A 72,089-nucleotide genomic window follows, 5' to 3' on the forward strand; every position below is an offset into this window, starting at 1 on the left:
TCTCGTGGGTCCCCGAAGATTCTGCAGGTTGTTTATGGTATGTTTTCATTTGCACAAGAATGTGTTTTTTGCTCCCCAATCCTTCCATTTTCTAGAGCTCATTCCTGAATCAGAGACTCCTGTTTTCTGTATCCTAGAATACTAGTGGTCTCACAACCCAGGCACAAAATGAAACTGATTAAATTCCCCTGGACACCAAGTTAAAGCTCGGGTCTGATGCACTCGACCCGACGAGTCAGTTACGAAAGCAACGACTACATGGGTCTACAGGTTAGTGCTGTGAAGATTTATAATCCCTTCTTCTCAGCAGCCTTTGAGATAGCGGACATACAGAAATTACATACTTAAGGGACACACCATTATGTTTTTATACATATGTATATATTGTGGAGAAAAAAAACCCATCAAGCTAAATAAGTAACCATATGTAGTTACCCCTTTGTATGTGTGTTGAGTAGATTTAAGACCTGTCCTCTGAGAACAGTTCAAGTACCCTTCTACTGAGTAGAAAAGTCTCAACAAGAAGAAACTCCCCATTTCTGCAAGCACCGCGGCTATGGTATAATCAGGAGCCGCATAAAATTAAAAGGCTTTGGTCAAATAACCCAAACTCAATACTCACGACAGATAGCGTGTAGTGAAGGACAGAGTATTAACAGCTTCTGCCTCATCAAAAGATACGGAACATAACAGCTTTCACTTTCATGAATCTGCTACAGATGGCTTATCCTAACAACCAATTTTCCACCATCCCTGCTGCTTATTAATGTTTCAAGATGTAAATGCGTGAGTGTACCTAGGACTGTCATGCACTATCACAAGCCAATCAATATGTCAAAATGTATTTAATGACAGAATTGCACTTGAACATTACAACTAGCTATTCTTACCTTTTTTAAGGCTTACACATATGAGAACACCACTTCTGCCAAAGGAAACCGATCGATTTCCCTGTGAATTTGTCCGCTGCTTTATTAATATTATTAATAGTTTATTAACATCTATTGTTTTGTCAATGAAAAAACAAAGGGGTCTCAGGCTCCATCCTTATCTGTTATGGCTAAAGCTACTGAAAAAAAGGGGTCTTTCTTGCCCACACACTTACTGTAATGGGAAGACGACAAAGAGCACTCGAGGAATGCTGACTGGGACTATCATCACTGTACTAATCCGTTCACCTTAGGAGTTTAATTCAGGGGAAATATACCTGGGTAATCCTGCGCACAAAGCTTGCAGGATAATTATAGCTCAGCCAGAAGAACCACCAACTGAAAAGCCCTCGGGAGCGCTGGAACAGCAAGTTCTGCTAAACAAACATACTGATCATTCTTAAGGCGTAGTTATATTTAAACCATTTTGCATGGCAGTTCACTTCACAGAAACTACTTCATAGCTTCAGGAATCCCCTGTGAAATCAGTTACCAGAACTACCAATTTAAATTTCCTTTTTTTTTTTTTTTAAGCAGACTGATAAATCATGAACTGATCACTGAACCACCGTGCCTTCACACAGACCTGCAGCGGACCAGCTTTGCTTATTTCACAGGTTGCCAATTACCTTGCTAAAAATTAACATGTGCCATCAGGGGATACTGCTCCCTTAGGAAGATAAGGAATAGAGGATTAAATCAGTGAGCAGGTTGTTCGTGGGACAGAAGACTTAAAATGAACACCAGGAGCTACAATTCTTAAGAAAACCAAAAGGCGGGGCAGTACAATCAACCTGATGACCACGTGGGCCAGCTGTGGGGGGAACTTCTGCACCACTAACAGCAGCATCCGCGTCCTTGGAACATCTCTCAAGCCCCGTGTTCCCCTAACTGTTCCCGCGTGAGAATTTGTAACATTCCCAAGAGCCGAGTAAGGACGATGACTATCTTGCCAAATTTGAGTTGGAAGAACTAAGTCAAGTCAAGGTCACACTGGCCGTGAGACAATCCACGGTAATACATAGTCCAACACGGGCCATTAAGTGAACGTGGATTTAAAATAATGCCCCTACCACCAGAGCTGATCGACCAAGGCACCATTTCCCAGAGATCCTGGACGGAACAAGTCCACTCTCACCGCACCTTAGTTACCGCAACAAGGTACACACCATGTACCAAGCCCGGAGCTCAGAACTGTATGGGAAGCATTTCATTCTAATGTCATTCTTTAAGTCAGGTACCGTCATTCTCATCTTATAAATAAGAAACTTGAGGCTTAGAGAAGTGAATTTGGCAGAGCCACTCAGTAGGTTTCAGAGCTCAGATCTGAACCCAGAGCGTGATTCAAGAGCCCTGTCCTCAACTGGGATACGGTCCTGTCTTCCAAACCACTGAAGCTGGTACATGAGCTAAGCCCATGCTACTCCAGGCAGCGGAAAGAACAGTCGGAAAAGTCAGCAGACTGACGTTTTCTCAGCTTACACCTAACTATACTTACAAATTTGAGCCTTGATTGACTCATCTGGAAAAAGTTCAAGTCTTTCTCCACTCACACAGTTGTTGCAAAGCTAAAAAAAAAAAAAAACTTAGTACAGAAAATTATGCCAATTCTGATCCACAGGCTAGCGATTCCTGATCTGTAACTCTCACACATTAGGATCACACCACTATGTCCACATAACGGCCATAACAGGCTGCAGAATGCAGTTTGAGATCCAGTGGTTCTCTAGGATAGGCAGAAGCCACCTATGGGCCTTCCCCATCCTGATTTCTTGCCTTAAGAAGACATATGTCAGAATGAGTTGTGTTCTACAGACAAGGGATTCTAATACACCCTCTGGCTAAGGATTCCCCTTAACACTGTGCTGTACAGTACACAAATTAGGAGTTAAGATAGTCAGACTGAAAACCTTTCTCAGATACTTACAGAGCATTACACCTCAGGCAGCCAATGTTTTATAAAACTAGCACAGTGACAGCGTAAGACATAGTACCTCTTCAATAAACCTTCTTACTTACAGAATCCCTCTGATGACGGACTTGAATTTCTTGCGTGCAGTGAGAAGTAGCCATTCCAGAGCTCTGCCAGTTCGATAACCACAACAATGAGCCCAAGTTTGCTTCAGTTATTCTATGCTTGACTTATAGAGCAGAACAGAACAAGTTCACCGGCTTTTTAACATAGAAAGCGTTAACCCATCCCTGTGTCAATCATGAGAATTTAAACATCAACTCTACTGCTGAGAAAAAAGCCACCATTTCAAACTACTAAAGAATAGATGGTACAAAAACGTTTGCATTTCAATAGAACTAGCTTTATTATTATTATATTATTATTATTATTATTTTAAACAAAAGAAATGGTCTAAAAGCAAATGCAGATATGTACCGAGGGATGGACATGACCTGGTACTTACAGAGGAGCTGCTGTGTCATAAATGAAAACAGAATGTTGGGAGAAAAATGGTGCTGTCTGCTTGAATAATCTGGAGACGCAAGTTAACTGAAAGAAGGTGCTGTGCCAAGCAATCAGCGGGAACAGAAAACAAAACCCAACAGAACCACCAGCAGCTGCTTCCCAAGAACTATGTGCTGACAGCATGAGCACTGCCATCAACTCACAGTCTTCTCATTTTCCCCGTTTTCTAGAATTTTCCTCTTCTTTTCATCTGTTTTCTTCTTGAAGATGTTATTTCGGTAAAACTGAAGTTCTTTGATGCTTTCGCTAATGTCGTCAAGCGCCCTACAAGCAAACACATCACACTGAAGTGAAATGCGCACGGAGGAAGGAAGCCATCAACAACGTAACTTACAAGTAACAACAGGTACTTCTGTCATGCCGCGCACACAGTCAAGAAGAGGAACGTGTCAATAAAGCAAATGTAAGTGCGTTGTTAAAAAAAAAAGAAAAAGCTGGATTAAACATTTTTTTTCCCTAAAATATATCAGATCATAAAGTCTCCTAGATTGTCCTATAAGATGGTGAAGTGTTCCATGGAAAAAAAGAATTCTAGGGTCAAGGGAGTTCAGGAAAAACTAGGTCCAGCATGCCTTTTCTGAACTTCTGTGTGAAGCATTTACTGTGCTCATGTGTGCTGGGAGTGTCCACGGGAGGATCTACTACACACACAGTGTGTCTAAAACTAAATCAACCACATGTGTGGGTGTGGAATAAACATTAACAGCTCTTGGAACAGAGTTTGGGGAACACTGTGCCAGATTTGATGACATCCCTATACAAAATACACTGACCTGCTCAAACGTGACTCATGACTCAGTCATAATAAGCATCGATCATCAGCCAGTACCCGGCCAACACAGAGGCTCTGCCTCCGCTCTGGGGGAGGTGTGCGCTACCATCAGCTACAACACTCTCGCTTCTCTAACACGCCGTCTCTCATCTGTCACAGTCTGAGAAATCAGGTAACCTAGATTATGAGAACCATGTGCAGGTCCATCAGTAAGCTCTGAATGAGAAGTCCAGGGCCTCTGTCCTTATGTTTTGCAGCAGAAACTTCCATGTGGTCGAGCATGGGATGCGTTTTCGGAAATTGTGAGGCATGTTATAGAATGGTAAACACCAGAGATACACTATGACCCTTCTAAAGATTAAAAAATGCCAAAATCCAAAAGGCATCAAACCCTAATTGTTTCAGATGTGGTATTCAAAACCTGCATTCCTGTACTGGGACCATGCAATCCCCCACCCCGCCCCCCGCAAAGAGACACTAGCAGGCCAGGCTCTTTATAGCAGGGACTCAGTCTCTGTTTGCCTAGAACTGGGCACGTAGGCACTCAGCAAACGGATGCACTAAATGCTGCCCTTAGAAGCCAGCAGTAAATCCCCAATTGAGTCTTATGTTCCTCCTGAAAGATGACAAAATTAAAAAAAAAAAAAAAAATTTTTTTTTTTTTTAAAGTAAAAGAGCCAGTACAGGACACTAGATAAACAAAATCTTCAAATTTCTTATATACCTGTGGCTAAGACTGCAGACTTAACAGAAAGGATCTGAAACACTCAAAAGTGCCAAAGTTAGGCTAACTATGTTAACCCAACTGTTGGCAAAGTGTTCTAATTTTAAGTGGCTACAAGTATTCATATCCTTGCTGGGAAGAATATTAATATTGCTCATTACTAGAAAGATTACACTGTTTCAACACACCTACAAACTAAGCTATCTTTTAGTATTAAAACTGGAGTGAAGACGTAATATGCTATGTCTCTCAGAACCGAATATTAGACTCCTGACCGGAATTCCTAATAATCTTAGCAAAAGAAAGTTATCTTTATGCTAGCTTTTACTTTTCCCCCCAAGGAAAAAAAGAGTGGAGGACAGACACTATTTTAAGCAGTCAGGAACTGGAGGGTTACGTGTGTGTCAGATTGCCAAGTGCTTGGAAGGACCCAAACTTACCTGTGAGAAGCAGCCTTCTTTGGTGCAAATTCATATTCTTCTGGATACCAGCGTCTATACACAGCAAAAATGGAACTCTCAAAGGAAACTGTCTCAAATATACTGGATAATTACCTCCTTCAAGTCATTTATTAACACTGAAAAAGGCATTTTGGGTTGTGACTCTCCAGATGCCTCCTTGCCTGGGACTCTGTCTTCACCCTAGCTGCTCTCGTTAGGCAAGCTCATCCACGTCTACGATTCCTAAATTCACTCTGTTCCAGCCCTCTCCTAACTTGTCACGGATGGCCAACCACCTGCATCTCCGCCTACGAATCCATCAGACACTTCTAATGAACATATATACACCTACACTTTTCCTCGAGACCTCCCTTCTCCCACCCACCCAATCTGCTTTTGCTCCTATTTTCCCCTTTATCTTTGAACGATACCATCATCTGCCCAACTGCCGAAACCAGGAACAGTGGAATTGTTTAGAGCTCTTCCTTTCCCTCGCTCCCCCATTCGAACACTGCATACCGTGCCGAGTGACATCTCAATATGGGACATTCTCCACACCCTTCTCTTACACCCAAATTTTATGTCCCTAGTTCATTCTTCTGTCTCCAAGACAAGGCAAAAGTCTCCCTTCTTATCGCCCTCTTTTCTGCCACCTTACGATCAGAATGACCTAATCGTATCACTGATTCTTCTACTTACACTGTTTTAAGGGAAACCGTCCCTCACGTTAACCATCTCAGCCGGCCGTACAAGCCCTTCACAACTTGGTTTCACCTCCCACCTTTTCCAAACCGCACGCCGGGCACTTCGGCACTAAGGACTACTTGTAATTCCCCTATCTCCCTGAGCCCTCATTTCTTCATACTTCTGCCCGTTCTCTGGAATCCTCCCGCCTCACTTAATGCCAGGAAAACATCCAACTCCTCTTCCAATCTCCACTTAAACTTCCTCTGTAGAGCTTTCCCCGACTTCTCATTCCTTACTCCGACATCTCGGGGCTCCTTCCCCCTGGTGCCCCCACTAGTCAGTATGCACATTTCCATGACAGAAGTCATCACACAGTGTATGTGCAGCCCAGATTCTAGGCTATTTCAAGGCTTTTCATTTGTTATGTTCCCAGCGCATAGGCCAATGCCTAGCACAGAATGGTGTTCAGTAAATTTTGTGAACTAATGAAATTTATACAGAAGATTTGACATTGTTTCCCCATTTCTCACCAGTCCAGAATCAACTAAGGACCTGTCCAAGTCAGAAAGGGAGGAAGTTACACACCCACTTGGCACCCTCAGTTCTAGCATTCTACTCAAATACTTTCCACAAATTCTCAATTAAAACATGCTAAATGAGGCAATTTAATGGATCCTAAATATAGCCCTTACCTGCACAGTTCTTTAACAGTGCTCACATCAATTATTCTATAATGAAGATGTTTCATGAACTGGGGCATGTATTTGTCAAGAAACTTCTTATCTGCATGAACTGAATTTCCTAGAAAGACACGAAGCATACCGCATCTGTGTATTTCTAGCAACATACAACAGGATATCAAAATTATTAACCGGTACTGAAATGGAGAGGATTTTTTTTTTTTAATTCAAACAATTCCTAAAAGCATCTCGGAATTTCTAAACCAGGTTTGAGTGCATTTGATTAGGCTACAAGTACAGACTTCTGAGTATTTACTCAGTCTAGGTCATCATAAATTTATAAATGGCCTCAATGGACAAAAGGATAAATCTACCATTCCACATACTTAAAATAATGCACAAATCCATTTGTTACTTTTTCAGATCACACCAGATGTGCAAATTTTTTCCCAGTGTCATGAAAGCCACACTATTAACACTAAAAACTTAACTGAACCACATTAAGTAAATAAAACTTTATTCACATTCCAATTTTAACAAACCGTATCCATATTCAAGTTTCCATACAGTAATTTATATTAAAAACACTAAATTTTAAATAACTACTTTAAAATATACAGCAGCCAAACTAGCTAGAGGGAAAATATACATACAACATATACTCTAGTACTTAATGTCAAAACTTTTAAAAAGAAATTTAAGAAAAGTGTAAGTTATTGTATCAATTTACATATACAAATGCAAATACACCTCCAGAGACCGTTAACTTTTCTCTGACAATAGCTGTACTTTCAAAATCCTAGAGAACTGACCCAGTTTAAGTAGTCACTGTCACACAGGAAAAAAAAGAAGGAAAAAAAAAAACAAAACAGGTGGACATTTTAGATTGAGACTAAAGAGACAAAATAACCAAATGAAATGGATGGGACTTGACTGAGTGCTGGTTCAAAAACAATTAGACATTTGGCACGTGGACTAGATGTCAAATGGTATTAGTGAATTATTTTTAATTACCTTAAATGTGATAATGATACCGTGGCTACATAAGAAAATGTCCTTATTCTTAGGAAATACACGATGAAGTACTTAGAAATGAGGTGTCAAAATGCCTACAATTTACTTTCAAATGTCCGACAAAAAAACAGACAGGTAAAACAAACATGGCGCAAGGCTAAACCATTACCGAATCCAACTTTCCTGTACATGTGAATTTTTTCCATAATAAAAATATGAAGGAAAATTTCATTGAGTGAGTCTATGTACCCCAGATCCCATGTCGGGTTTCAGGGCAGTTTCCCAATACTCCTGTTATAAATTACACAAGGAAACTTGAACGCAAAATTAAGATGTATAATCCAAGTCAGGGCAAGTGGAAGGCATGGTGGTCTTAGTTGATCTTTCTGGAACTGCAGTCTCTTGAACCACTACAATGGAAGACTATCTACAAGGTATACATAGGATTGGATTTTACCTGCAAGTGGACAGAGCCCCGGAGGAGTCTGCTGTCGTACAAAGGACAGAAATTCATACTCTGCCTGCTGCAATGTCATTGTACTCTCCTTCACTGCCTTGGTTAGACCAGACTGCAAGAGAGAATCCCCAGCCCCCACCAGAAACACATCAAGTCAGTTTTCAAAGGCATCCAGAAATGAAACTTCACTGCTAAAATGGGCAAATATAACCATACATGGACCATTTATAAAGCTCAAGTTCAACTGAAACTGCCATCTTTGCACGGATTTTTTTTCTTAAAGAATCCAGGTCAAATAAGCTATGTTCCTCATTGTTAATAGCATTTCCACACAGTCAGAAAAAGATGGTGCTCAAAGTCCAAGCTCTGGGAAGAAACAACTATTAACAGGAGAGCAGCATTCCCCCTTTTCTGAAAGTTGATGTCTAACCTTATCCAAAAGACTGATTTGAGCAATACTTGACAATCCGTAATGCGTTCGCGACAGACTGAATGCAGGAGAGGAAAAAAGAGAACATTCAGAAGATGATCTCGAGAGGTTCCAAAGATGACAGGTAAACAAGCAAGCAGTCTCCCAGGCTCGCCAAGCAATCTTCCTCTAACCCTTTTTAAAATCCCATCCAACAATGGTATAGGATTCAGATGTGGGAGCAACACGCTTGTTACTGATCCCCAAAGCAGCACTCCTGTTATTTGGTAATGTTACCTTCCCATGATGCTCCTTACACCAATCTGACATGCTGTCCAGTAACTCATCTGGCTGTTTTATAATCAGGTTAGGACCCTGTGGATGGGAAAAGCCATTAGTCATCCAGAATTGACAGGGATAACTGTGGTTTCTGAGTTAAAGTTTATGCTGCTGTCAGGATTCAATATACGGATAGCAGAAAGAGAGATGCGGGCCCTTTGTTATCTCTGTAAGTGATCCTTATTCATTCTAGTGCTGTTTACAATGGCAAAGAGGAATGCATGTGCACGCACGCACACACCTTCCTCTGAAAAGTGAAACGCCTATTAATAGAGAACACTGGTTGTCTGTCAAGGGTCAGCAAACTATAGCCCCAGTCTTTGGCTTCCCTCCCCCCCCCTCCCAATTACCAGCAAGCTAAGAACGATTTTTACATTTGTACCAAGAGTTATAAAACTAACATGTGACAGGTATGTGGCACTCCAAGCCTAAAATATTTACTATTCAGTCTTTTTTTACCAAGAGCTTGCCAACCTCTAATTATGAGTTCATTTTGGAAAGTGTCTATATTGCCAAGTGAGAAAAAGCAAATTGCAGGACAGTATACATGTGCATGTGATCTTGTGTACATGTGTTTAAACACACACACACACACGTTTATATATGCATGCAAAATACCAAGAAAATATACAAACTTTGGGGAGCAGGATGCAGCAGCAGAACAGGGCAAAAAACAGATTACACATACATTTTGGATAAAGTTATACGGTTTAATTTTAAGAATATTTTTATATCAAAAGGTTAAAAAGGTAACTGGTAACATTTGAGGAAAACAAGAAAAGTAACACGTGGCTATCAAATTCTCTGCTCCATTTAACAGAACACTAAGTGTCTCAGATGAGTCCCAGCTGTCACAGAAGCCTGACTTGTAACATTAAAACAAGTCGTCGTGGGCACAGTTTCTCCTGTACGATGGTGATAACAGACTGCTCCCTTCCCTCAAAGGAATGTTTAACATAGGATAAAAGAAATTATAGATAATAAAGTTCTTTGAACTCTTGGAAGAAAAGTATTCTCTGAATCCAAGGTATCATTGCTACTAAGTAATAAAAACAGTTCGCAATCACTGAGAGGGATGGCTAGAATTTAACTACTGGACATCTAAAAACTAACAAGGAGCTTTAGCCAAATAAGAAAAACCAGTAAAGGCAATCTCTATGACGCAAAAAATTTTTTCTGGTTACATATTTTTTTAAAAAACCAAAAAACCTCATCCTGTTTAAAAAAAAAAAACAAAACAATTTTAACAAACCATGATGGAAAAAGCAAACTATTTTTTTTTTAATTTCTTTTCAGTGTTCCAGAATTCATTGTGGAAAAACCAAACTATCAGTCTAAGGCCATCTAACTTATTTTGGGTCCCAGTCTGGCACACGAAGCTACCTACAGAAAATTGCTCAGGGTAGGATGTTTGCTCTACTACCAGTGTAAAAACATCTTCCTCAGACTCATATACAAGAATAAAACATATTTTCCACAGAAAGGACACTTAAGAGTGCCAGCAGCCCCTGAGCATATATTTTTTTTTTTTTTTAACATTCTTATCCTCATCTGACTGGGTCTATTTACAAATGCCACGCTCCTCTGCAGCTGTGTGAATACAGACCCAAATTTCCTCCAGGGTACATATTAACTAACTGGTCCATTAAACTGTCAGTATTCCGCATTATATCAACAGTCTAAAGGAAAAACTCTTCTTCAGCCAAGGGTAAGTAGGGCTCACAAAATAAAGACACTTCACTATTCATCCGCACTAAATTCCAAGTGACACGGAAAAAACAACCAAACCTAAAACGTAGAAGTTTATTTATATAAGGTTTAAAAAAAAAAAAAAAAAGAGCTAGTTGTTATGACGAGAAACACAAAGTCTCAGGACTCTCCTCCAGCTGACGTATCCAGCAGTACTCCACAAAAGTCACACTTCATCTATAAATGTCTTCTCCCATCCCTTACCTACTAAGGTCAGTAAAAGTCTTACTGTGCATTTATGAAATCTACCAATGACAGTAGCACGTCACTCCTGCTCTCTGGGAACTGATTTTAATAGGACCACCTTTTCCATAAACATCCCAACCGTGCTCCTATTCTAGAATTTCTTATAGCCTCTGAAACTTCTGATAATATGAGACCAGGGGCCAATTCCAGACGAGGGCTTTCACCCTCTACCAATCAGATGCCCTCACACACTTCTCAAATGCTTCATAAGTGGCCAAAAGGCAACAGGTGTGTTGCTTTGCTTAATATTTCAGTTAAAAGCAGCATGTTAAAACCTTAATCATGCCCGATATATCAACAAGAGAGTATTCTGATTCTGCATCAACAGAATTCTAAAAGCTTAAAACAGATCTAGACAAGCACATACCCTAGTTGAGAAGGCAGAAATTGGACATACAGAGTAGAGTTAAAATTAAGGTGGTGATAGAGAGATTAATTTTGGCCCGAGTCACTAATCCTTAAGAGACAATAGCTGGTTCTCTTATTGGCTAGAAGTACTTCACTCAAACCACCTGGGTTAAATTTCTGACTTCCCCAGTAACAAGCCAGGTGGCCTAGGGCAAAGTACCCAGTACGTCTGTGCCAAAATGTCCTCCTCTATGTATGCAACTACAGACCCCATAGTTGTTGTAAGGACTAAAAGTATATACATGTAAAGCACTTAAAACTGTGTGAGACACACAGTAGGGGCTCCGTAAACAAAGGCACGGACGTTTCTGTAATTTTTGGCATGGATAACTGAAAAATAACTAGACCGTGAGACAGACTACTTTGGTTCCAGAACCAACCCTACCATGACCTAGCATATTCCTTTGGAACTTAACCTATAGGGACCTCAGTTTGAAAAATGATTTAGCTTTCTAATACACTCTAAAGACTATGACTGTATTACGTGGTATCACCTACTTCAGCCAAAATGTTGAGATCAGAGTCAGTTATCAGACAGGCCATCTCAATAATCTGGTCCTTCTCAATGTCCAATCCTGTCATCTGCAATCAAAAATAAACAGATAACACACAAAATCATTTTCTGGTCTATTTTACCCAATTTTTATTTGACAATAATTCCCTCAAGCATATTCCATTTATATCCCATAGCCTGGATAAAAGAGACAATAATGCTTCTCTGGCAAACCCCCAAGACACTGAACATGAGTAACTTATTCAGTGAACATTTGCCAAGGGCCTGCTATATGTCAGGCACCCTAGTTCTACTGTAGGACAGATGCAAAGTCAGCAAAATTGAGTGCTGACAGCATTCAATTTGGTAAGATACGACTCACATCACCACGTCCCAGCAGTTTACAAAGTTTTCATATTAATTACACCTCTTGATCTTCCCTACAACCTAACGTAGAAAGCACTGTCCTTACCCCCATTTCATATATAAGAAAACTGAGGCCCAACCGAGGGGGCAGTCTTCAGCGTAAGTATGGAAAACCTAAAGGGATCAGAACTGGGTTCTAGTCCCATCTCGGAACCTAACAGCATGACCTTCAGTGAGCTCAGTCCTCTCTCGGGGCCTCAGTTTTCTCGTTTATGGAATGAGAGGTAAGGCTGAGTCATGTCCGGGGTCCCGTCCAGCTGTAACAGCCTAGGGTCCTGTAAGACTGCGGAAGGAGAGTCCGGAGTCTAGCGCAGTCGCTGTCCCAAGCCCACCCCCCCCCCCGCCCCCCTCAAGCGAGCCTAAACCCAGAAGCACCAAAGCGTTAGGGAGGTTCACGTTTGGGCAGAGGGGGTTGGGAGCCATATGGATGACTCTTCCCTTTGGAAAAGAAACCCCACAGCCCAGCACAGTCCCCGACACCTACAGGACTCCAGCCTGCCGACTTGCCCGCGCAGCCTACAGCCCGCCGGCGCTCACCTGCCACGCCTGAAGCCCAGAGACCCGCCGCTGTCCGCGGACAGGCTCAGCTACTCCGTCTACGCGCGGAACCTCACTCGTCTCCCCTCACCCTCGCCGACCGCACTCACCTCCAGGTCCACCCAAACCATCCGCTGAGCCATGCTCTCCCCTGCCGCCATGGCTGCGCCACCTTCGCGGACACCCCGCGACCCGAACTGCCCTCGACTCCCACCCACACCTCGCAACAGCCTGGAGCCCAGGGAGCCGCCTAGCATCACCCGGCACGAGCCGCCACGGCCCCAGCCTCTCAGTCGGCGCTGGCGCAGGCGCGATGGTCGCTAAACGTCGCAAACCCGCGGGGAGGCGCAGGAGTGAAGACCACAAGTCCCAGCAACCAGTGCGCCAGTTGGCCCTGAACAATCCGGCTTAGCTGTCGAATAGGATGATGGGAGTTGGAGTCTCGCCGGGTGTTCCGACCGATTTCCCCACCCCCGCCACGTGTTTTCGGATGTTACTGGACGCGCATGTTTTTCAGAACTAAGTTTATTCGTCTCACAGAGTTATTTCCTGAGTTTGGATTAGTTGCAAACCGCCTAGTTGAGAAAGAAGTCTCTTACTTAGGCCAAAAAAGACCTGGTTATTTATTCATAATTTTTTTCGAAAATGTCTTTCCCCTGTTTGCCCCCCCCCTTTTTTTTTTTTACTTACCTGCCCCTCCACTCCCCACCTGGCAAGTATTTTTCTCTTTGACGTAAGGCAGCAGTGCAGTGTGCTGCTTTTTCGGCCAGAAGGCCGGTTTGGCTATCGTGAAATCCTTTAGAAATCCTTGAGATCTCGTGTGAGACATCGCTTAGCACGCACTAGGTGTTCAGGAAGACTTTGTTCGCTGGCGAACAGTTGCTCTTTATTATGGAGGGAGGTGGTTTGTTTCAGCTCAGCTGTGGGGTGTCAACGGTAATGACTTCCTGCTTAACCCTTACAGGTCCTCAAAGTTTAAATCTTGTCCTTTTATAACGAATCTATGCCGCAAATTAAAATGAACTAAACAGCTCTGCCTGCTCTGTAATCTGCTGTGGTTTTGATCGAAGTATCTGTAATCTCCGACGTAGCTATAGTTTCCATCATTTCCAGGAATAGGGACAGCCGTCAACAGAACCTGTCGACCCGGTACTGTCAAATTGCATCAATCTCTTTAAATCTTGGCTATTCAGTAGCAAAGTCGTGTGCAGAGTGCAACTTTGTCACAAACATTGGCCTCAGCCTGAAATTATACCTTCTATATATTTTTTCTGAAAGCCCTATTGCCACTAATTACAGAGCTTGTGGTCCATTACGTAGTAATTCGTACCTGGTGAGCTGGTTTTGTGAGAGACAAACTTGTTGCCTAATCAGAGCTGTAAGGACAGCGTAGTATACCGGATGTCAACTTTAACTCCTTTGGTGTACCCAACCCACCACCTGCCAGGGCACACAGAAACTCTTTGAAGGGTCATGAAATTGTGTGCACATATTGCATACTTACAAAGACTTTTATTGTGCACAATGTGTATATATTATAACTGCATTGCCTGATGAGTCACATTGTTTTGCTATAGCTTTTGATTCATTGTAGCCTACTTTATAAGAAGTAGTCTACATTTCTTCCTTTTTGTCTCCCTTAGTTTTTAACTTGGTTCATACCAAGTAGAATCAGCTGAAATACAGAAACTTTTATCGATTGAGCCTTTTAACACCTTTTGTTTTCAAAGTTACTACTGAAACACTGTTCAGTTTTATTAGAAATTACAAATTAGAAAATGCTATTTACATTTAAGAACTCATATCCTGAAAACTTATGACCTTAATTTTAAAATACTGTGTAAACATTATGTGTGGACATTTTTGCAACTTCGTTTTACGAATTAACTACTTTATAATGATACAGACACATTTTAGGTGAATGGTGCTATAATGTAAGGAGACTGCACAGTTGTTGGGTTTTGCTTGTAATATCGTTACATTGGTGATCTTAAAGTTTAATGTCCCAAAGCAGAGCAATGTATGTACCACATTCACAAATCCCAACCATGTAAACGCGGACAGACACAAGAACATGGAACATTAGAATCTGCAAGCAGTCTCATGTGATGATGGGCTCAAACATTTCTTTGTCTTTTCCACACCACTCTGCTAAGAGACTTTGCTTTTTCAATTCTGTTCAGATCCTATAAAAACTACTTTTGTTAATTAACAACAAGGTTAAAGTGCTAAGAAATCTTGTTCTCTAATATCATAGACTGTGATAAACTTTGCTGTTTGAAGTCATTTTAGTGAGAATGGAACACCTCCTCTTAAAGAATCTGAGCCTTGTGAGTCACTGACACAGAAAAGCTGCCTCAATTGTCAACCCAGGGGCAGAGATTCAGATAAAAGGTTTTCAGACACAGCATTCCACATTTATCTTGACTTTTTTTGTTTCTAAATAAACAGGGCTCTGAGTCAGCTTCTCAACACTGTGGGTAGTCAGACTATGATGTTTCTAACAGAATCAATGACAATGTTTCTAACAGAACATGGCCAAGGCCACACACTCTCCTAATTGAGAGATCACTAGTTCTTTTTTACACGTTTTTTTAAATTTTATTTTCTTAATTGTGGTAAAATATGATCTTATTGTCTTAATTGTGATGAATTTTCCTATTTTAACCATTTTTAAAAAGATTTTATTTATTTATTTGACAGAGAAAAACAGCTAAAGAGGGAACACAAGCAGGGGGAGTGGGAGAGGGAGAAACAAACTTCCCACTGAGGAGGAAGCCCGATGTGGGGCTCCATCCCAGGACCCTGGAATCATGACTTGAGCTGAAGGCTGATGCTTAATGACTGAGCCACCCAGGCACCCTGCACCCCACTTTAGCCATTTTTAAGCAGGCAGTTCAGTGACATGAAGTACATTCACAGTGTTGTGCACCCATCACTGCCACCCATCTCCAGAACTTTCTCATCTTCCCAAACTGAAAATACAGTTCGTGCTGAAGGCCTGTTCCCAAACTGAAAATACATGTCCATTTAACACGAACTTCCCATTCCCACCCACCCAACCCACTCACCCAGCCCTTGGCAAACACCACTCTGCTTTCTCTCTGAATTTGACTACACTGAGTATCTCATACAAGTGGAATCATACTTTTGTGCCTGGCTTATTTCACTTAGCACAATGCCCTCAGATTTCATCCATGTTATAACATGCACCAGAATTATCTTCCTTTTAAAGGCTGACTAATATTTCATTATATATACATGGCACATGGCATCTTGTTTATCCAGTCATCAGTGGATGAACATTTGGGTTCCACCCTTTGGCTGTTTGTGAGCACTGACATGGTTTTTAATAATAATAATAATAATAATAATTTTTTAATTGAGCTTTCTTACCAGAACTTCCCCAGACCTGCTTTGCTCTCTCACTTCCTAAGCAAAGATTACTAAGATAATCAATCCAGAGGTGATCCCCACTCTCCCTGGTTCCTCTTTAGAACCATTCCTAATGCTACCTTTTAAAATGCCCTTTCCTACTACTCCCTCTTAGGAGAGGCTCTGGTTCCTCCTGTTAATCGTTCATAAAACTAACAAGTTCATAAAACTAACACTGTTAAAATTGTGGTCTAGTGAACTTAACCTGATATGCTTTATCTCCATCCTAATTTCCAAACACATTTATTTTTGTACTTTCATAGGAGTCACACAGAGCCATATAATAATGGTAGTAGTACTAGTCAACAGTCACTAAAGTAATGAAACTATTTCTGTCCTAGAGTTCATAAAACATTTTTAAATAGCAGTAGGTACCTCATGAATACTTACCAGTTGCTGATAATATCTCTTCCTTTCAAGTGCTTTGTGGAACTTAGTCTTGAGAAATGTTGACGTCAGGTTTACTGCTGATAAGTACTGATAACTGCTATTTACTTCCATCTAGTGGTCTGGGGAATAAAGGATGATAAATCTTTTTCCTTTTCCCTTTATCACTGTGAAAAAAAAGTGGTAAAAATAGAAACCAAACATAATCTTCAAAATGCACCTTGTACAAAATGGACACTCTTAAAGCCTTTCATGAAATTTGAGTTGCATTTTATCTCAATTCAGTTCAACTGAATCTTCAGTGTGTCAAACACTGTGCTAGAATATCACAGTAAAAATCACTTAAGATGATATTTATTATATGAGACCCTGTAGGTATTTAAGATATTGACAGGCTTACCATCTAAGAATAAGATGGTTCATTTTTGGTTTAGAGTTCTTTCTTTGCAGATGAGGAAACAGCTTTAGTTTTTCCATCTGTAAAATGGGTTGTACGATTAAACAAAAACATAAAATGTTTAATACATTGCATAATATCTGCTCATTTATTTCTGTAAGCAAAACAAAAGATATAAATTAAATAAATAAAGTTGTGTCAATGCTTTAAATGACTAGAGAGTGCTGTGGGAATATAGGGGAAAGGGATTCATTTTGTCTGAAGAGATACAGGAGGATGGAAATTGAATTAGATCCTTAAAAAAGGTAACTTTCACAGCAGATATTATGGTAAGCCTATCCCAGATAGAAAGAATATCTTGAACCTAAGCAACTAGAATGATGAATCTTTAAGAGAGAAACCCAATGGAGAGAACAAATCCAAGAAGAACAGGTAAGAGGTCAGTTTGGGGAAGGTTGGAGTCACACTTCAAGAGGGACAACTACACAGAGGTCCAACAGGCAGCTGGGAAGAGAGTACAGATGGAAACATGAACTTGGAAGTCATGTACATAGGATAGAGGGAGCAGTGGGAGAGAAGATTGCAAGTTGTCTAAAAAAAATACGGCTATAGGCTCAGGCCAACCTGAAGAACTTGATTTTTTGCAAACCTAATTTTTAAACCCAGTTCATGCATAAAGAAGATTCGCAGCTGGATTTCTACATGTTGGCACATATTGAGCAAAACGGTGAAGCGAGCCCACCAGAAGCCAATTTCTTGGAAGAGTAAGGAGTATCCTGGGAGAGAAATCAGCTAAGGGAAGGAGCAGCCAGAAACAAAGCGCACAGTGCAGCACAGAAGCTAAGTCAGAGGGAAGCAAGGGGCAGTTCTCACAGCACAGCAACTGGCATGTAGTAGCTTTGTCTCCTGGCTCAGTCCCTACTGGATGCGTGTCTGAGGTCTCTGGAGAACAGAGAGGCCGCAGGTGTTCTAAAAGAGCCTTTTCAATAAAAAGCCCGTATGATAATGGTATCACACAATATTGCTTGAGTTCTCCAGTAGCACAACAAAATAAAAAAAGACAAAACTGAAGCGAGGCAGGGGCAGAGATGGGGAATGAAGAGGGCTAGTTCTTCTCACTCCTCATACTTACCTTCCATGTGGAGGAGGCTGCTGCCGCCCTAACAGTCCTGGCCTCCTGCACTTGGCCTCTCTTATTTCCCCATGAAAACACGGAGTAACATTTCAAGATTTGGAACAGGAAATTAGACAAGGACAACACTGTCCAAAGGCAGTGTCCTAGGGGGTGGGCTTGTTTAGAAGTCCTTGGGCAGGAGGCTTTGCAGAGCTGAGGTCCTGTGTTGCTCAGGTCGAGGCCCCAGAGAACTACCCGTGAGCCCTTTCTGTCACCGGCACCCACAGCCTGTTCAGATCTAACCACCTCCATGTGCTACCAAGCTACCTGGTGATCTGTGGGTATCTTGATAACAACCTTGAACCAACTAGTAATTGGCATTGCAACTGAGTTTAGACAACTCTATAATTCTGAATAGTCCAATGAAAATGCTATGGAAATTATGACATCAGGCTAGAGCAGTCTAAATAATCATTGGATAAAAGAATATGTGCATGAATATTCAATGTGGGTCATGTATAATTAAAAAAAAACAGGCTTTGGAGACAAACTAGCTGAATTCAAAGCCTACCTCAGCTCCTTTCTACTGTATCTCCTTAAACAAGTTGACTGAAATCTCTCCAAGTCTCACTTTCCTCATCTTCAAAATACTGAGAAGGCTGTGTCATTGGAGGAATTATCCTAAGAGCTTCAGATACTTTGCATAAAGGCAGCGCAATACCTGGCATGTGGTAGGTGCTATTATTAATAGCACCTATTAATAGTCATTATTATTAATAGACCCACCCTACTCACCATTTATAAATACCAAATATTTCTGATCATGCAGCCAGCATCTGAGAAAGCAGACTGTGGCACAGAGTGATCACTACCTATCAAATACCCCCTCTTTCTTCATGCATGATGTATTTCTGAGTTTTAGCAAGACCCTTTGTCATCCCAGTGGCTGGCTGCAGTCATGTGACTAAGTTCTAGCCAATGATATTATTGGATTTCCGAAAGTTTTCTTGAAAGGAATTGCTTTAACTGGTAAGTGTTCTCTACCCTTCCTGGTGCCTGGAATTTTGGCACAGTGGCTAAAGCCTTAGTATCTATCCAGCACCATGATACCATCTTGAGCACAGAACTAGTGGCGAGGATGCTAAAGCAGAAAGATAGGAATGATTTTGGTCTCTCTATGCATGGTGACTTAGGGAAGCTTCCATACGAGCTAGAAAATTGGCTGAGATGAAAGAAAACTCCCTACTTTGTGAAGCACTATTTTGAGCCTCTGTTTTTGATAACCTAACACAATTCCTACCCCCTACAGAACATGTTTTGGAGATGGCCTATATTTAAGTGCTGAGTGAAGAAAGGAAATTGGAAAGATAACTATTGGTCAAAGTGGTAGGAATAAGAAAAGCTTCAAGAAAAGGGAGCAAATACAGAAAATAAAGGAGGAAAAAAACTTGAATGAAGGTTTGAAGTCGTTGGTATCAAACTCAGGATGCGCTCAGAAAGATATCATCATATTTGGTGATTAGAACATAAAATTCAGAGTGGCTCAGTCGGTTGGGCATCTGACTCTTGGTTTCGGCTCAGGTCGTGATCTCGGGGTCAAGGGATTGAGCCCTGCACGGAGTATGGAGTCTGCTTGTCCCTCTCCCTTCCCTTTTGCTCCCCACTCCCTTCCCACTCACATACACACTCTCTCTCTCTCTCAAATAAATGAACAAAAGTCTTTAAAAAAAAAAAAGAACACAAAACTTTGTGGCAGCTTGAGAAATAAATCTGAGAACTGCATGTTGACAAAGTGAGTAATAAAGATTCTTTCTTGTACCTTGGAGAAAATGAAGAGACGCTGTGCGGGGTAAACACGCTTGTTAAGAGTAAGAACCGCAATGCCACCGATAAGAAAAGCTCAAGAAAAAAAGGGAAACAGGTAGAGAAGAATGAAATTGAGAAAAGGTATCTGCAAAAGATTCTGGGAGAACAAATCACGGAAGCACAGCTGCTGGGATAAGCCTTAGAATGATAACTTGCACAAATGAAATCTCCTTTGAATGAACGCTGTTTTTTAAAATAATTATAGTGTCCTGACAAAATATTCCAAATGTAAGTGCTGACAGCAGAAATTCTATTTCTACACGGTAAATTAAGTGCCACCTTCAAACACTTGCATTAAATTTTAAATGAGCAAAAGAGCACTCAGAATGTAATTCTGAAAGGGGAAAAATTTTGCAACACCAACAACAAAGCACGCGGCAAAGTAATTGTTGGGAAAATTGCATAATTAGCTTTCCTTATTTTTAAATTTGTCATTAACTGCAAATAGACCAAGAGTAAACTGATACATCAGAAGTATGTTCATGAAATCAGACCCTCTTCAGAGCTTATCGCTTACCTTTGAATTTCAGTCATCCTGTGCCACAACCAAAATTTTAATGACCTATTTCTTTTTCATCTCATTGTATATATCTTCATTTTATTTCACAAAACTTATTACTGATACAGCCCAACATAAAAGCCTTGCTTTAAAGGCAAACTCTACAAACTCCTAAGTACTATTTCATTCTTGGAATTTATTGTCTCTATTTTGCTTCCTGTAAAAGCAGTAAGAAATGTGTATTTCACTTTAGAGAACACTTTGATGACTAATCCTAACTATTCAAATAGGAAGACATCTGCTTCCTATCTTCTGATTCTGCACTGACCTCAAAGTAGCCTTTGAATTCCATGTTGAGAGGAAAAGGTGTGGATCTAAAAATTTACAGACATGGGGCACCTGGGTGGCTCAGTGGGTTAAGCCTCTGAGGGTTAAGCCTTAGGCTCAAGTCATGATCTCAGGGTCCTGGGATCGAGCCCCATGTTGGGCTTTCTGCTCAGCAGGGAGCCTGCTTTCCCCTCTTTCTCTGCCTGCCTCTCTGCCTACTTGTGATCTTTCTCTCTGTCAAATAAATCTTTAAAAAAATTTTACAGACGTAAAAAAAAATTTAATAAATTATTTTCACTTTTTTGCCCCATCTGTACAGTTGTTTCCCAAGCAAAACACTTCATCTTGGGAGAGCAGGGGAATGGGGGTAACATGTGGTACTAGGGTATTCAGGAGTGTGAGTCTGGGAGTCAGAAAGACCTACATTCAAATTCTGACGCTACCTGTGTGACCTTGGGCTAGTAATGAAAACTGTCTAAATCTCTTATCCTTCATTCATAAAATAACAGTAATAACCACTTCCTACAATTACTCTTTTCATTATCATAAATGAAATAAGCCAGACATAGAAGGTCAAATAATTCATGCTTTCACCCATATAAGATATATATATATCTATCTAGAAAAGGTAAATTCATCGAGGCAGAAAATCTGTGGACTGAAATGTTGGGGGTGGGAAGGGCAGTAGGATGGGAAGTTACTATGTAACAGGTACTGGGTATGTTTGGGGGTGACAAGAAAACTTTGGAAATACAGAGTGATGGTGCACAGTGTGAATGTACTAAATGCCACTGAACTATACAATTTAAGATGGTTAAAATGCCAAATTTTGTATATTTTATCTCAATAAAAATTTTAATAGAAATTATTTCTTTATGAATAGGAATTAAAATTTTTAATTTAAAATTTACACATCACAAAATTTGGGAGGAGGCCCATTGTAAAATAGAAACGAGAGGACCTCAAATCTGTGACTTGGTGTATTTATACTCCAGCAACGAGTCATTTCACATTCAGGCCTGAACGCCTGTAAGTCTACGGGCTTCATACAGTGGCAGTCAAAAATCACAATTGGGATTTTTCTTCCAACCTGAAAAATTACGTTTTCTAGATTATGTTTTGAATTCTGAAAAAACAGTTAAATAAAGGTATTTGTTTAATACTGTTGGGAGAAATAGACTGGCAAAAAAAAAACAAAACTGTTTCGATCAGAGCTTCACACAATACACTAAAATAAATTTTAAATGGATTAAATACTTAAATATAAACACAAGGCCATAAAAAATCCTGAAAACATATGACTAATTTATTCTGGGATTGGGAAAGAATGCATAAATCTCAAAATAGCAGAAGAAACCACCCAAGAAAAGATAGTTTTCATCCCCCTGTTCACACATGTGCACACATACACATGCATTTCCTATTTATTTCAATACTTCAGAAAAAAAGTCAGAACCAAAAGAAACTACAGCATTCCCCCTTATCTGCAAGATAGTTCCAAGACCCCCAGTGGATGCACTCCCATGTTTTTTCTTACCTATGATAGTTTAATTTATAAATTAGGCACAGTAAGAGATTAACAACATTAATAAAAGAACTATAATAACAATATATACTGTAATAAAAGTTATGTGCATATGGTGGTCTCTCTCCCTCTCAAAATATCGTATTTAATCATCACCTTGTGATGATGTAAAATAAGAGATCTAGTGCTGAGAAGAAGGGAGGGGAACAAGGCGGCAGAGAATGAGGTACCACTGACAGACTGTCAGGAGGATCATCTGCTTTCTGAACGCAGCTGACTGACGATGGGTAACTCAAACCACAGAAAGCAAAACCACAGATAGGGGAGGACTCCTTAACTGGGGAAAATATTTACAAGAAACATTTCAAACAAAGTCTGATATCTCCAAATACAAAGAGCTTTCACAGATAAATAAGAACCAAAACCCTAGCAGAAAAATAGTCAAAGATTATGAATGATTCATGAGAAAATGAAATTGGCTGATATAAAGTAGCCAAAACCCCCAATTTCATTAATGATAAAAGTGATTTGAATTAATAACCACTATTTTGATGGAAATACCAACAGACTGGTTGAAAAGTGGACAGGACTAAATTGACACTGAAAAATTCACATAGAAAAATAAGCATGCAAGAATTTTTTGAAAAAGAAGACCAACGGGGTGGGTGGGAGAGAAACTACTCCTGGAATAATTAGGTTCTGGGGCAGGAATAGACAGACAGACATAAATTACAAAGCTCAGAAATAGACAATACAAAGGGGGGGATTTAGACACTATTTCATGCAAGTGATGAAAGATGGATTGATAATAAATTTTGTTAGCAACTAGGAAGTTATATGGAGAAAAAAATTAAATTGGCTCCTGACTTCAAAATTTACACCAAAATAAAATCTAAATGGATTAAGCATTTAAGTGGGAGAAATTAAAAATAAAATTGCTAGAAGAAAATAAAAGTAATTGGGGCGCCTGGGTGGCTCAGTGGGTTGGGCCGCTGCCTTCGGCTCGGGTCATGATCTCAGGGTCCTGGGATCGAGTCCCACATCGGGCTCTCCGCTCAGTGGAGAGCCTGCTTCCCTTTCTCTCTGCCTGCCTCTCTTGTGATTTCTCTCTGTCAAATAGATAAATAAAATCTTTAAAAAAAAAAAAAAAAGAAAAGAAAAGTAATTGTTTTTAGCTGTGCTGTTTGCAGAATCTAGGTCCTGGAAGAATGGTCATAACCATAGCTCCTGTCCCACATTCTTCTCTTACAATATGATCTTAAAACTCCTCTCATTGATCATTGGACTCTGTGGCCCCTCTCCATGAACTGGGGTGGACCACTGTGACTTGTTTGACCAGAAGAATACAGCAGAAGTAACTTCCAGGGCTAGATTATAAAATGCCGTGTACTTCCAGCTTGCCCTCTTGGGATGCTCACTCTTGGAACGCATTCACCATGCTGAAAGGAAGCCCAAGCAGGACTACATGGAGAGGAACCAAACCACCCAGCTGACAACCCTGGCTGAGCTCTCAGCCAAGAGCCAGAATCAACTTGACAGTCATGTGAGTAATCCATTTTAAAAATGGATCATCCATCCAGCTGCAAACTGAGCCACTGAGTGATGCTAAACAGAGAAGAGAAATTCCTGTTCAGACACAGTCAAATGATTGTTGTTTTTTTTGTTTTGTTTTTTGTTTTTAACACAGAGTTTTAGGGTGTGTTAGGGTTAGGGATTAAGGTTAGGGATTAGGGTTAGAGGTTAAGGGTTAGGAGAGGGAGAGAGAGAGAATCCCGTGCACGCTGCAAACTCAGCATGGAGCCCAACATGGGGCTCTAGCTCCTGACCCTGAGATCATGTCCTGAGCCAAAATCAAGACTCATATGCTTAATAACCAATGAGTCACCCTGGTACCCCAAGGAGATAAAATGTTTAAATATTAATGGCAATCTGAAACTAAAATCCAAGTAATTGTGATAAAGCATTGAAAGGGGGCTGTGTGCTTGTGGTAAGAGAGGAGCAGCAAGGAAACTGAAGACATGCTAGAGGTACTTTCTTGGTGGAGGGCAAGGATGTCAGACATAATACTGTTGTGGTGGTTCCACACTGTGTCAGCTTAGCTAAGGTGGAACGTTGGTCCCCAGAATTCCACCCCGTCCCCTGCCCCACCTAGTTCCATTTACAGTTGGTGTTCTATAGTATAGGTTTTGACTGGCCTTTGTTCCTGCTCCCTCTCTAAATCCTTGGAATTTCCCACGTGAGAGGAGTGTCTTTGAGATTCTTAGATATCCTAGATCGTTTCAGGATTGGGGCTGGCTGTGCTGGGAAGATCAGCCATGTGATTAGAGTTGAGGCTTTGAGCCACTTGACAGCCATCCAGACTCCTGGGAGAGTTCAATCTCATGGCCAAGGTTCAATCAATCATACCTCTATAATGAAACCCCAGTAAAAACTCTGGACACAAAGCTTGGATAAGCTTCCTGCCTGGGAACACACACTGATGTGCCAGGTGGGTGAGGCATCCTGACTCCATGAGAAGAGGACACAGAAGCCTTGCATTTGAGACCCTCCCAGACCTCACCCTGTGCGTCTCCTCTCTTGTCTCACTGGATTTGTATCCTTTTGCTATAATTAAATGTAGTCACAAATAGAGCTCTTAGCTGAGTTCTGTGAGTCATTCTAGTGAATTATCAAACCCAAGGGAGTAGTGGGAACCCCTGAATTTGTAGCCAATTGGTCAGAAGTGTGGGTGGCCTGGGAACCACTGACCTTGCAGCTGGTGTCTGAAGTGAGGGCAGCATCTATAGGGGTAAGCCCTGGAGCTGCGACGTTTGGCCCAACTCCAGGTAGTTAGTGTTCAGATCACAAGGCACTCTTGACCACAAGAGAAATGCCCTTGAGATCTGGACCTCACGAGGGAAGCAGCGGTCATGTTTTTTTACACGGCAGATCAGCGGGGGGTACCAAGCACTGTGGTACCTCCTGCACGTTGCTGAGCCCCGGGCTCACCCTGCTGGCGTGGGGCAGCACCCAGCCTGTGGCTCCTCCAGGTCCTGCCACACGTCCTCCAGTCCTGAGCCAAAGATACATGCGGTTCTGTAGCCAAGAGTGCCGGTTACACCTGCAGGCATCATCGGAGTCATCCAAGGCCGAGTGATGAGAGACAGATGCAAGCTTTCCGTTTGTTTTCTAGCAGTTTCCGGTTTGTCCCTGCTCCTGTTCTTGTTCAGCTTTTCTTCCCAGCTGTGGATCTGGCCAACTTAATCATGACTTCAGGCCCAACGCCAGATGCAGGGCAGATTTTTCCACCTGCAATCACAACTGCCTTAAGGTTAAATCCCCATAATAAGTCCCTTATATGTTCTCACTCTGATTCTACCTTGACTGCTATAACTGTTTCAGTCTGTCTGATAAAAAAAAACTATTAACTTTAGTATGATGGATGAGAATTTAAAGGAATATACTATAGGAACAGAAACAATATGACCTTAGGGTTTTTGATCCTGACTGCATACCAGACTCTTTTAAAAAATACTGATACCATTGTCCTCCCCTGAGATTCTGGGGTAAAGTTTAGGCATTAAGCTGATTTTTGAAAGGTGATTCTAGTCTGCTTCCAGGGTGATTAAATGCTGCCCTAGAAGAAAGGAGAAAAACAAAACAAAACAAAGAAAAGGTGATCAACCCTATAAGCCTACATATGCAAGGAAGTAAAGCAGCAAATTAAAATATACCTTCCTATAAGAGGTATTCCTAAAATCAAGTGACATAAAGGTTTTAAAAATAAACAAACAGACAAAGACAAATCAGGCCAATATTAACAAAAACAAAAAAAGTGTGTGAAAAAGCAATATAAAACAGAATAGAGACCAAAGTTAGTAGTTGGGTCAAGGATATTTCCATTGATAACCCGCCACAGGACACGTGGAAGGAGCGTCATACGTCTTTTTGCATCCAGCGTAGCTTCAGGATATACACTAAGTGCAAGATGTATTTATTCGTCAGAGAAAAGGATAAATCAAAATCATCTCTTTCAGAACTAAGAGATCAAGAAGAGAAAAACATATAGAACTTAAAACATAATAGAATTTATCTACCATATTAGCACATTTAACTCCCTGAATTCCACATAACTGATTTCTTGGACTAACTGACGTTCTCTATTCTTTCTGTAATAAATGTCTTTGTCCTTGATGTATTGCAGACTATGTGCTGGTCAAACCCTCCTCTATGTTCCCCAGCTCCTGCTCTCACCAGGTAAGTGGTTCCAAACCTGCTTATGCTAGTTCTCATTAATCCAAGTTCTTAACTTAAATATTATGTAAGCAAGTGAGTAAGAATGTGAATGTGAAATATGAATGTGAATTTGAAAAATAATAATTTCTGGAAAACTAGTTGAATGCTCTGTAAATATTCAGTAAAGATAAATCATTCTAAGAATTTGCTGTCAGATTAAATGTAAGCAAGATGACTATAAAAAAAAAAGAAGATATGAATCCTAGAAAACTTGAATCCTTCACAAGTTTCTCTACATTTGCATTTCACTATAAAGAAACCCAAAATGGAAATTATAGGCAACGCATACTGGCAGTGATTTATGCAAGAAGGGCCAACTAAACTCCGACTGGTGTAGCTAGATGTAAGGAAAAGGACTTGGCCCTACATCAAAAGATTGGCAAATGAATGGATATTTATGTGTATTAAATTAAAATGCATACATTTTCATTTTTTTAAAATGACTCCTCATTCTGACATTTTTGACTTACAAATCTTGCCCGGTAAGAGATAATTTTGAAACAGAGAAAATTCAAACGTGGATGGAACCATTATGAGAATTGGGAAAAGACATCTTTAGGCAAACACCCTGCAGGCATCACACAGTGCAGGACGGAACTCACAGGCAGAAGGGCCAGGCGGGGGGCACCTGGGTGGCTCAGTGGATTAGGCCGCTGCCTTCAGCTCAGGTCATGATCTCAGGGTCCTGGGATCGAGCCCCGCATCGGGTTCTCTGCTCCACAGGGAGCCTGCTTCCTCCTCTCTCTGCCTGCCTCTCTGCCTACTTGTGATCTCTCTCTCTGTCAAATGAATAAATAAAATCTTTAAAAAAAAAAAAAAAAAAAAAAAAAAAAAAAAAAAAGAAGGGCCAGGCGGGCAGGATGGGTGTGGCTCCAGGTTCTCCTGGGCGACCCCAGAGCAGGTGTGCAGGCCATGGGTCAGCACAGTTAGCTGACCACCAGGAAACCTAGAGAAAGCCTGTGATCATCCAGCCAGTCATCTGGTTTGTATCTCTCCAAGTTTATGTCACATTGGCCACATTCTCTGTCCATAGGCTATAAAACTAAAAGTCACAGTAGAAGAAAAAACGGTCACTTAGAAATAAAAAAAGATTGAAATAACTCAACTTGGAAAAATCAAACGTAAAAGTACAGACCATTTAAAGGAAGGATGGTGAATACATTACATGTCAAAACCCAGGAATTACCTTCAACCTCCAGTCAAGATGGAGTAACAAGGACTGGATTTTCCCTCCTGCCCGAAACAACAATACACACGAAAAAAGCACAAAACAAGACAATGGACACCAGGTAGAAAGGACAGTGATCCCAAGAAGCAGGAGACAAATAAGGTGAGCTTTACGATTGCCTCAGCTTGCTGGTGTGGTTGAGGCAGGGTAGGCAGAACCTGGCAAACTCACGGGTTGAGGAGCTAAAACTGAGAATCTAGGGAAACCAAGCCAGCTAGAATGTCCAGGACACAGGACTGAAGAAGGTTAAGTTGCCCAGGAGAAAACTCTGAGATGTGCAAGTTTCTTCCAGTATCCATAAGAGTAATGAGCAGCATATAGGTTTGAAGAAATTATCTAAGATGGAGAAAAGAATTGCTCCCCCAAATCGGAGCGATACTACTCAGCACTCACATAGGACCAGGAACAGTATCTGTTCCCACTAGTCAGACTGAAAGTCTTGGTAATTCATGAGGCATCTGTTACAGTATTCAAGACTTTTGCCTCAGTAATGGGGTGAGTTAATCCTAACTAGTTCTCAAATTCTGCCTAACAAATCTTTAATCATGTCCTGGATACAATGGTTTACAAGTAACATATGTGTGTCCCAGAACAAAGCTCAAGAACATTTACAGAAGTACAAACTATCAAGTATCCAATAAGGTAAAATTCATATGGCCTAGCAATCAATCAAAATGACAAGGCATGCAAAGAAACAGGAAAGTACATCCAATAATGACAGTGAGCCAACAGAGACCAACTGAGAACTGACGAAAATATTAGAATTAGCAGGCAAGAACATTAAAAATTACTATAACTTTATTCCATTTGTTGAAAATTTAAGTGAAGATAGTGGGGGGGGGGGGGCGGGTGGCTCAGTGGGTTGAGCCTCTGCGTTCAGCTCAGGTCCCGATCTCAAGGTCTTGGAATCGAACCCCACATAGGGCTCTCTGCTCAGCGGGGAGCCTGCTTCTCCCTCTCTCTCTGCCTGCCTCTCTGCCTACTTGTGATCTCTTTCTCTGTCAGATAAATAAAAACTTAAAAAAAAAGAAAATTTAAGTAAAGATAGTGAAGATATAAAAAATAGTCCAAGTCTTATGTTAATTAACTCGGGGCAGGGTTGGGGGGTAAGAATCCTCTCACAGGTACAGTGAATCATGTTGTATTCTTTAAATAGCTTACAGTTTTGTCAACTGTACCTCACTAGAGCTGAAGAAAAAATGAGGAACAATCAGAAGTGATGTGAATCAAACTTCCAGAGAGAAAAACTACAACGTCTAAGATGAAGATTCTATTGGAAGTAATTGCTGACTGGACACTGCAGGGAAAAAAAGGACAAGGAGGCTTGAAGACCTAGTAATACAACTATCCAAAATGAAACAGAGGAAAAATGATTTAAAAAATAAACAGTGTATCCGTGAGCTATGGGATCACATCAAACGGTCTCATATAACTGTAGTTGGAGTTTCCCAAGAGGAAAGTGAGGACAAAACATTTTTTTTAATAATGGCCAAAATGTTTCCAATTTTGATGAAAACTATAAACCTGCAGATCCAGGAAGCTCAATGAACTCCAAGCAAAAGGGACATGAAATAAAAACTGTATTAAGACACATTTTTCATCCAATTGCTCAAAGCCAGCCAGAGAGAAATGACACCATATTTCTTACAGGAAAAAATAAAAGCAGTGTATTAAATTAAAATGCATACATTTTCATTTTTTTGACAGTGGAACCACATTTTTAAAGTACTGAAAGGAAAAAAAAAAAAAAAAAAAAAAAGCCTGTCAAGTTAGAGTTCTGTACCCAACACAAAGATATTTCAGAAACAAGGGTGAAAAATACTTCTTCGGCCATGAAAGCTAAAAGAATTCATCACCAGCAAGCCCGCACTGTAAGAGATATCCAGAACACTTCAGGTAGAATAGCAGATGGATAAACGGATGCACACAGAGGAAAGAAAAACTCCAGAAATGTTAAGTATTGGAATAATATCTATGATTTTTATTTAAATATCTTTAAAAGAGAATGTTTCAAAAACAAGAACAGGGCACCTGCCTGGCTCCATCAGTTAAGTGTCTGCCTTTAGCTCAGGTCATGATCCCAGGGTCCTGGGATCAAGCCCTGCTGGGCTCTCCCTCTGCCTGCTTCTCCCCCTGCTCTCTCTCTGTCAAATAAATACATAAATAATCTTAAAAAAAAAAAAAAAAAAAAAACAAAGAAAAAATGCAGTGAGGGGCTTTTATATATATAAATGTAAACTGTGTCACAGCACAGCTGTTACTCTAACAAGTCTGACCAGGTTGTAGGAGGGAAAGTAAAATAGGTCAGGAACTAAAACTGGACTCTAACTGGAGGAAGAGTTTAATAAAAATTCTAAGAAATACCACGTACAACTGTCTATCAATTAATTTGGAAAGATAGTAGTTGGTTGGTTGTTTTTGGTTTTTTTTTTTAAGAAAGGTAGAAATTATTCAAACTGATTTCTGAGAAAGTAGGAAACAAATAGTTTTCCCCATGGTTAATAAAGAAAAATGGGGTGGGGAGGAAATCATTTACTTCTAAGACTGTTTTAGGAGTTCAAGACTTAAATTAACATAATTCCTATATTATTCAATTTTCTTGCCAGGGCATAGAAAAAGATAAGCTTGCCAACTCATTCCATAAAGCTAGCAGAACTATAATTCCCAAACCAAACCAAGATAATAAACACTTTTTAAAAGAAAACCTGAGTACATATCTAAATCTTAACATTTTTGAAAGATAGAATTCTAGAGTATATTAAAGGCATGATATATTTATAATAGGACACAATGATGCTTCAGGATTAGGAAACCGATGAAAAAACACTATGCTGAAGCCTCCCTTTTTTATTCAATTATTTGACATACATTCATTTATTCATCAAAAATTTACCAAGTATTACTGTAGTGCCAGGCACTGGACACTGAGAATTCTGCAGTAAGATACGCTCTCTGCCTTCATGGAGTTACCTAAAGAGATACAGATAAGAAGAAAATTTTAACAGTAATTTGACAAGAGACACACAGGGTACTATTGTAATATATAAACTCACACACTGGAGGCTGTTGGAATAATCCTATTGAGGACTGTCCCTTCGCAGATCATGGCAATTGGTGTGAGGAATATGGACCTACATGGCATGACTACAAAGTAGTATAAAAAATGTTGGTTGATTGGACGGAGAAGGGTTGAGTCAGATTCTTTGGAAGTCTTAGTACCTTAATATGTATTATGTACAAAAGGGTCAAATAAGGGTCAAGTCATTTTTGGAAAATACGACGATAAGCCTAAGATTTCTTTACTGCAGTACTTGTCAGAAGCTTTATGGTGTTGTCACTAAAGAAAGCCACCCAAAGTTATAGTCCCCAACATTTACCAAAACACTTGATTACAGAACTCTTATTCTACAGAACATTCTAAGAATGGTTGCTCATGAACATCTGGGGAGAAACTGCTCCCACAAAAACCCCTCCTTTCTACTGCAGCTCCCAAACCTGCGTGAATCATCTAACATATTCCAGGCTTGTAGAGGCTGTCTTCTTTGATCCTCTTACACAGGACATTTATTAGTTTGATTCCCCTCAACTGGCTGAGGTTGAAGTGAAAAAGATTCACGGAACCTCAAAAGGGGTGCGTCCCAAGTCATTAAAACATAAAAGGATCATTCTGAACCAGGATTACCTATGAATTAATATGAAAAGATCTGACCCACAGATAAACTACAATAAACCAGAATTAATCTTTGTGAATCTCTATAAAAGCTACCGAATATTCATAAAGGTAAAATACCTGAGAATAAGCTCATTGCAAACAAATCCTTCTATTAAAATGCTAAAGCAAACAGAAATTTTTGATCCTAACACTCTCTACATTGAGTAAATGGCTCCATTTCCCTAAAACTCCATGCATTTTATTTACAAACAGGGAAGACCTGAGAGTATGTGAACTCTCAAGGAGGGTAACAGTTCATAATGCTCTATAATCATGGCATTGAAGATCTGATTGTAAAATATTAAGTTCTAATACAAAAGGAGTATTTCAGGATGCTCTAAGAACAGATGTTCTTAACATTAGGCAATCACTGAACTGAAGCATCCTGCTAATGTTGTATACAATGTCTTCAAAGTTAGTGATGTCAAAAAAAAAATAAGGCACACTCCTTTTTATCTTCTCAATATATTAAAAAGCAACAGCGTACAAATGCTGTGGTTAATACTAAAAAGGATCAAAAATTTTCAAGGAATAACATTTTTTATAAACAACTTCTACAACAAAGGGGAAACAGCATCTTGATACACAAAAGTTCTGCTGAACAAGATTTAAAAATTTTTAAATCAGAAAATGTTTAAGACTAAATTCTTTCAAATGTGCAAACAAAAAAGCAAGCTGTACAATCTCCATAATAAAGCATATCCTTATAACATGTCCTGGGCACTTTGAAAATGTTAAAATTTTTAAAATTTGAGTGACAGAGGCAGCTCTTAAAGGCTTCAGGAACTTTTTTTTTCCCCCCCAAAAGCATACTTTCAGTAAAACATTTTACCATTTTTATCTGACTATGCATTTACATTTGTGTTCTTCCTGAAAAGGGGGATTTATATTAACACTGTATTTTAATGTAAAAAAATACATTTAGAAATATTTAAATTCCTGAGTGACTTCAGTTATACATCAAACTTGATTTAATGAGCAAATTCTAAAAGTTTAGAATGAGATAGCATGTATAAATTTACAATTTTATGTTCAATTAGAGTAAAACTCAAAAGATCATGTCACAGAACTTACACTAAAAATTCTCTTATGAAGTCAAATGATTTATCCCAAAACTTTACCAATATGCCCTCTATGTAAAATGATAGTAAAATGAATCACTGAAATTACATATTCTCATTTAACAAAATACTGCCAGTCAATTCAGACTACCAGAACTTGAATGTTTTCTTTTATACACACCAAAATCTGATTCACTAACAAGAAACTTCTTGAAATACAAAAAGATAACAGATAATTAAAATATCTGCTTTATAATACAACCAACCCATATAATACATCCCTTCCTCATTTATCTAAAATGATTAGGAATTGTGGCACTTTCTTTTGCAAAAAAACCCTTTCCTCTTCATAAAACCCTGAGGTGAAAGGTTATTAAAATGTAATAAAACTGGAACCACAACTCTTATTTCTATATTAGACTGTAGCTATAGGTTTTAAAAATTTTATAAAGAAACGTGGCAACTTGTAAAGCTGCTCTGTACAGTTTAACAAAACATTTCCAAGTTAGCCAAAGGGACCTAGAATGACCCTATTAACATCGTCCTTTTAGTAGTTGTTAATGTCGAGATGAACGCCATTTTCCATCTCGACTACTGTCTCTTCTGTTATCATAGTCATGGCTCCAGCCATCAGGATTCCTATCTTCATAGAAGTAGTCATCTCTGTTTCCTCGGTAATGATGGTCAGACCCATGATCAGTATAACGCTGTTCACGGCTATGATGTCTATCCGGTATGTAAGGATGAGAATTCTGTCTGACTTTACGCTGTGATGATGGCGTATCTTGGCGCCACTGGGAGCTTGAAGACTGATTAAAACTATGACTATGTGATGGGGAAAATCCTGATGGATCCAGATGTGGAGAACCAAATTTCCCACCATAGGACATCTGTCTCAGAACACTGTTCATCTAAGAGAAGAGAAAAAGAAAGAAATGTCAACTGCCAAGTATTTCTAGGTATCAAAGCCAATATATATACTTAGCCACAGTGAACCAAACAGATAATGATGGGAAAGCAAAATTACTCTTGCCCAGATGGATCTTAGGTTAAACAGAACTTTAAGTAAAAAAAACATGATGGCTTTGTTCACTCCAATGTATACCTGCATCATATCTGTACATAACTACTCCTTGCCCTCAAGAATACAACTTAGAAGAGGCCATACAAATGATTACAATGTAAATCATTGTCTGGTGGACACATAAAGAGCCAAGAGCTCAGGATCTAAGTATGATAAGGCGTATGATCTAAGTATTAAACTATGGATGGAATATTTTAAGGGGGAAGTATACCAAGGAAAGGAAATTGCACAGAGAAAATAAGGAAACAGAATGAGTTTGCAGAATAGCAAGAATTCTGACTGATTAGCGATCTCATAAGCAGTGAATAATGGACAGTTAGGCTAGAAAGCTTTACTGGGCACCGGATGACGGCAGAGCCTCATAACTGGGCCAGGGAATTCAGACTTTATCTTGCAAACAATGGAAAATCAAATTATCAGAAGATAAGCAAAACAGGGTTATTAACATTCATTTAGAAACAGTGTGTGAGATGGGCTAGCAAGAAGAAAATGGAGACAAGTACAAATTGACCAGACTGGTGGTCCCCAAATTCTGCCTGCGGGTAAGTATTAGCCAGCGAATGTTTTTGTTTTTTTTTTAAAAAGCCTACACCACAATATGTGGTATGTACATAAAAGTTTATATTGGTCCCTCAAGTTTACTTTATTTACTTATATTTTTATTTTGCAGACCTGCAAAAGGTTGAGGGGTCACAAGCCAACACTGTGATTTGGGCAAAGAGAAAAGAAGAACTCAAGAAAAAGAAAAAATAAAGGACTTCATGACAAAATGAAAAAAAATGAAAGACTGGAGACAAAGATGGAATCGTAAAATACACCAAAGATTTTAAGCCTAGTCGCACAGTCTCGTTATTACAAAAAAAATGGAAATCAAGAGGAAACTGGTCAAAGACTCCAATCAATGTATTTAAGTAATGTTTTTAAGCATTAAGGAGAATGTATTATAAGAAGTCCTTGAGCACGTTGCAAGAATATCAGGGAATACATTTCCAGTCCTTGAAACACACACATACAACCCTCCATAACGGCTCAAGAAAAATACAAATGTGAAATGCAGTTGTTCTATTTATCTTCCATCTGTTAAATATGTTCTTCAGCCCAGTGAAAATCAAAATGGGTGATCAACCTATGGAGATCACGCTAGTCTGACTAAAACTTAGGAAATTACCCAAGAATCATTTGAACATTTTTTTTGTTAAAGATTTTATTTATTTATTTGACAGAGAGAGATCACAAGTAGGCAGAAAGGCAGACAGAGGTGGGGGAGGGGGGAAGCAGGCTCCCCGCCGAGCAGAAAGCCCGGTGCATGGCTCGATCCCAGGACCCTGAGACCATGACCCAAGCTGAAGGCAGAAGCTTTAACCCACTGAGCCACCCAGGCACCCCTAAATAATTTTTTTATTTATTAACATTTATTTAGAGAGACAGTGTGAGCGAGCAAACATGCACGTGTGAGTGCGCACACATGTGCCAGTAAGGACAGGGGCAGGAGAGAGAGAATCTCATGCAGACTCCCCACTGAGTGCAGAGCCGAACATGGGGCCTGATCTCATGACCCTGAGATCCTGATCTGAGCTGAAATTAAAAGTCAGATGCTTAACCAAATGAGCCATCCAGGCACCCCTATTTGAACATTCTAAGTTTTGGGGGGTTTTAGAAGTTCAAGTTGAAAAAAAAAAAAAAGAAGAAGTTCAAGTTGAAGATGTCTGAGTTTTATTTCTGCGCAACCTCTAGAGAAACATTATTTAACTTCAGTTATAAGTCACATTTAGGCCGAAAAAACAGGTCTCAAATAAACTATTCTAGTTTATTCTAGTTTATTCTATTAGAATATAAACTATTCTAGTTTATTTGTAGTGGAAAGTAAATGAGGCATAAATTATATTTTTCAGCCGTGAGAGAGATGAAAGTTTGTAGCATGATGTTAATTGGCTGGTAAAAATCTAGACTGCATGTTGAAAGAATGAATGTTTCAGCAAGCATTCAATATATCAAATGTGACTATTTTTGAGAAGCTGAGTTTAAAACCCTCCAGAACCACAAATTACTGGTAAAAGCAATTATGAACTTCTGCTTTTGTCTTTTTAAGATGAAAGACTTCTGACAATTTTGAAAACTTCATAAACTAAATTGTATTTGCAAGTGTACATCATAGTCTGTTGCACTAAACAGTTATCAAATGTATTTTATTTTTGAAATGTGATATTTTATTCAGTAACTTAATCATGATTTTCTACTTTAATTATTTTTATTGTGTTGCTCTTCCTCATTAAATTTTCTGGGTAACACTTCAAAGCATGGTTTCAAACTTTAGCAGGCTACAATTGTAATCTCAATCCTGCTACTTGCTAATTTATGACCTTTCTCACCCTTAATTTTCCTATGTATTACAATAGGATATATCTCAGTTACCCTAAAGAATAATATATGTAGCACTTTAGGGTGATAACTGCCTGACACGTATTATATAATCAATACATTGTAACTATTTTTATTTTTCTAGGGGTTTCATGTGTGTGTGTGGGTATGAGTGTGTGTGTATGTGTAAGGGTAACCAATTCTAGCACTAGTAGATGCTAATCAAGGTCTAATTTGTTTTAAATTCAAGAAAATTTGGTAATTTACTCCTCATGAAACTAACATTTTAGGTAATACCTTAGAAATTACTCTATTTGTAGAAGACTGCATGGTATTTTTCATGGCTACTAAGAGAAAGTTTGTACCTGCAAGTAAACAGTACAACAAAGATATGTGCTGGTTTCGTGTCTGTATGTGTGTGCTAGTTTTCTTAAATAAAAGGAATTATTACTTTATTAAGAAAAAGAAGAGGAAAGGGAAAGGAAAGAAGGGGCACCTGGGTGGCTCAGTTGGTAAGCATCTGCCTTCAGCTCAGGTCATGATCCCAGCGTCCTGGGATCAAGCACCACATCGGCCTCCCAACTCAGCAGAAAGCCTGCACTTCTCCTTCTCCCTCTGCCCTTCCCTCTGCTTGTGCTCTCTCTCTCTCTCAAATGAATAAATAAAATATTTTAAAAAATAGAGAAGAAAAGAAAAGAAGAGAAAAGAAAAAAATCAACCTACCACTGCTTGTCTCTGAAAATTTTCTGGAGAAGAGAAAGATCTCTGAATTATCTGTACTGATGGACTCATGCTATCCACACTCCTTTCATATCTGTGAGGAGTAAAAAAACCAACATATAATCATCCATTTAACAAATATTTACTATATACCAATCATGAGCAAGACGCAGTGTCAAAAGTAGGAATGAACAAGAAAGATAACATACCTATTTGCTCTCATGGATAAGAGTAAGGATTCAGATAGTAAAACAACTTCACCTTGTCACAGTGATATAGTAATTGATCAAAAAGCAAATAACAAGAGAGATGGGGTTCCATTTTAGCTCAGCTGGTCAGGGATTGTCTTTAAAAAGGAGGCACATTTGAAGTAAAAACAGAGTAACAAGATTACTTGGAAGAAAAACACTGCAGCTGAGGAAGAATTAGCATGGGGGGCGCAATCTATATAGCCTGTGGTCCAAATCCCATTTCTTTAACACTCCTGTGTCTGTGTTATCTATGTAGTGTTACAATGACCTGTAACCTCCCCCCCTACACACACACGGACAACACGACACACATTTGTCTTCCTGTAGACTTTACGCCTTCACTAGGCACCCTATCACAGTGGCTGGGCCTGCAAAGTCTGAAACATTAACTGTATGGTCCTTCAGAAAAACAAATCAACCAACTCGTCAATCCCAGGCCTAGTGCAGAGTCCTAGGTTGAAAACTAAGATGAAAAGGATTTGGTCTATTAGATATGACAGATGAGGAGGAAAAGAAAAATAAAGGATAAAATCTAGATTTGGGCCTTGAGCAATTACATAGACATTTACTGTGATACGGAGGAAGAACAGGTCTGGGAGAGCAAGGAATGAAGAGTTCTTTAACATAAACTGCATATTGGTTTTAAGAAATTATACCTATTCTTCAATTCCTAAAAAAGTAGCTTGCTTACAGAAAGTCACTTTATCAAATGCTTTAAATTTTAAAATACTTAGAATCAAATCACTAATTGATTTGTCTCATAGTTTAGATCTTTTCATTTTGGGTTTTCTTAAATCAGGTTAGACCTGTGTATGTTAAAGGGATAAAAAGTATAAATTTCCTTACAAAAATGATGGGCACTCTAACCTAAAACTAAAAACAGCTTATTTACTTGTATATATTTTTCCAAAGAAATTCTCAGGGAAGTAAACTTTTTTCCTCCACCTGAGATATCTTTGAAGAGTTTACAAAAGTAGTTGGAAATGCTTCAAGTTCCAAATGTGCTGAGAAGCATTTAAACACAATTTCAGTCGGCAAGAAAGGATGCTAAGAGGATACCCTTCTTACACTATTCTTTCTTGCAATTTTACTTGCCAGTTATCTTCTCATACGGAAGCCACTTCATTCCAGCTCTTGGCACTACCCTAATCCAAACCAACAACCCCACCCTAATAACTTCCTCACTGTCTTGCTACTAATACCAATACTTTGCTACCAATAGCCTCCTAACTGGTCTATTTTCAGCCTTGTCCCCTCCAATCCATCATCCCACAGCAAACAACTTGTTAAAATATAAACATGTTCCCATTACTATCCTACTGAAAACATTTCAGTGTCTTTCTTCTGTTTTTAGGAGAAAATTCCCAAATTGTAACTATGGCCTATAAGAAAGACCCTCTTTCAGCCTAGATGTCCATCAACAGATGAATGGATAAAGAAGATGTGGGGGGGGGGTGTGCGTGTGTGTATACACATATATATACACACATACATACATACAATGGAATACTACGCAGCCATCAAAAGAAACGAAATCTTGCCTTCTGCAACGACGTGGATGGAACTAGACGGTATGATGCTAAGCGAAATAAGTCAATCAGAGAAAGACAATTATCATATGATCTCCCTGATATGAAGAATTTGAGAGGCAACATGGGGGGTTTGGGGAGTAGGGAAGGAAAAAATGAAACAAGATGGGATCAGGAGGGAGACAAACATTAAGAGACTCTCAATCTCACAGAACAAATTGAGGGTTGCTGGGGGTGGGGGGTTGGGAGAGGGTGGTTTGGTGATGGACAGTGGGGAGGCTATGTGCTATGGTGAGTACTGTGAAGTGTGTAAACCTGGCAATTCACAGACGTATACCCCTGGGGCTAATAATACATTATATATTAATAAAAAATTAAAAACTTAAAAAAAAAAAAAAGAACTGGGGCGCCTGGGTGGCTCAGTGGGTTAAAGCCTCTGCCTTCGACTCATGATCCCAGGGTCCTAGGATGGAGCCTGCATCGGGCTCTCTGCTCAGCAGGAAGCCTGCCTCCCTTCCTCTCTCTCTGCCTGCCTCTCTGTCTACTTGTGATCTCTGTCTGTCAAATAAATAAATAAAACCCCCAAAAAAGGACCCTCATTCTACTTCACCAACATGACCTACTACTCTATTTTTCTTTCATTATGATCTAGATATACTGGCCTCTTTTAGTTCCTCATTCATTTATATCATCTCTCCCTGTTAAACCTTTCTACAACCACGTCTATGCTCTCTTTACAGAACTTATTAAAGATAGTCACAAAATACATGTGTCTTCCTGCAGACTTTACACCTTCACTAGGCAGCCTATCACAGTGGCTGGGGCTCAGTCACAATGCCTGGGTTTGAGTCCCAGCCCACTGCTCATGAGCAATTCAAACTCGAGCAAGTTAATATCCAATCCTCACTTTCTTCACACGCGAGGCAGAACCAACAATAATCCCTACCTCCTAAGACTGCTGTGAGAAACAAGACCGTAAATGCAAAGGACTTGGTGAAGAACCTGACACGTGACATATTTCTTTCTTGAATGAAGTCCATTATAACTGATAAATAGCTCTACTGATAAACCAGGAAAAAAACGTCTCTGGTAAAAGATCATGCTTCCCAAAGCAAATAAAATTATTTAGTATAAATATGGTACCTTTTCTAAGCCTTAGTAGCTGGAAGAGACTCTGGAAAGCATTCAATTCAGCTTTTCCTTACAAATGGGAGGACAAAACCAGAGAAATGAGACTACTTCAAAATTTCACAATCGGAGAGGCAGACCTAGAATCCAACTCTATAAACTTAGTCCACTAGTCTGTTTACTGATAGCTATTTTTAAAATGCAAGTAAAAACCAATCAGCGGTGAAAACTAATTTGAATTTTTAAAAGAAAATAAAATAGAAAATAAAGTAAACTGAGAGTAGAGAGAGTAATGTTCTGGGAAACTTTCAGGTACATATTGAACATGTGGCGTGGGTACACATCTTCACAAATGAACGTAATTATAGGTACATATGTATCTACTGTAGGGTACTCTATAAGTCTGTCTATAGTCCCCTTAAATAGCTACCTAATTATAATCCAAAATACGAATAATATAGCAGAAAAATAAAGAGGCGGGAGCTTAAAAAAGGAAACAAATCCCTCAGTATGTTTTGAGATAATGCCTAAAAAAATTTTCCAATACATGATTTTAATAGATCCAAAATGTTACCTGCTAGGAGATGTAGAGGTAGGGCTTGAGTTTCCAACATGATGCTGGGGATATGACAAACTGACATCCTGTGAGGCATGGCTACTTCCTAAAATGAAGTAATTTGAGAAATTATCCTCGATAGAAAACTCAAGTTAAATTTTATCCCTCCCTTAAATCATGCCAAATAGTAGACAGAAGCTACAAGAGAAAAGCTCAAATTTCAGAAGACCGCTTTATAGTTTCATCAGAGTGAAAATTTTAAGTGTCCAAAACAAAGGGTTCCAAATAAGTACTATCTAATGTACAAACATCCAATCTGGCCATAATATTCTGATGCCCACACTACATTTTAACTGGATACACGGAAAGTTTCATCCTCACATCACCCAGAATCAAAATCTGTAAATGCCAATCACAAAGCAGTCAGGAAAAATATTTTAAAAAAACAATCCTTGCTCCTTTCAGAGCACGAACCCAAACCCAAGTCTTTCTAACAACAAAGTTTATGCTCTTTTCAGTAACCTAAACTTAATTTTAAAATGACGACTTTCAAAATCCATATTGTCGATGTTATCTAATACTAAACCGGGATATGCAAAGCTTACTACTATCCACAAAGCTTAAGGTATTTTCATCCAACAAGAGGCTCTTTAAAACTGGATAATAAAATTAAAAACAAAGAACAAAACAGCAAAGAAAACCTCTCCCCAAACAATAACACTGAACAGTTACCTGATCTAAACTGAATTTTGATGGGCCTCCCGAAAAGTTTGATTCCATTAAGTAGATTCATCGCATAAGGAACAGACACTTCATGTTTGAAATTCACAAATGCAAACTGTTTTGGTTTACCATCCTTATCTTTTGGAATTTTCACTTTTACTACTGGCCCCGCCTACAAACAAAAAAAAGAAGAAGAAGAAGAAGAAAAAGTCTTTGGAATTTAAATGAGGCAATTTCAAGAAAATACTCAAATTTTATGACGTTTAAAAACAACAGAAATGTTGGACACTGGGGAGGGTATGTGCTATGGTGAGTGCTGAGGAGTGTGTAAACCTAGCGATTCACAGACCTGTACCCCTGGGGCTAAAAATACATCATATGTTAATAAAAAGTAAAAAATTAATTAAAAAAACAACAGAAATGTAACCAGGAAAAATCTAAAAAATGGACGAACAGGGATTTCCACCTCAGTTAAAGATTCTGTCATACGGCTGAACACTTGATTAATTTATTTGGGGGAAGGAAGCCCATAAGGAACTGGGAACAGTCATTCAGTTTACGTTTCATGATGCTTTATGACTTTTTAACAAGGTGACCAACATCCATCACTTTCCCACTCCGGGTAACGTTTATCAAGAGCTAGAGAAAGTGGCTTCCTTGTACTAAAAATTCACTTTTGTACTGATTAACCAAAGATTAGCAGTTGTTAGAGACTAGAACTGGAAAGAACCAGCTACTCTGATCTTTAACACATTTTAATGCAGATTTGAATACAGAAACACTAGAAGTCTGTTTTTCTACGGAGTATTTAGTGTATTTTAAGTATTTTAATGCTGCAATTAATTTAAAAAAAAAAACACCTAAGTGGAAAACATACACTGACCAAGCAACTGAAATCTAATTAGCCAGATAAACCAAAGATGAGCAAAGGAATAGGAAAAAGCCCGGTTCCACGAACCCCCTTAGGATCCTAGAATCTTTACCTCGGGAATGCTTCACTCAGGAAGCCTCCACCAACCTGGAGCGAACTGACTAGGGTTCTTCCCTTCACGCGACACCCAGCGAGAGCCTCGCTTTCCCGCTGGACCTCCAGCCCCAAGCGGCCCACCCGTCGGGCGCCCCGACCCACAGCCCCGCTTTCCCCAGGAAGGCGGGCATGGCCGTCGGGCCGGGCCCTACGGGAGCCGCACAAGCGAAAGGAAAAGCCCGCTCTCGGCCGCTGACCTGGTGGAAGAGCTCGAAGAGGAGCTCCTCGGTCACTTTAGTTTCAAGGTTGCCGACAAAGAGAGTACGATCCGCTTCCGCTGCCGCCGCCCCCATCTCAACGTCGCCCCCTCCCTAAAAAGGCCGAAGGGTTGTCGCCGTCGCACTCACTGCGCACGCTCGGAAACCCCACGTCCTCGCCCTCCCCGGCGTCACGGACGTAAACGTCAATCTCGCTCGCGCCGGCTCGCGTCACCGTGCGCGGACGCGCTGCGCATGCTCGCGAGGAAAGCACCGGTGAGAGGCGGCTCTCTGGTCGGCGGCGGCTCTGGTTATGGCCTAACATGTAGGGAGTGGCGGCGCTCGAGACGGCCGGGACTGATCCGTGGAGCCGCGACGGGCCCACCTTGAGCGAGGGACGTTAACAGACACTGCGGGCAGTGTTTGAAGATGGCGCTGAACAACGTGTCCCTGTCCGCCGGCGATCGAAGGACCCGGGGGGCCTACCGCGCGTCCCTCGGCGCCCTCAGCGCGTCGGCCTTAGAGCTGGTGATGGTCTCCGGAGACAGCTTCCTCGTTGCCAGGCCCGAGGCTGTTCTTCCAGGACCCGCTCCTCGGCAGGCCGTGCGGCCGAGCGTTCGTACCGAGAGCCGGCAGGCGAGTGGGGGCGGCCGGAGCCCGACCCGCTGTATAAAAGGAAGGGAACCCGATGGGCGGAACCGGAGCCGCCAGGCCAGATTCTCGCCGTACCCGGCCCCCGGGGTCAAACTGGATCTCCTGAAGAGCTTGCTGCAGCAGCGGCTGGTTGCCATTGGAAGTGTGATCGCAGCCCGCCTCTCGGCTTAACACCTCCCCGGCCCCTCGGTTCGCTTGTAAACAAGGCCTCTCTAACATCCTTGGCGCCTCTGCAGTCTTCTTTTCAGGGGCATGTATTCTCATTGTAATGTAAAAACACGTCGGGGTCCTTCCGAATTCCCACGGTTTTAGGCGGTCAGAGTGGCTAGATCAGGAAGGGGGTAGAAGGGATTTTAGGCTTAAGTCACAAAGTTGAACCACCCGTCCCAGAGGTCAGCATTTTTTCACGCCTGGTGCACTCCGTCCCAACAATGAACCCAAATTTCTCTGCTTTCTATAAATCTTTTCTCCCACCCTGGCAGATTCTCTTCCTTGAGACTTGTAATTAGAGCTTGATTGACTGCCTACTTCTTGACCCCGGACTGTTGCCATTACGGTTACTTTTGTTGGTGAAAAGGAAATGCTTCTTTTTTCCATAGGACCCAAGGCTTATTCTGTCATTTTGTCTTCTTCTTTTTTTAAGATTTTATTTATTTATTTGATAGAGTTCACAAGTAGGCAGAGGGAGAAAGAGAGAAAGAGAGGAGGAAGCAGGCTCCATGCTGAGCAGAGAGCTCGATGAGGTCTTTGGGATCCTGACCTGAGCAGAGGGCAGAGGCTTTAACCCACTGAGCCACCCAGGCGCCCCTGTCATTTTGTCTTTAACTCTTTAACATCTCCGTCCACTTTTTCTTCATGAATACCTAACAAACTCCAATCTCAGTTGTACTAAAAAGCAAACCTAAAATTTGCTGTTTTTTCACGTGATTAAACCAGTTTTTTCTTTTTTTCTTTTTTTTTTTTTTTGCCAACGTCTCCAAATGAGTTTTTACATTTCTATTTGTCATTACTAGCATTCAATCCTGGTTTCCTTAATCTGAGTCTGTTGTCCCGAAATACAAGGATAATTTAGGCTCACACTCTTGTGTTAGGAAGCTGTTCATCAAGACACTGTAGCGTCTTCCTAAAACTTTATTTTTACTCATTCAACAGTTAAACAATATTTAAAGATCTTCCCAGTGGTGAGCACTGTAGATAAACTACAGACAAGGAATATGTTGTAGAGAGGCTAATAAATAAATAGGTAGTCACCACACCCTGTTCATTAGGTGCCGTGATAACGATAGCATTGGTTGCAATGGCTTTCCATAATGGACTGTCCTGGTTCCTCTCTTACCTGGCTGATCACTATTTTCTGATATTTTTATTCTCTTAACCATATATTTCCTAAAGTTTACAGGATGGTATTGGGAGAAAATTAGTAGGTTAAGTGCCAATTCTGTGTAAGCAGGTAGACTAGCTTTTTCCCAGTGGACTCTTGAGTCTAATTATGATCAGATAAAGCAAAGTTACCACACGCCACACAGTATTGAATTGTTAGAACCGCATCTGAAGAGGAATGTTGGTAAATCAGAGAATTTCCATAAGAGAGTGATTAATATGGTGAGAGATCTGGAAATCAGGTCATAGGAAAAATGGTTGAAAGGACAGAAACAGCTATGTTTTACTGAGTGCTAGGTATAAGGCAATGTCATAGAGGCTTTTCATTATTTATTCAGATATTTACTGAGAACTTACTCTGTGCCTGATATGACCTGTATTAAGCAGTTGGAATAGTGTCGAGCAAGATCAATAATGTCTCTGCTTTGGTGGAGCTTTATATATGTCATTTAATTCTCACAATGGCCCGTAAGACAGAGGTCATACTTCATTTTATTGCCCAGAAACCGAGGCACAAAGAGATGAATTAAACTTCCCAAGGTCATACAGCTAGTCAATGATAGAGCCTTACAGCCTTGAAATCTAGTTTCATTTGAACCATGTCATGCAAAAAGTTATTTGAGTATTTTCTCAGTTCTTCCAAGGATAGCATCTATCTAATACTCTTCTACGTATCTAAAAGGTTAATGCATAATACACAATGGATGCCTTAGACTGGGTGTTACCAAAACCTGCCATTGAGAAAGGAATCCCAAATCTACATGTTAACGAGTTTTAGACTGGGAAGGATAATAAAATTAAGGCTGAAGGTAAGAAGTATTTTCATGAAAGTTAGAGATGCCTGATACTGAAAAATAACACCTCACAAGGTATGGTAAGTTCAGCCAAAAAATTCAGAAAGAGGCTGAATACTACCAAGTATGAAATACGGTTAGAGGTCTTCTTAGATCTTCCCCCATTTAACCTATAATTCTGTGCTTTAAAGATTAAACTTGTTAAAACTGGAAGTGGAGAACAGGATGAGAAGAGGAAAATGAGGTACGATATGCAGGATGACAATATTTCCTGTACAAACCAGAACACTCGAGGGTGGGAGAGGGTGCTATTATCTCTGCTGAGGCAACAGGCATAACTCGAGGCTGTTACAGGCCATCTAACCCTTGGACATGATACAGCATTAAATATGCCTTTAAAATGTATTTCCTAGCTTCAGGGAAAGGCTGAGATTTGAAAGCAAGAAACAGAAGTCTGGCGTGAAAGTGCACGTGAGAGGGGTGCCTGGGTGGCTCAGTGGGTTAAAGCCTCTGCCTTCAGCTCAGGTCATGATCTCAGGGTCCTGGGATCGAGCCCCGCATTGGGCTCCCTGCTCAGCAGAGAGCCTGCTTTCCTGGATCTCTCTGCCTGCCTCTCTGCCTGCTTGTGATCTCTGCCTGTCAAATAAACCTGGGTGGCTCAGTGGGTTGAAGCCTCTGCCTTCGGCTCAGGTCATGATCCCAGAGTCCTGGGATCGAGCCCCACATCGGGCTCTCTGCTCTGCGGGGAGCCTGCTTCCTCCTCTCTCTCTGCCTGCCTCTCTGCCTAGTTGTGATTTCTCTCTGTCAAATAAATAAAAAATATTTAAAAAAAAAAAAATGATCTTTAAAAAAAAAAAAAAAGTGCATGTGAGAAAAGGAAGACCCAAAGGGAGTGACTTCATTTCTGTTTGTTTAGTTGTGAGATTTTCAGGAGTGGGGTTTTGATTGACTTAATAGAGTACATGTGCAAGAGGGGAAGAAAGAAAATACTGTGGTTTATTGTGCCTCGTTTGACAGGAGGAGACCCTTGTTCACATAAATGTTCCATAATTTTAAATCTGAGCCAATGAATATCTAAATTTCCCTTATTCTTACCTTCTGTGCTAATGTTCAAGTAACAATGGGTTCCTTCACAAAGACCGTATCATGGAAGCACGAACCAACATAAACCTGTCAATGAAATTAACTTGAAGCAGGGACAAAGTTTTCCCAAGAGCAGCCCATGTCATTAAAAATGTTAGTGTACAAAACGAATTTTTGTTTAATATCAGTGGTTAAGTATAGCATGTTGGCATCCTAAAACAGATGCATTTTCTAAGGGTAATGCAAAAATAGTCCCAAAAAATCAATACTTAATATCAGTTTTTTAAAAAAGACATTGTAAATTCCTGTTTGTTTTTTTATTGTCTCTTATTTATCATATCATACTAAGTAACTGACTAGCATATGTTGAAGTGGAGTCCAATTAGAATATTTACTTCCTGTAAAGTAAACTAAACTAAACTAAAACTCTTAAAAAGAATGCACATTAGGGATATAGAAAAAAGAGGCCATGGAGACTTTCCCTCAATAGCCAATAAGCCTTATCTCTAAGAGGGGTAACTTGGACGGGAAGGAAAAGAGGGAGGAACGTCCTATACGAAGGATGAGTAAGTGAACCTCTGATGGTCAGAGGCTCAGCTACCTTGTGAGCAAAATTGGTTGTCTTTCATTCCTTCAGTGAATCTACCCATATGTCCCTAAGGTACAGCTTAGTCTACCGATTTCCATGAAAAGTACTCTCGTTTTCCTATCAACCAAATGTATGCCTGAACACCTATGACTTCATACCACCGATTTCTTGTCCTTATTACCTATGCTCATTCAAATGCAAAGTCCTGTCCATTTTATCTTCACAGTGTATGTTTCTACATTCACTTTCATCACCTGGATTTTATTTACCCGGATATTTAACCTATTTTCTTTGCCTCTGTCTCTCTTCTTCATCCTAAATGTACATAGCCTCCAGACTGATATGCCTAAAGCATATCTCTGATCACATAGTTACTACTTCAGTGTTCCCCATAGTCTACTCCACAAAACCTCCACTAGAAATATAAGCTATTTCTTACAGGAAACAAACAGGGTTGCTGGAAGGGAGCTGGATGGGAGGATGGGGTAACTGGGTGAGGAGCTTTAAGGAGGCATTTGATGGAACGAGCACTGCGCATTGTATGCAACTGATGAATCACTAGATTCTACCTCTGAAACTAATAATACAGTATATGTTAATTAAACTGAATTTAAATAAAATTTTTAAAAAAATAACTACTTTGTAAAAAGACGAGAGATAAATTTGACAAGTGGTGCGTGTTTTATCACCTTGTTAGGGAGTCATGATGTATAATATGTTAAATGTTCTGATAATTCCTTTAGAAAAAGAAAACTTTAACTTCATTTTCACCAGGGTTTCACAAATTTATTCGTCCATAAGTTAAAATTTTTGCATACTATCTCTCTTCCCGAGGAGCCTCAGTTCTACAGAAACGTCATTCTATATGCTGCCTTACCTAAGAAGTTTCATGGGCTCCCCATGTCAGGTATAGAAATGCAGCAGAATTTGGGAAGTTTCCAGAATGTTATTAGGCAAATTGGTTGGTTTCCTCACTCGTGGTTTGATCAGATTCCATCCCATCTTTATTCCGCATGATGACTGGTACCTATCATTGTCTTTGACGAGTGGGTGGGAGGAGGGAGCAAGCAGACATCTGCAGATTCCCCAGCCCCTGAGCGTCAAGACTGGCAGAATCACTAAGCGAAAGCATTAGGCACATCCCTTGATGGAAACAGGTAGGTGGGATTATGTCTTAAGTATGCTAATACTGTAATATTTTTTTCATGTAATGATTTGCTTGGTTGTTAACCTTCAGTGGAATATCTGAAGGCAGCCCTTCTTCAAGATACAATTCTAAATCAGAAGAGGAAAATACTGCCTTCAGCTTCCCAAAGACCTAAGAGTAACAAGCAATGCAACTCTTAAAAATTGCAGACTCCATGAACAGACTCCTCTAAGACTTTCCATAGTCTGACCACAGTACATCGCCAGCCTTCTTGTTCATAACATGCCCAGGTGGTTGTTTTTCCTGCTGCTGTGCCCATGCCTATTGTAGTCCCCTTAACTAAACTGTTTGTACATCTCGGGGCACCTGGGTGCCTCAGTTGGTCAAGAAGCTGCTTTCGGCTGGGGTCATGATCTCAGGGTTCTGGGACTGAGACCCATCTCAGGCTCCCTGCTCAGCAGGGAGACTGCTTCTCCTTCTCCCTCATCCCTTCCCCCTGCCTGGGCTCTCTTGTGCTCTCTCTTTCTGTCAAATAAATAAATCAAAAAAATCAATAAAAATTGTATGTCTCTCTGCCAATTAAGCTTTTATCCTTCCAGATTGGTCCAGTTTCTTTACATTACAAAGGACACACCCATTTTAACCAGGTTAAGCAAAAAATGGACTGGACTGATTCCAAGAGCCTGAAAAGTATGGTGAATATTGGATGTTCTGTTTATTCAGCTACTATTTATCCTCCATCAAACAGCTCCTTGGTTTTTCTTTTCTGTGGAGCCCCCTCCTGCATCCTCCATTCATGTATTTGGGGAGAAGCTTCACACCTACCTCTAGGGACAGAGTCATAACCCGTGTCTTACCTCCTCTACTACATTGAAGCTCCCCAAGAGCAGAACACATGTCTAAGTTTATTTTTTTAAGACTTTATTAATTTATTTGAGAGAAAGAGAGAATACAAGCTTGGGGGAGAGGCAGAGGGAGAGGGAGAAGCAGGCTCCATGCTGAGCAGGGAGCCCGATGTAGGGCTTGATCCCAGGACCCTGGATCACGACCTGAGCCAAAGGCAGACACTAAGCTGACCACCCAGGCACCCCTTTAAGTTTATTTTTATATTTACTAGTACCTATTACCCAAAGATTAGATATTCAATGAATGCCTGTTACATGAATGAATGAACTTCAGGTAAGCTATCTCTTCTTGGAATCAAAATCCAGAAGTGGAGCATTCGAAGAAGGCAAGGGCAGAAATTGGTAGACCCTTCGGTCTAAAATTATCTAGTTATCTGGGCAGATAAGAGTAATATGGTAAGACAAGATAAGTTTTGTTTAAAGGTTTTATTCAATTTAGAATCAATCTGCCTCTAAGAAAATAATGTAAAGATAAATCCTAATCCAAGATGTGCACAAATATTTATGCACATAAAAATTTATGTACTTTAAAATGCCCCTATTCACAATTTTTAAAATGTGGGAAAAGGGGTGCCTGGGTGGCTCAGTCGTTAAGCGTTTGCCTTCGGCTCAGGTCATGATCTCAGGGTCCTGGGATTGAGCCCTGCATCGGGCTCCCTGCTCAGCAGAGAACCTGCTTCTCCCACTCCGTCTGCCTGTCTCTCTGCCTACTTGTGCTCTCTCTCTGTCAAATAAATAAATAAAATCTTTAAAAGAAAAATAAAAATGTGGAAATGGCTTCTATATCCAAAATAGATGATGAGTAAAGAAAAAAGAATGAGTGTTTAGTGTATACCAAACTTGGTATACACTAACCACTTTCCCAAGGATTATTTTATTTAATCCTTCCAATCATTCTATGCCAGGCGGTGGCAAACTTTTTCCTGTCAAGACCCGGGTAGTAAATATCTTAGACTTTGCAGACCAAGGGGCAAAACTGAGGCTATTATGTAGGCATTTATATAACAAGACAAAAAAAAATTCCACAAAATTCGTATTGATGAAATTCAAAATCCAATAGTCAGTTCATTCTTTTGGTGATGCTTATACGATTAAGGCGAAGATGGAATTCTTTTTGACGGGGGTGGGGAAACATTTCATTCCACTGCAGTTCAAAGTTCATGTTCCCTATCCTCAAAATCATCAGCAAATCCTCATTTGTTAATGCTGATTTTTAGCATGATTTTATATATTTCATCTTTCAAAATGTCTTTGAAATTTTCTTTTCATAGGTACTGCCAAATCCTGGTGTCAGTTCATGAGTATATGGTTTTGATTGAACATATTCACTGCTTGGAAGGCATTTATGCAGTTCTGTTAAATTCTTCTCTTGATATTGGCCTTTTAGTATGTCATTATGTTGCAGATTAATTGCTTCCAATTGAAGGTGGAAGCTGTGCAATTGCACAGTTAAATGGATTTTCAAGTATGGAAATTTTTTTGCACTCACATCCAGGTCCAAAAGACACTGTTGGAACTGTGGTTTGAACGCAGAAAATGTATCTACTACAAATTCGTCTGGGTATGGAGATCTCGCTTCTTAACTTTTCAACAGCACAGGAAGTATATAAAACAGCTTGAAGTCGCTTGTGATTCAAAAACAATGCTAGCTGTAGAGATTGCCACAGTATAAATTTGGTGTGTAAGTGCTGTTTTGCCTTATAGCTTTAGACTTAATTCATTGAGAAACATTTTCAAGCCTGAAGCAAAAGCTAATTTCCAAAGCCGTTCCCAGTTCTGTCACAGTGACTGGGGGGCAGTTCTTCCAACCACTTAAAAATGTACGTGGGACACCTGGGTGGCTCAGTTGGTTAACCGTCCAGCTCTTGATCTCAGGGTCCTGAGATTATCCCTTGCATCCAGCCCCAAGCTCCGCTGGGAATCTGAAGCAGATTCCCCTCCCCACCTCACCCCAATCTCTTTCTTTTAAATAAATAAATAAATAAATAATAAATATAAATAAATAAAATAAATAAATAAAACGTGTTTTTTTTTAATGTGCAAACTGTTCGTAGCTAGAGGGCTATGCAAAAAATTGGCAAAAGGCTGGTTTGATCTGTGTGCCTTCGTTTGCAGAGAATTTTATTATCTGCCCAAGGGCACAAAAATATTTAGTGGTGGAACAAGGATTCAAATTTGATCGGGCAGCCTGGCCTCCCTTGGTTACTATGCTACACTACTTACCATGCTAGGGTAGCCCAACTGGCAGCCAGTGGGCAAATCCAGCATGGGGTTTTCTTTGGCTAACAGTTAGGGTTTTCTTCTTAAAAAGATGCATTATACAATATTCAATATGTACAAAACAGAATAAGTAAAATGCAACCAATGCCCGTGTATTTACCATCCAGCTACATTTAAAACCCTTAATGCTTCCCTTGTTCGATAACCTTGTGTTCATACCACTTCCTAAGGAATCACTGTCCTGAATTTGGTATTTTGCATTCCCTCTGTTATTTTCAAAAATGACTTTTATTGCACACCTACCCCTAGCGTATCTCTGAGTGTTTGTTTTACAATGGTATGATATGAAACATGTTCTGCGGCTTATTTTCTCCACTTGATTTTGCCAGCACGTTTAAAAATAAAACTGGGGCACCTGGGTGGCTCAGCTGGTTCAGTATCTGACTCTTAATTTCAGCTCGAGTCATGATCTCCAGGTCCTGGGTCCCTGCGTTGTCCGGCTTCCATGCTCAGCATGGAGTCAGCTGGTCCCTCCCCGTCTGCTCCTCTCCGTGCTCTCACACACTCTCTCTCCCTCTCAAAATAAAATCTTAAGAAAAAAATTTTAAAAATAACAATAAAATTAGATTTGAAAGCCTTTTGGTGGATCTACATTTTCAGTTTCCATCACCCTCTATGTCTTACACCATGCATTTCACGTATTTTTTTTTTTTAGAATTTATTTATTTATTTGACAGACAGACACCACAAGTAGGCAGAGAGCAGCCTCCCCGGCAGGCAGAGAGCCCGATGTGGGGCTCGATCCCAGGACCCCGAGATCATGACCTAAGTCGAAGGCAGAGGCTTTAACCCACTGAGCCACCCAGGCGCCCCGCATTTCACGTATTTTAATGACACACCAGGCAGAGGCCATTTGAGTTTGTCATACCTGATTTAAGAAGGCATCTCATGTAGTCATTCAAATAGAAAGTTTTAATAACATAGAAATTTATTTATCTTCAATTGTGTTATAATGACATTTACATTATACCTGGCAAAAATGATGTAAAATTGTATATATTATATGCTCTAACTTATATGAACAAAATATGCTTAGAAAAGTCTATAAGTAATTTTGCCAAAATGTTGCATTTGGGTGGTGGCATTTTGTGTGATTTGTAATATGTGCTTGTTATGTTTTTCTGAACTTACAAGATAATTCTAAAAATAGTTCATTTTTATAAAAATTTTTAAATGTAAATCACCTGTAAAATATTTTAATAATGTCATTATTGTTTCTCTTTATTCTTCAATCATATTAACTTCAATTAGGTTATGTCGACTTTTTGAAGAGATTTGATTTATTTCTTTATTTGCAAGAGAGAGCAAGAGATCGAGAGAGTGTGCACGCATGAACTTGAGCAGGGGGAGGAGCAGAGCGGGAAGAAGGAGGGGAAAGAATCTCCAGGAAACTCCACATGGAGCACAGAGCCAGTGTGAAGTTCAATCTCATGACCCTGAGATCATGACTTGAGCAGAAACCAAGTGTCCAACGCTTAACCAACTGAGCCACCCAGGCACCCAGCTATGCTGATATTGTTAACTACTTAATGACAGTCCATCAGTTCTTGCATTGTCCTTTTGGTAGATCATTTCATAATATCACAATAATCATAGATGACAAATGGCAGTGATAGCCTCTATAGGCCCGAGATATAGTCTAGATTAAGGAACAAATATATTCGCTCTGCTGAATCATTTGTCTTAGATTGCATTAACAGAAGGGATAACTTACGTGGTATTCCTAAGAGAGGTGTCCAATAGGTAAGAATTCTCTCCTGTTGAAGGAAGAGTGTGTTCCAGTGTGAGAACACCAACAGGTAATCTGTAGAGACGGATACACAGTCAGATAAAACTGACAAGGGAGGTCCATCGGCCTTCCTGGCTCTGGCTCCAAGCTGACCAAGCAAACATCCATCTAGCTTGCCACAAGGGAAAGTACACCATCGTCTCACCAGAGCATTTGAAGCCCAGTGATTGCTGGCATTCGGCCTTATGTGTAGCTTCTTGTGAGTTTGGTTAGCAATGAAAAGCATCGCAGGGAATCTGATGACATCGGGAGGCCCCTACAAAAAACTCCTTGGCATGTGGAGCCTGAAGATTAGATCCTAGAACACAGTGTCCGTATCAACGTATTGTTACTCTAGAAAGTCTTATCTAGACAGTCCTCTGGCTCAGCATCTCTTAGGTCACATTCTCATCACATTCCCTGTGCTTCACAGGTGCAATGATAATACGTTAATTCCATTTCAGGTTTTTCAACTGACTCATAAAGCCTCTACAGCCAAGTGAAGAGTTGGCAATCACAGTTGCCAATTTAAGTATTTTCCAATAGAATCCTAACTTTCTCTCCATTAACTGGTAAATGAACACAATATACAGGTTTGGGGGGGGGTTGTCCTGGATTATTGTTGTGGGGGGATTCTGTAGAACTTGCCAAATTAGGACATACCGGCGATTTTGAAAATAATCCAATAGGTTGATGTGGGAAGACTGTGCATATAAATTCTTTAATTATCTCTCCTTTTGGCTCAATTTTAGCTCTGTGATGTGAGAGTGGGTCTGCATTTGGCATTGCTGCCATAATATTGGATGGTAGCTCCACGTGGCTCCTTTCTCGGCCCGAGTTCAGAGCAATATGGCAGTTCTGTGATGTGGACACAGTTTCTATGCTAAAGCCATCCATTTTAATAAAGTAAAGGTCTAGTCCATTGAGCCTAGTTGAATACCGCTCTTGCGTTGATCTCTTCTGATGCTACAGCCTTTGAGTTCATTTCCTTAATCACATTTTCCATTCGGGTGAAAGCATGAAGCTGCTTGGTACCTTCCAGAGTGCATGCATTCTAATTTCAGAATTTAATCAAATGGAACTGGCTTCCTGACAGAGTAAACAGAGCAAAATACTGTATCCAGACCAGCTGCCAAGCTAGCAGCCTGAATTTGTTTTTCCTTGCTTTGCTAAATGCATCTTGAATTTTTGAAAACATAGTCCAGGTTTAGGAAATTTAGCATTTTTGAACCAAGACCAGTCAGCTCTAATATTCTTCCATAAATACATCCATTAAATTTCAAAAGTCAGGTAGCTGAGTTAATCTTTTCTCACATGTCTGTGGCCAGAGAAGAAAATATATCCCTCCTTTCTGCTGAACGCAGGGACTGTGTTCACAGCCCTTGCCATCTGGGCTAATCTAATAATAGGGAGTGCCTGTAAATATCTATACATGGGTGGGGTTTTTTTTCCTGATTACCACCTCTGTACTTCTTATTTGATTATTGTAACATAACTCATATCTGAAATCTTTCCCAGGATTTTTGGTGCCACTTTTTATATATCATCCCATATATAAATATCAAAGCTTTATTTATCCCACAAACTCAATGTAGCCACCAGGACACAGACATAAAGAGTCAGTTGGGTATAGACTGCTACTGCTCAAGCCATTTGCCTTGTGAAAGAGGGCTCAAGGAGGCACAGAACATATTACCAACTCCTTGGTCATTGCTAACGCGAATTTATCCATCTGCAAAACAGACCAGTACAGTACATGTGTCTTTTATTGATCACAGATATTCTGTTTATGTTTCAGCTTCCTTTAACACCCCACCAGGGAATGGTCTTCACCATTTACTCAGGAGATACTTGGAAATGCACATGGCCTCAAATCAAATGGATACCCCTGTCCACAAGAAGTGATTTACACCCTAACTTCCTACAGGCTCCGGAATTCCCTGCCACCCCTCTCCCAGGTCAGACTTTCAGTCCCTTTTCCAGGCTGACTCCTGGTCCTGTGTCCACGTTCAGCTCAGCTATCACTTCCTCCCAGAAGCCTCTCTTGCTCTCTTCTCTTCAGTTTCACACTCTTTCTTGGTTTCAAATACCATCCATATGCTACGGACTCCCAAATTTAAATCTCCAGTCCAGCTTTCTTCTGAGCCTCAGACATGTGTGTATAATTGTTTGCTCAATAGCCTCCCTTGGATGGCATCTTAAGCTAAACATGCCCAAATCAAACTCATCACCCCTCCTTCAAAGAACCCAAACCCAGTTCTAATGTGGAATTACTTCTCTATTGCTGTGAAACAAATTATGGCACAATCTAGTGGCTTTAAACAACAAGAAGTATTTATTATCTCAGAGTTTCTGTGGGTCAGGAATTTGGCATTAGTTCAGCTAGGTGACTCCTGGTGCAAAGTGTCTCATGAGTTTGCAGGCAAGATATTGACCAGGGCTGCAGTTGTTTGAGGGCTTGAATGGGGACGGAAGATCTCTCTTCTGGGATGGTTCACTCCTATGGCTTGCAAGTTGGTGCTGTCTGTTGGTGGGAGACCTCAGTTCCTCCTTACATGGACCACGACACAGGGTTCTAGACAGCTGCTTGAGTGTCCTCGTGATATAGCGGCTGGCTCCCTCCAGAGCCAGTGACCCAAAAGGTGGATGCTGTAATACCTTTCCTGACTTCAGTCTCATAAGGCAAACACTGGCGCTTTCTCGGTATTCTGTTGGTCATCCAGGCTAGTCATGATTCATTATAGAAGGGCATTCCACAAGGGCGTGAATGCCAGGAGACAAGATCACTGGGGCCACCTTGGTAGCTGGTTACCACCACTGTCTGTCCGGTTGCTCACATCAGAAACCTGAGAGTCATCTTTGACACCTTCTCTCTCTCGTCTTTAGTCAATATCAGGGCTAGTCAACCTCATCTCTGCTCTGACATTGTCTCCGTGATCACTCTAGTCCAAGCCTCTTGACTACACTACAGGAGCCTCTAAGCTGTCCTCTCTGGTCCTACCCTTGTGCCTCTCCGACCCATTTCCACACAGAGAGCAGCCGTCTTTTAAGAATATAAATCTCATTATATAACGCTCCAACTTGAGCATTATATGTGAAGTTAACACCATGTTGAGACTTAGTTGCTTCCTCTGTAAAATGGTTATAAAATTAGACACCCCACAGAGTTATAGTGAAGACCATGAGACAGTCAGTGACAGGAGAAAAGTGCCTGAGAGGGAACCAGTGCTTAGTCTGTTGACAAATCCAGTGCCTCTGTAGATGCCTACTGTCCTGCTTCGATGGCATCTGGAAGAGATGTCGTTCTGGGAGGTGGGAGTTAGCTGAACGCTTGGGGAGGTTTGGTGACCTGTACCTTCTCTGGTGAAAGAGAAGTGCCATGGGATTCTCAGTCACTGTCTCCTGGGGCAGGTAGCAGAGCAGAAATGAGAACGTCGCCGTGGGGACATGTGGAGTTGGTGGCTAGTTCTAGCTGCGGGAACGAGACACTTAAAAAATCTCATGGCAGGGGGCACCTGGGTGGCTCAGTGGGTTAAAGCCTCTGCCTTCGGCTCAGGTCATGATCCCAGGGTCCTGGGATCGAGCCCTGTATCGGGCTCTCTGCTCAGTGGGGAGCCTTCTTCCCTTCCTCTCTCTCTGGCTGCCTCTCTGCCTACTGTGATCTCTGTCTGTCAAATAAATAAATAAAATCTTTAAAAAAAAATCTCATGGCAGTGTACAGTCTCTAAACCATAGGCTTTAAGATTTACAGGGGTCAAGAACCCCGTTGAGAATCTGCTGAAAGAGATTGACCATCTACCCAGAAAAAAACAAAAAAACAAAAAAACAAAACTCACATAGTGGTATGCTTGCAAAATTTGGCAAGTCATTTCACAGAGGCTGGAGTCCTGTCAGAGTTCCTGGTTCAAACACAGCGCCCCTTCCCTAGCAAGCAAATTCAAAAGCTGTTTTATAACATACAGATGTCAGAGAGAGAATTACCACATGACACATAAGACTATTTCAGGTTCTTCTCTACAGTTTATAAACCTTAATTAAAACTTTATTTAAAAAATTTAATAAAACTTTCTCTTTCAAAAGATCATATATTTTGAAGGTATAGTTTAGCTTACAGACTAAGACACATCCTATCTCACTCATGTACTCCTGCTCTTACTTTGGCCCTCCTTTTGCCATGGATATCATCTTTGGTCAAAAAATTGGGTGAAGTGGCCCAAATTAGTGTCAAATATTGGCCTGTATCTTAAAGATGAGACCCAGTGAAAACTCAAGTGCACTCAGATTTAAGACAGTTCCAACAGAGTTATTTAGAAGTTCAAAAAAAATTTTTTAGGGGCCCTTGGGTGGCTCAGTCGTTAAGCGTGTCTTCAGCTCAGGTCATCATCCCAGGACCCTGGGATCGATCCCCACATCTGGCTCCCTGCTCAACGGGAAGCCTGCTTCTCCCTGTCCCACTCCTCCTGCTTGGGTTCCCTCTCTTGCTGTGTCTCTGTCAAATAAATAGAATCTTTAAAAATTTTTTCAATGTATTTATTTTTTATCTTATTTTCTAAATAAACAAACGAATTAGCACATTCCATTCTCTTCTCCAGGTTGGCATGTTGGAGTGCCGAGTAAGTGCGGGGGTAACTTCATGGCCAGCGGGCTGTCCCTCGGATGTTCTCGATGCTGAGATCCTGCTCGGACAACAGCAGCATCTCACCGCATGCAGCCAAGCACTGGGGACAAGTGTGTGATCGCTCTGGTATCCTTTGCAGTGCAAGCAGCCTTGGACCACAGCTCAAGAAGCCGTTGTATTATTTGTCAGAATGTTACTACCTCCTCCAAATTCTTCATTGGCAGGATGTTGGAAAATGAGGGAAGCTAATCGGTGCGACATTAGGTATTCACGTGCCACGGGCTTAACACACACTATAGATTTTCATTCCAACCCCGATGTTACTGAACAACCCAAGCTCAGCTACCTGTGGCTTGAAAGGCCTCAAGAGATGGAGTTTTGATTGGAAAAGAACAGGAGCTTTATGCAGGAGACCAGCCATCTGGGGAGAAGGCAGACTCTTGTCCAAAAACCAAGTCCAAGGTTTCTGCCTGGCCCAAAGATTTTTTTTAAAGGAACTTCAGGGCAGTTAACCAGTAAAAGAAAAGCACTGAGGTCTGTAATATTTCTTGGTTATATCTCAGTGCTTGGAGATTTTGTATTGGTGCCTGGGAGAGGGGAGGAGAGGGAAGGGAGAGCAGGGGAAGGGGGGGAGGGGGCAGGTTGCCCCAGAGGGTTTGGTTCTGAGTCTTTCTAGGAAACACGGCATGATGTGTAAATACACAAAGAAAGGTTTAGTTCATCAATCACGGTGGGAGGGGGGGCGGTAACTTGCTGAAAATGATACTAAGTTGGCCAGAGGGCCAGGACAGTGGCTTCAACAAGCCCATGAGAAAGCCGTTTTGATCTCAATTGACAGAGCAGGAAACTGAGTCGTGAAGCCATCAGTCCATACTTTCACAGGCAGCGAGCAGCTAAGTTCGGTCCTGGATCCAGGGCTATCTCCTGCCTGCTCGGTTCAGATCCTGCCTTTCCAGAATCCCTCCTTCAGCAGCCCTGTGTCTGCTCAGTGAGGTCCCTTGATGAGGCAGGTTTCTGTCTTAGTGTAGAATAAAGGGAAAGTAGGAGTCTGGAGCAAGTGCTTAGATCTTCCTTTCCGATCGGGAGAAGTACATGACATTCCCCTCGAAGAAAGGTCGGGTGATTCCAGGCTGGGAGGAGAGGCTGGGCTTTCGGAAAATTAGTGCCGAAGGCGAGGGGAGAGTTGAAGGATCCAAAGCCGACCGGAGCCGGTGGCAAGCTGGGGGAAAAGGAAGAGATCTCTGCTCTGGAAACTGGTCAAAAGCATCCAGACTGCGCCTTGTCTGGTATAAGCTTGTCAGTTTGTGGGGTGTGAGCGAATCTGGAGTAGAGCTCATCTCCGGTGTTTCTGCAGGGAGCACCAAGGGTGGAGCGCCCAGATCAGAAACCTGCTGTCTTTAATGGCCCGCGGGGTGTGCCCTCTTTCTTCCCTTTCCCACCCCCCATCTCTGCAGCTATTGGGAAAGATTCTGTCACTGGCACCGCTCAAGGACAAACAGGACCTTCAGAGGAGGAGACCATAAAATGGGGAAAATGAGACCAGCAGAACACTTGGAGCAAAAGTCTGTGTCTGGGGGAGGTTAAATTATAGTAAACAAGAGGCCATGGATGGGAGAAATTGGACCCAATTCATGTTTTTGCCTTGGGTCCTGCTCAGCTCTGGGACCAAGTGCAGCAAGTGGAAACCGCAAGCCTGGGCTTTAGGGTGGGACAGAAATGGCTTCTGTCATTCACAGTCCCCAGCCGGCATTGTGACTCAGCTGCTTAGGTAATAAACAAGAGCCTTCCCCCCCACCCCCAGACTTTCTCCACCTTGAAAGAAGATAATTCCTAGGAAATGCAAAGGAATGGGTCTCGAATCTCCAACAGTGGGAATGCCAAGGACCCTTGGCCAAGCAAGGAGCAGAAAGGACATTCCTTTTCGGTGGAGGGTGGGCAGAACAGCCCCGGACAGATGCAGATGCCCAGGGCAGCTGTGCCAGGTTCTGCTGTGTTTCTGGAGGCCCTTGTGGGCGGGCTGGTTCCTTCCCCAAGCATCTGCTTACTGTCAAGTTAAGAAAGATGCACCTGCTTTCCCCTTTCTCAGGGATGTTGAGAGGATTCGTGGAAGGCTATAATGAAGGGAACAGGGAGATTCTGGAGACAGATATTGTTTAATTGCTTCAGTTTTGTCTGTGAGGAAGCTCAGATGTGGCGAGCTGACAATTGCCTGAGGCATCAGCCAAGGTTCTTGGCAGCAAAGGGCAGGCCCCAGGCGCAGTCCCGTCCACCTTGGCGCTCTGCAGCATGAGGGACATGAACTCCAACCATCTTCATTTTAAGCTGGTTACATGCAGAAGTGGGGAGAGGGGATGTGACCCCTCAGCCTTCGTGTCCACTACCTCCCAAGACTCTCCAAAGATCAGAAGGGCTGTTAACAGGAAGAGAGGGTTGCCACACTTGCAAACAGCCATGCATGTCTAGCGCCCTTGCTTGATTTCCTCGCTGCAGTGAGAGTAGGCTGGGTAATCCCGCTTGGCAGGAGGGTGCATTTCGCTTTCTAGAGTTGTCGCTTCCACTGATGGCTCATTCGATTACGTGGCAGTCATAATCTGTTTGTAAAACACTTCAGCTTATAAGGGGGTCTCGCATTCTCTATTTTCTTGGGCTTCTAACAGTTTAGTGAAATACACCCAATTTGGATAAGGTTAAAGTTTAGGGACTTCCAAAATGCAATAGCTCACGCAAAATACTTTATTTTATCCTCATGTAAACTCTCCGGCTCAGCATGCATTTCTTCCCACAATTATTCATGGACCTGAGTTCTCTCTACTCCTTTCTTCCTTTCCCTTTCTTTCTTTTTTCCTTTCTTTTTCTTTCTCCCTCCCTCCATCCTTCCTACGTTCTTTCCCTCCTTCCTTCCTCCCTCTTTCCTTTTCTTTCTTTCTCTCTCTCCTTCCTTCCTTTCTTCCTTCCCTCTTTCCTTCCTTAAGTAAGCTCCATGCCCATCATGGGGCACATTGCTTCTGTCATACTTCACTGGATAGAACTTTGTTACATCCTCTTTAGAGAAGGTGGTGAAAGGTAGGACAGCCTGTCAGCCCTGTGTCCATGCCCATTACTACAGAAGAAGGGCAGAGTGAAAGTCAGCAGTGTGTCACACTTACGGAGAGTTAGTGTTAGTTCCTCTTTCTACAGAGGAGGAGAAAGATAAGGGGGATAAATGGACTCCTTCCAGGACACACAGCTGGCTAGTGGAAAGCTTCTCGGTTCTTCATCCCTCCCATCCTACCAGGACAGTGGGACAGGTCACCTGAAACGAGCCCCCCCTGGAAGAGCAGGGAGGTATAATTAACATCGGTATGTGGCGCCCACAGAGGTAAGTGCTGGATAGGACAGAACAGTGTTCAACTCCACTTCCCTACGCTCAGGCACAAAGACAGAGGTCAGACCTGCTCTGGCTGCTGCAGAGCTAGTCCATGGAGAGCAGATGTGCCCAGACACATGGACTCCAAGACCGTGATCACACTCTTTTAACCAACCTTCCAACCACTAACGTGTGTCTGTGCCCATTCCAGGTCCCACTGGCTTCTTTTATTCTAGACTTCCTTATGCTTTCAACTGCTTGCTTTCCCAGTATGGCCAGTCCATGGAGAGTAAGGATTCGATGGGCAAAAGGGATCCAGATTGAGACAACTGTGTTCTGTCATCTCCTCCATTGGCAGGCACAATCAGCAGCCCAGCTCCCTCCCTCCCACCAAGACTCCTCCAGGAAATCCGTGATTTTGTGTGCTGTGACTCAGATCTCTCCGAGAACCACCAGCCTGTGGGCTCAAGCTTGGGGTTCCTTAAGCTGCATCCCGAAATCCTGTTAATTCTTGGTTTTGATAACTCAGAAAAGTAATTCAGGTTCCTTGTAAAATTGCAGCCCCAAAGCCCTTCTGGGAGTCTCTGGGGGTAGGGGAAGTGTTGACGTACGTTCATGTTTCAGGGTCACCCCCTCTGGGGGCCTCTGCCCTGCAGGGTGAAGATACTTGGCCCCCACTGATCCAGTCTTCTTTGCCTCAACCCCCTGATCTGCCAAGAGTTGGACAAGAGAAACATCATGTGTTTCTCTCACTTGGGGAACAATGACACCAGGGTTTCTTGAGCCCTAATGTGTTGCCAAGTCCAGTGAGATGACTCCTTCGGTCATGCATACCTCCCAGAGCATGCTGTGCCCCCAGGATGACTGGGCATGGATAAGTCCAAAAACCAAGGGCTGAGCACACCTGCACAGGTGTTGACCGTAGACATGGATGCTCATTCCCTATGTCTTCACACCTCACAGTGAACTTCTGTGCCCTTCTCTGCAGTTTGGCTCCCTTAAGGGTGTCCTTCTGCTCCCAGTTTGCCAGACAATTCAGTGTGTGTCTGATCCCCAGGCACTGACATGATTTAAGCTCTTTTTCTAGGAAGAACCTTGGCTTCTAGAGCCCAGGAATGAAAGTGAGATCACAAAACCTTACTCCAAGCTATATCCAAATCTCAACTCCAGTCTGTATAATATCAGTGCCAACCCCATGGGTCCCCAGATACTGCCCAGATGAATGATCTCCTTTAATCTAATGCCGTATTAGTATAAAGATGCATGACCTTTCAGTCATGGCTATTGCCGTATTTCTGGGTCCTACCCTCAGATACATTAAGAGAAAAAGGACATGTTTTTGCATAGACTGTAAGACTACAGAAATCACCAGGTACCCGAGACATCTGTCTCTATGGAAAATTATTGAATTGTTTCATCAATCCCCAAAAAGACCACCAGAAAAAAAACTTTCAATCATGCAAAGCTAAGTTTATAAAATTAAGGAGAGTACAATTTTGATGGTCTTTGCGGTATCTCCGAGGAAAGAGATCAGGGAAGGATGTTTTTGGTAGTTTAGGGCCTGCGCCAGGTGACTTGGGGGCAGGTCTTGGAAGCAAGGCAGAGCAGAGTTAATGACATGAGAGGTTTGGACCGCTGGTCACACCAAGCTAGGGTTCTCAGTAATTCCTCGAAATCACCCCCAGTTCTCAGGAATTTCACAGGACTCTGTTCATACCACTATTTTGATGCATGTCAAGATGGGGTTTTATTCTCTCATCTCTTCCTATAGTACACTATTTTTTTTAAAGATTTATTTATTTCAGACAGGTGGGGGCAGAGGGGAAGAATCTCAAGCAGATTCCCTGCTGAGCATGGAGCCCCACACAGGACTCAATCCCAGAACCCATGAGATCATGATCTGACCCAAAACCAAGAGCTGGACGCTTAACTGATGGAACCACGCAGTCTCCCTCCTCCTGAATGCACTCTTGGGAAGGGGTCTTCAATAAAACAGAGTAGAGAAACAAGGACATGGCTAATATAATAATTCATTGAAATTTACTCCTGAGACGCGATCACAGTAGCAAAAAAAAAAAAAAAAAAAAGAATATATTTATGAATGTGAAGGAAAGAAAGCCCCTTAGCAATTCCAAACCTTCCAGATTGGATGCTGCCCCTCCAGATGGATCCGGGTCTTGGGAAGAAATCAGAGAAATGGAACCAAATCCAGGATACTATAGGGAAGAAGAGTGAGGGAGACAGAGACAGGAAGGTCACCCCGATACTGATGCACACCCGATGGGTGACTCAATGGAAAACTAGAGGAAGATTTCGCTTTGTCCTTTAGGGCTTCATTCAGTTAGCCTGTGTGTTGCTTCCTTTGCCAGACTGAGACCCGGGAGGGTGGGCCAGGAGGGTGGCTTCTTTGTTTTCATATCCCTACTGCCTATGCAGGTGATATACCTTCAGAATAAAGAGTTTTTTGGTTTTTTTTTTTGTTTTTTTTTTTTAAAGATTTATTTATTTGACAGATAGAGATTACAAGTAGGCAGAGAGAGAGAGAGAGGAGGAAGCAGGCTCTCAGCCAAGCAGAGAGCCCGATGCGGGGCTCGATCCCAGGACCCTGGGATCATGACCTGAGCTGAAGGCAGAGGCTTTAACCCGCTGAGCCACCCAGGCGCCCCCAGAATAAAGAGTTTTGAGCAGAATTGATTCTGAGGCTGACTCCCCATCCCCTCCCCTTACAGAGGAACAATCAGGCTTCCTGTCAAACGCATCACAATCGGATATGTTTGTTGTTTAGATGTCCACCATCTTGCAAAAATGTACCCCATTGTATCTATCTTTATGGTTTACATTTGGCAGTCATGCATCTTAGCCAACTGTAACCCACCTTTCTTCTGTCCTTCATTATGTATCTTTTCATGATGTCTTTTGAAGTGAAGCATCATTATAACATTCTTACAGATACGAATCTCAAGACCAGTTTGCCCTCTGGCAGTTTCCTTAATTGGTGATTTGGCAACACTGGGTTTTTTTCTTCCAACCTGCCAGTTTCCTTCATTTAAAGCACATTCTGTCAAATGAACAAGTGCCCACAGCATAATTACCAAGCACAAAACGAAACCGCAAATATGCATTAGCTTACCGGGGTATAGAGTCTGGTATATTAAAAAGAAAGAGACAAGCATATGAGATTGACAAGAATATGGAGCATTTCATTTTTTCATTCTGTTTTATTGCTGCAATATCCCATTTGATGGCCTCCAGCTTTCACAGCATCAGCTTCCTGCAATGACACTAATGAAGAAATGCTGCTTTTTGTTCATTCTTTAACCAACTGTGTTGCTCTTTAATGGGAATATGGCACTTTCCCCCCATTCATGCAGCGTTATGCGCAGTAGTGTCTCTAGGGGACCTTTGATATGTACAGCCCTCTTTTCCCTTTAAGATTTCTCTGATTAGATGGTAAGTACACTTTCTGTCAATAAATTCAACATTCTAGGTATTTCAAATTATGGGCAGAAACAAGGATATTTTTTTCCAGCTTGGAAAAAAATTAAAAAGCCCAAGAGGGAAGAATGATCACTTTATCGTGCATCACGTTTCTCTGTGTGATATGCTGTTTTAATTACTTCCTAATCATTTTCTTCAGTCTGTTCTTTATGAAGTCACCCACACTGACAACCGTTTTGGTTAATCATTTACATGTAACTGACTTCTAAGTAGTTTCTTATTTAAGCAGAAAGTTATTCTGCCACTTGGACAGAATGTCCACGCTGGCTTGATCTCCCATGGGGCTCATTTAGTTTCTTCTCTGTTTTCTTCTTTAGGTTCCTTGTGCTTGCCCAGAGGCATGGAATGTGATCTTATGTCTGTTCTCTGAGATTCCAAAATAATTGGGGGGCTGGGTTTAGGCTGCCAGGATGGTGAAGGCAGGGAGGTCTATGTTCTGTTTCCAACTGAGTCTTATCCCCTATCACGAAATGTAACTGAGTCCTAGGTTAGGTCCAAACCAGCTGGAACATATCCTATAATCACTCACAGAGCAGATCTGCTTCAAGATCCAGGAGCAAAGGGAGTATCTTCTGGAGAGTAGGAAACAAAATGGATATCCATCCTCCTTCCTCTCACCTTCGGGAGCATTTTAGTTCTGCAGGATACTGGACAGATTTTGATGTTACCACATAACAAATGAATCTATCTATCACACAGAGCATCAAACTGAATAGAAATGGATAGGCATTTCAAGGGAATCTTCTCACATTACATTAGAGATTAAGAAATTTCAATCACGGGAAAAGAAAAACCGTCCCAGTGTTTTTAATTTTAAAAACTTGGTTCTTTCAATTATTACTGAAACTGTTGAGTATTGATGCCTAGCAAAGACGTGCTAACGTTTCTGTCATGATTTCCACCGTACTCCAGTATCACCTGATCTTAACTAATTACGTCTTCAATGATCCTATTTCCACAGACGTTTACATTTACACAGACTGGGGGTTAGGACTTCAACCAAACTGAGTCTGAGGGAACTCAGTATAACCCATAATGCTGACTCTATTATCTAGTTTTCCCTAAAGCCACTGCACCCTAAATAGACAAGTAACTTAAAATGTTCCTGAAAAGAAAGTGTGCCCTGAACTTTAATTGCAATAGTAAATGTAGAAGGGAAGAGCAGAAAGTGGGAGAGGCAGCTTAGTTCAGTAGATAGGAATAAGGATTCTGAAACCATTCACCTAACAACTGTATAACTTTGAGGAAGCTACCTAACCTCTTGATGGTACAGTTTTCAAACACATAAAAAGGGGATAATAATAGTACCCACCTCACAGGGGTTTTATGAAAATTAAATATGTTAATATTTTTTAAACACTTTGGATAGTGCCTAGCACTGAGCAAACAATCTGAATTTGTTAAAGTAAAAAAAAAAAAAATAGTTTGAATTCTTTGCCAGTAATATTACAAAATAAAACTAGGATGTATTTGGGTCTAGTGAGTTAACCAAAAAGCTTTGAAATTATCAAGAAGACCATTTGAATTATGGATTTAATTCCACGGTCATTAACTGTGAACCTAGACCTTAGTACATACTGCATTTCTAAATCTTAAATCTTTTATTTCTTAAATCTTAGGTAATGACAGTAAGAAGTTATTCCTATTAAAATTACAATTTTAGTGTTATTGCATCTCTCTCTCTTTAAAAAATTTATTTATTTATTTATTTATTTATTTATTTGACAGAGAGAGAGAGAGAGGGAACACAAGAAGGGGGATTGGGAGAGGGAAAAGCTGGCTTCCTGCAGAGCAGGGAGCCTGACGCAGGCCCATTCCAGGACCCTGGGATGATGACCTGAGCTGAAGGCAGATGTGTAATGACTGAGCTCCCCAGGCGCCCCGCTCTCTCACTTTCTTTTAAAGTAGGCTCCATGCCCAGCATGGAGCCCAGTGCAGGGCCTGAATTCACAACCTTGAGATCAAGACCCGAGCTGAGATCAAGAGTCAGATGCTTAACCAATGGAGCCATCCAGGTGTCCTGTATCTCATTTTAAAAAAATTATTTATTTATTTGACAGACAGAGATCACAAGGAGGCAGAGAGGCAGGCAGAGAGAGAGGGGGAAGCAGACTCCCCGCTGAGCAGAGAGCCCGATGTGGGGCTCGATCCCAGGACCCTGAGATCATGACCTGAGCCCAAGACAGAGGCTTTACCCCACTGAGCCACCCAGGCACCCCTCATTTTTTTTTTAAGTGCTATTCATATGTGTGCTATTGAGGTTATATATTTAAGTGTTGTTGGTTTTTTTTTTTTAAGATTTTATTTATTTATTTGACAGAGAGATCGCAAGTAGGCAGAGAGTCAGGCAGAGAGAGAGGGGGAAGCAGACTCCCCGCTGAGCAGAAAGCCAGATGTGGGATTCGATCCCTGGACGCTGGGATCATGACCTGAGCCCAAAACAGAGGCTTAACCCACTGAGCCACCCATGAGCCCCTAAAAGTGTTTTGTTGTAACTGATAGTATACACAATCAAAAAACTAACAGATAGCTCCTATAAGAGCAGGAAAGTGTTGACACAATATATCCCATGGGCTAAATTCAGCCCAATGCCCATTTTTATACATAAAATTAATTGCAACACAGCCACGCTCCTTATCTATAGACACTTTTCTCTACAATGGCAGAACTCAGTAGTTGCAACGGAAACCATATAGCTCACAAAGCTTAACATATTTACTAACCCTCTTTGTAGAACTAGTTAGCTAAGTGCTTGCCTGGACCACTTCTGCCTGTTGGCCACTTAGCTGAATTGCAGACCTCAAATCTAAGGGTGCATCAGATAGCCTCAGAAAATCAAGCCCTGCCAGGATAAATATGCAAATTTGTGGCAGACATCACACCTACCAGAGGTTAAGCTGTGATACTGTGGCAGAGAACACAAACATCCTTTGTCCCCAAGCACCAGCTTCTCCACAGGGAGGAGAGCTACTCCGGCAACTGGTAAATTGCCTAGGAGAGCTCTGCACTGCACCAGGCTCTCTCCTGGGGCTGGAAATGTGGCTCCCCAAGGACTGCTTTCACATTTGACCTGAAGGCTTTCAGCCACAGTGGGATGACGTGCTTGAACCATGTACAAGGAAGAGTTCAAAACAGATGTGGTCCGTTGGCCAAAGGAAGACTTGTGCCTGTCATTATTATGGTGTGGGAGGCATCAGACTAGAAAAACATGGCCAGTCCTTTGGGCTACTTATTAACAGGGCAATGCAGATCACAGATCAAATGTTCCACCACTGTTTACAGGTGATCAAAGATAAACTGGAAGGACAGGGGGTAGTTGTTTGGCTGTGTCTCTGGGTGTTTTATGGAAGCCACTATTTTAGAGCCATTTTTGGTTTCTTGATGGTCTTAGCCTGAGAAACCAATCAAACATAAAGCAAATATGAGTTAGCTAGTAAGAAGGGATTGGCAGTTCGGTCATTGATGGTGGCTTGGCCATGTGACACTTAGGCGACTGGGAAACGGAGGAGTTGCCGGACTTCACTCAGCGATGCTGTATCTACAGTCTGCTCCTCCGAAGTTGCTTTTTCAAATTAAATCACGGGAAATGCACTGGAGAAAATAACTACTATTTGGAACTGTTCTTAATTACATCCCTCGAATGTTAGCAATAGCGCCATTTGATCATTTTTTTAAAGATTTTATTTTCATGAGAGCACACATGAGCGGGGGCAGGGAGAGACAAGCAGGCACCTCACTGAACACAGAGCCCAACATGGGGCTGGACGCGGGGCTCCATCCCAGGACCTTGAGATCATGCCCTGAGCCGAAAGCAGACTCTGAACGGACTGAGCCCCCCAGGCGCCCCCCCACACTCCAGTTTGATCTTTATGGTTAAAATCCATTGTCGATGGATTAGATAGCAGATCTACGACAGAGTTTTCTCCAAATATATACTTTAAAAAATTAGCTACATACATTGAAATGTTGACAAGCAAGACTTCACGCAGCCTCTGGATGCCACAGACGAGATTGTTCATGACCTAACAACAACCTGATAGAGCTCAGATTCAAAAAAGACAACTCTGGGACTCCCTAGGTCCTGGGGTGAGAAGCATACTGCTTGTGAATCGTATCAACAACCCTTTGTCCACTGGTGTAGGGATTCGCCGTCTCAACTCAGGAGGATGTACTGGAACTAGTGTAAGAGAAAGGCCAGGGGTTGGGTCCCTAGAAGGAGCTCCATCTCTTAGGCTCTATCAGGCACAAATGGGCTTCGCTCCTGAGAAAAGCTGTTTGCTGTTTGTTCCTAATGATGGTTAATGTATGAACAAACCGAACTCCCAGAGCTATAACTGATACCATCAGCGATGCTCTACACAGACAAAGACGCTAATGAAGCGAAGCCATGTGGCTCCTGCTTTGAAGACGCCTGTGGTGGGGTGTGCGGGGGGTGGGGGGGGTGCGAGTCGGCTAAATGAAGTCATTTCCCGGAGCAGGAGATGAAAGGGTAGTGCTAGAACAAGGCAACTGCTGAAAACAATTACATATTTAAGAATCCCTTCACCCCATGGGGCAGGAAAATTTTATTTTATCACTGTCTCCCCTGACACGTCAAAAATACATAAGCTTTCAGGTCGTTAGGGCCTCTGTTCTCGGGTCGAAAAAAAGAAGAGGCCGGATATCCAAGGGGGCATCTGGCACCAGGTGATGGACAGGTAGGATGTTCAGCCAACATCTCTGTCACTCATCGTCCCTCCGTCCATGGAGCTGATTGCACCTGTCATCTGCATCTGTCTCCCCGCTTGGGTACCCTCTCCATTGCCGCTTCTGCTTCGGTGCCTGACTCTGCCCAAAGACCATTAATGTTCCGAGGGCTACGGAAATGGAGCCGCTGTACGGGGGGACAGGGAAGGGGGGGAGGACGGCCCGAGTCTCTGCATGTTTTGCCACCCTCAAGAAAATGGCTGTCCCTAATGACCCAAAATGATAGAGACAGCATTTGACTGAAACCACCGCAAATGACAGTTCTTTTTCTGAATAGCCTCACGGAATGGGTCACCCCCGCTAATACGCTAACAGCATACTTCTGTGTATATGCAATTCCACCACATGCTCCGGATGCTTGGGTGCTGACCGACACCGGCACCGAGCAGGGAAAACAGCTTTTGGGGTCTTCCTGTGGAAACTTCTAGCAGCGCCTTGATGCATGGACTCCGTGATCGGTTCTAGCAAGTAACTCATGCGTGTGTGCCAGGGAGAAGGAAGATACCTTGGAGCTAGAAATGGGGGGTATATGGGCACAGACGTAGCTGCCTCTGTAACAAAACCTAAGCAGTTAAGAAGGGGAGGTCATATGCCTTCTCTCTGCGTGACACTCCATGCACGGGATGGTCTGGAACTCTCGAAGGATGTGGGCTCCACTCTGTCCCCAGGTGTTTTGGCTCCTCTCATTTTAATGTCCCGGACAAGCGAGTAAGAATTGTGCTGAAAAGCTGGTCATTGATGATCTGGTTACCATCTGAGTGACAGAGGCCCCGTTGTGCCCGGATTCTGGAAGTGCCGCTAGATCGGAGCTTGGTTAGAACCGAACCAAATCCAGTCGCTTTTGTCATGGAAAATGCAGTGGAAGTGAGGGGTTGCAGAGCCTCAGCTCTTGTCCTCTGTAGGCCAATGGCTCCATCTCCAGGAGCCTCGGTGGTGGTCAGGTTATGGGCTAGGAACAAGGTGACGCCCTTGCTCCTGGGGATGCAGGGCTGTGGCTGGAGATAAACCTCCTCCTCCGTCCCTACAGAAGGTGCCATGGAAACCCCTCTAGGGGTGCAGCTGCCACCCTTCAGACTTGCACAGCAGGACCTCAGAGGTCGTGTTTATTAAAGGCCAATTCAGTTCAACAAACAGGCCTGAGCGTCTGTAACGGGCCAGGGCTGGCAAAGCATGAAGACAGTAAGTGTTCTTAAGATAATGCTTCTCTAAAGGGAGGGATGTCATATCCCACACACTCCCAACATGCAACCCTACTGAGCAAGTGACACCTGTTAGGGGAGGTGTCCCACTGAGCAGAGGATAGCAAAGAGCGTCACGATGCCTGCCACCAGGAACAACGGTCCTGATGGCGCCCACTGAATTGTTTGCAGCATTTGGGGACACCAAGGAAGACGTGACTCACACTGGCGTTTATTCACACAGACGACAGACCAAGATGTGAGCACTGGTCCCCCCACCCGAGTCTCATCCAAAAGCCAACACAGGGAGATGATATTCACGCACCCTTCCTGTGCTGCAAGCAGAGGACCTCGTTTTCTCCCGCCAGGAATAGATGTAGCCACGGGCTTGGCACGCTGCCGTGCAGTGCACACACTTACATGGAACAAAGGACTACACATCCAGCCCCAGAAGAGGATAAGAGTCTCCTAAAAAAGATAGTAAGCCCAGCAGAGTCTGGGAAGTCTCCTTATCTCCATGTAAGGGAATGTTCCAGGTCCCAGCACCCTTCCACGGCCGGCAAGTGTCAAGCAAGCTGTGTGTGGCTGCCTTCCCAACAGCCCCCACACACCCGAGTGCTAGGTTGCTGGAGGGGGATTTAGGTGAAAAAAGACCTGTTGTGTTCCTAATACGAACAACAGAAAGTGAAATTCAATGTAAGCTCCTTAGCTGGTGAGGACATAAACAAAATGCAGTGATGCTCAAGGGTGCTGGTCTGTCCAAAGCTGGGAGAGAGACCGTCTCATGCAGTCATCTCATAAACAAACCAACGCAAGCCAGGTTGAGATCAGTTCCATCACTGCCATCAGGAAAGATGGACGATTGTCAAGAAGTGGCCTTTAATGATGGTTTCTAATAGCCAATTTTCCAGTGATCAGACTCATAAGGAAAAACATCTGTGCACTAAAATATAAGGAATTCTGGTGAGTTTATAAGAATAACTGTAAACCCTCTCTAGTTTTCAAACACATCTGCCATCTCAAGGACTTTATAACTAGCATCAAATTTCTGGGGACCGATCCCTGAAAGAAAAGGGGGGAAATGAGAGACGAGACATAGCCTGTCAAGGGTATGTGAGCCCAGAATGCCAGTCCCTGTGGTTGATTCCAGGAACCAACTGGATTCCAGATATCTTCCCTTGATTCTGTGAACTACTCAGTAGCCTTCCAAGAAATGCCATTTGGGGTTTAAACTACTTTGCATTGGGTTTCTTTCCTGTCTTTTAAACACAGATAAGCCTTTTAATCAAACGTCTTTGTAGATAAGCCTTTTGATTCTGAATGGGGATTAGGATGTCCAAATCCTAGTTCTGGAGCTCCTTCCCAGTTGGAGATCCTTACAAGTCCAACCTGTCTTGCAAAGTCTGTTGGCTCTCTTTCTTCCAGATCTGCAATTCTGTCCTGGGGAAGCCTTATCTACCTAGTCAGTTAAGAAAGGCTGACATTCCAAGATGGGCCGCTTGGAGGCCTCTTTGGATAAGGACCCACTGTAGTCCTTCCGCAGAAGTTATCAAGAGAACCCAGAGACAGATAATTAGGTCTTAGGACACCTGGATTAGACACCAAATTGTCTGCCTCTAAGGAGGGCCCAGGAGAGCAAGAACTCACGCTGCAGGTCAGGGTTTATTAGGGTAAGGTAAGGCTCCCAGATTCTGGATAGTTGATGGGCCAGGGAGAAAGATGCTTTTTGAATGTGAAGCTATGTAGCTTCTCACAGAGGTCCTTTGATCAGATCAAAGGGGGTTGGTCTCCAGTTTCTTGAGGGAGGGAGCTGCAAGAAAATGGGAAAACAAAGCTACTCCCTAGGGAAGCCTCCTACATAAAGCCACACCCCAAGAAGACAGACCTCCCCATCCTCTGGAGGCTGATATTGACA

At 41.6% G+C, this 72,089-nt stretch overlaps 3 protein-coding genes across 3 annotated transcripts; 1 reads left to right on the forward strand and 2 right to left on the reverse strand.

Annotated features, from left to right (window-relative positions):
- Positions 1-3,221: 3,221 nt before the first annotated feature.
- REXO2 (RNA exonuclease 2) lies at positions 3,222-13,094 on the reverse strand. The gene is made up of 7 exons (XM_046017800.1): positions 12,900-13,094; positions 11,832-11,915; positions 8,889-8,966; positions 8,183-8,294; positions 6,724-6,832; positions 5,345-5,398; positions 3,222-3,672 (listed from the first exon to the last, which is right to left on the reverse strand). Exons 1-7 carry the CDS (start codon positions 13,044-13,046, stop codon positions 3,543-3,545), a joined length of 714 nt encoding a protein of 237 aa, XP_045873756.1. The 5' UTR covers positions 13,047-13,094; the 3' UTR covers positions 3,222-3,542.
- Positions 13,095-30,104: 17,010 nt separating this feature from the next.
- On the reverse strand, positions 30,105-42,345 carry RBM7 (RNA binding motif protein 7). The gene is made up of 5 exons (XM_046017706.1): positions 42,189-42,345; positions 40,974-41,136; positions 40,260-40,347; positions 36,781-36,871; positions 30,105-33,526 (listed from the first exon to the last, which is right to left on the reverse strand). The coding sequence occupies exons 1-5, from the start codon at positions 42,282-42,284 to the stop codon at positions 33,173-33,175; spliced, it is 792 nt and encodes a 263-aa protein (XP_045873662.1). The 5' UTR covers positions 42,285-42,345; the 3' UTR covers positions 30,105-33,172.
- Positions 42,346-42,438: 93 nt separating this feature from the next.
- C8H11orf71 (chromosome 8 C11orf71 homolog) lies at positions 42,439-43,062 on the forward strand. The gene has a single exon (XM_046016260.1). The coding sequence runs from the start codon at positions 42,618-42,620 to the stop codon at positions 43,011-43,013; it is 396 nt and encodes a 131-aa protein (XP_045872216.1). The 5' UTR covers positions 42,439-42,617; the 3' UTR covers positions 43,014-43,062.
- Positions 43,063-72,089: the final 29,027 nt, after the last annotated feature.

The sequence above is a fragment of the Meles meles genome, chromosome 8 (assembly GCF_922984935.1).
Source record: "Meles meles chromosome 8, mMelMel3.1 paternal haplotype, whole genome shotgun sequence".
In the NCBI taxonomy this organism is placed as follows: Eukaryota; Metazoa; Chordata; class Mammalia; order Carnivora; family Mustelidae; genus Meles; species Meles meles.

What these genes read in the sequence shown, in the direction of transcription:
- REXO2 (XM_046017800.1), bottom strand. Translation starts at nt 13,046, where the DNA reads ATGCTAGGCGGCTCCCTGGGCTCCAGGCTGTTGCGAGGTGTGGGTGGG. An exon ending in GTAAGGAGCATCATGGGAAG is followed by an intron (nt 8,295 to 8,888) that starts GTAACATTACCA and finishes TCTCTCTTGCAG; the next exon opens with TCTGGTCTAACCAAGGCAGT. An exon ending in AAGAAGGCTGCTTCTCACAG is followed by an intron (nt 3,673 to 5,344) that starts GTAAGTTTGGGT and finishes GTTTGCTTGTAG; the next exon opens with GGCGCTTGACGACATTAGCG.
- RBM7 (XM_046017706.1), bottom strand. Translation starts at nt 42,284, where the DNA reads ATGGGGGCGGCGGCAGCGGAAGCGGATCGTACTCTCTTTGTCGGCAAC. An exon ending in CAAAATTCAGTTTAGATCAG is followed by an intron (nt 40,348 to 40,973) that starts GTAACTGTTCAG and finishes ACTTCATTTTAG; the next exon opens with GAAGTAGCCATGCCTCACAG. An exon ending in ATTTTCAGAGACAAGCAGTG is followed by an intron (nt 33,527 to 36,780) that starts GTAGGTTGATTT and finishes CTCTTCTCTTAG; the next exon opens with ATGAACAGTGTTCTGAGACA.
- C8H11orf71 (XM_046016260.1), top strand. Translation starts at nt 42,618, where the DNA reads ATGGCGCTGAACAACGTGTCCCTGTCCGCCGGCGATCGAAGGACCCGG.